Source organism: Rosa chinensis, chromosome 3 (genome assembly GCF_002994745.2).
Source record: "Rosa chinensis cultivar Old Blush chromosome 3, RchiOBHm-V2, whole genome shotgun sequence".
Taxonomy (NCBI): Eukaryota; Viridiplantae; Streptophyta; class Magnoliopsida; order Rosales; family Rosaceae; genus Rosa; species Rosa chinensis.
The window spans coordinates 15,791,812-15,863,900 of record NC_037090.1 but is presented as its reverse complement, the minus strand read 5'-3'; the positions used below and the strand labels follow the sequence as shown (position 1 = coordinate 15,863,900).

The 72,089-nt window shown below is 38.4% G+C and overlaps 3 protein-coding genes across 3 annotated transcripts; 2 read left to right on the top strand and 1 right to left on the bottom strand.

The window, feature by feature from the left end:
- The first annotated feature begins 29,410 nt into the window (after positions 1–29,410).
- LOC112194189 lies at positions 29,411–31,061 on the top strand. Its single transcript, XM_024334435.1, has 5 exons — positions 29,411–29,563; positions 29,656–29,785; positions 29,950–30,158; positions 30,252–30,404; positions 30,519–31,061. The coding sequence occupies exons 1-5, from the start codon at positions 29,411–29,413 to the stop codon at positions 31,059–31,061; spliced, it is 1,188 nt and encodes a 395-aa protein (XP_024190203.1).
- Positions 31,062–36,791: 5,730 nt separating this feature from the next.
- On the top strand, positions 36,792–42,481 carry LOC112191871 (casein kinase 1). Its single transcript, XM_024331343.2, has 8 exons — positions 36,792–36,942; positions 37,034–37,171; positions 39,937–40,011; positions 40,307–40,387; positions 40,475–40,623; positions 40,714–40,809; positions 41,412–41,482; positions 42,132–42,481. The coding sequence occupies exons 4-8, from the start codon at positions 40,369–40,371 to the stop codon at positions 42,148–42,150; spliced, it is 354 nt and encodes a 117-aa protein (XP_024187111.1). The 5' UTR covers positions 36,792–36,942; positions 37,034–37,171; positions 39,937–40,011; positions 40,307–40,368; the 3' UTR covers positions 42,151–42,481.
- Positions 42,482–51,748: 9,267 nt separating this feature from the next.
- On the bottom strand, positions 51,749–55,001 carry LOC112191949 (phenylalanine ammonia-lyase 1). Its single transcript, XM_024331440.2, has 2 exons — positions 54,431–55,001; positions 51,749–53,738 (listed from the first exon to the last, which is right to left on the bottom strand). The coding sequence occupies exons 1-2, from the start codon at positions 54,865–54,867 to the stop codon at positions 51,992–51,994; spliced, it is 2,184 nt and encodes a 727-aa protein (XP_024187208.1). The 5' UTR covers positions 54,868–55,001; the 3' UTR covers positions 51,749–51,991.
- Positions 55,002–72,089: the final 17,088 nt, after the last annotated feature.

The following is a 72,089-nucleotide window of genomic DNA, read 5'->3' as shown; positions in this document are numbered from 1 at the left end:
TGAATGTATACATAATTACACATGTTCGAACAATTGTGGTTTGAAGTCTACCACATATGAGCCTACAAGCATTCAGGATAATGCTGCTTGTTTTGAACGAATGAAGTAAGGCTACATCTAAAGCGATAACACCAAGGATAATCAGCAACAACAGACTCTCCTCAAGATCATAGTGAACTAGGTTCAATTTGAGGACAGTATGGCAAACTTGCTCACTAAGTCATTGCCTAAATTCCACTTTCGAGAAACATGTTTGTAGCATCGTTTGCGGAAGTTATCCGAACTCCAATGACATTGTTATCAGGGGGAGGTGTCTACATGTATGGTCTCTAAACGTGAAGGGTGTGTTGTGCTCTTTTTCCCCTTCGACGGAGGTTATTTTTGTCCCACTGGGTTTTTGTTTCTCGGCAAGGTTTTTAGCGAGGCAACGAGAGAAACACCACGTTTGGGCGACACAAGGGGGAGTGTTCAAGTAAATCCCTATTTGTGTGTCTGGCCCAAACCCTAGGTTACTTGACCTAGAGGTAATAGAGTTTAATTAGATAATCTCGGAGAATCTTAGAGATTCCTATTCAATGTATGATTACATTTCCTTGTATGATTCGGATTCTATGCATTGTAATCCTCTATATAAAGAGGCCCCTATTATCAATGAAAACACATAACAATTCTCTTTCAAATATCGTTTTCCTAAAACAAAATAATATTAATAAAAGTTCTTTCTTTTTAGTGTCTTTGGGATCGATTGAAAAGGTCTCCAATTATTATGTAGCATGTTAGAAATATAGAGACGGCTTCGTAAAACCAAGTAAAAGGATTGAATTCAAAGTTGCAAATCCTACTTTGTATAGGATATTTAGTTGTAGGAAAAGAGGGTGGAAGAAGCGAAACAAAGAGAAAGGGAAATTGTGAGAAAGGATGAAACATTATGCAACTAGTTCACGTCGTCGACGTTTACTGTATCGGACATCTCGACCATATACTATATAAGGATATCCATTAACCTCCGCATATCAACTTCAATCCTTGCAAGGCACCCTTTAAATAGCAACTGCTCTTTCGTTGATCTCAAAACCAGTTTAAAGGTAAAGAAATATCCTGAAAGCCCTACAAATCCCAACAATGCAAGAATGAGGAAACAATAGAAAGCCTCCTTCAGCCACCACGCGCGACTCAAATGATGATCATTACGGTTTCTACATTGGTTGTATCTGTGTACTCCACAATCTGGGATGGCGTTAGTCGCGGTTGCTGCACAGGTTTTACAACAGTACGTGTTTCTGCGTATTGTGAGAATCCATGACATTTGATCTATAGTTTCTTGTGAGTTGCATCGGTGGCCAATAAGTACTCGCAAATTCTCTAGTACACTTTCGAGATAGATCAGGAATGCCGTGAGCTCTATAGTTTTTTTTTTTTTTTCTCAAGATGGTTAGTATGAAGATTTGATTCTCTTGCACAACCTGATTTCACTACTGCCATATATGCATCAACCGATCCACTCAGTGTTCTCTGAGTCGAATGCTCTATACTCCAGCAAATCAGTGCCGGAAAAACCCTGATAAAATATGAAATGAAATCAATCTTAAAAATTACGGGGTCAGATATAACTATACAAGTCATGTGCTGCCTAAAATCTAACAAGATAAAGCCACAACTTGATTAAACGAGAAAAAACAAAACTGCTACACCTCAGTATATATCATACCAGTACCAATGAAATACTAATACATCCACGACAGGTTTGACACAAAACTCGATTTCACTCGGACCAAACAAGTCGTTTTTCGCATCAAGACAACTGAAGGTAATATTAGACTCTAGCCATCAGGTAATGGCACGAGATTGAAAGCCTTTCAACAGAGTTAATTGAAGAGAGTAAAACATGTAGTAGGAAAGAGGTAACATTCAGAGTGAGTTCACTATTAAGAAGCAAGACAAACAGAGGCATACTTGAGTACTAGAGCATTGCACGCTCGATTCAAATGTGTATTATTTCACACTAAATGAAGCTGGTTCAAAGCAAATAACGCGCGCGCACTCATTCGCATCTTTTGTAATACATGCTTTAGCAGATGGTGCAGGAGTACGTAGAATCTGGATGCACAAAACAACATCTAATTGGATTCAAAGGGTGATTAGTTGTGCAGGGCAACCCAAACAGAATCTGGCTTGCAGTAGAAACAGACACATTTCAATAATGGCTAAGCACATAAACTAATAAAAGAGACAGATAAACAGGAAAAGCTGTCAATACTCAAGGAAAATGGCAAGCATTATTTACCGCTCACAGATACAAAGTACTGGCATCCATAGAGTATAGCCAAAACACTAGTATTATCGAAAGCCTTTACGAAGTGACCAAAACCACAAAAACTTAGCAACCCAACACTTACACAAGTAAAATGCAATTCCTATTGAGTTAGGATCGATAGGACACATAAACATTAAATGGAGGGATGGGCGGTGGGTTCCCGGTTGTGATGGCTGTAAAACCATAGACATGCTCACAATCATATGCATACAAGCTTGACAATAATCACAAAAGAGTCAAGACTTACCTTCAGCAATAACTAGCATGGATTCCATCTCTGCAGCTGCAAAACTCGATCACAAGAATATAGTCTTCTGTTACTTACCAACCTTGCTTCTCAATGGACAGAACAATATGCAAAACGTGGTGGCAACAGGGACCAATTCATCTTATTTATATAGGTGACTTAACCCTCAAGAAGCTTCCCATTAAAATATTCCTTATAGGATTAGGTTTCCTAGCTAGATTCTTAATGTAACACTTCAATGTAGTCTTTCTTGCAAACCAAGAACTGCATTACTCACCTTAATGAATTGATACACTATTTCATTAAGTTACAAGTATTGATTTACAGTTTCCATGTTGAACTAGTTTTGACATTAAGCTAATTATCAATTTACTATATGTTAATCACTAGTACAAAAATTGAATCAGACGACAAATTATAGTTTTATGTCGTCTGATTGATTCTTATTTTTTTGTACGTCGTTTTTATAAAACATGTCGTCTGATATGGAATTATGAACTAGTTCACAAGACGTTTAAGGATAAAACTGTTGTATGACCCTAAAAAAATTGAGCGGCAAGTTTCCCACTATGTTTGTGATGCCAAACCTCATCTCAAACCCGAAATTTCCCCCCAACATGTATTAATCATACGACAAGAAATAATAAAACTGTGGTCTGATTAACATGTTTGGCAAAAAGGAAGAAGATTTCCCACCATCAGCTTTCTCCAACTCCCCAACGAGGGAAGTCAAATTGATAGGAGACAAATTTAAAATTTAAAACTCATGTGCTCAGACCACATTGTTATGAATTCTGTTGTGTGAGTCTTCATATAGCTTGTCCAAATTCATAGTGCAGGGCTTGAAACCCTACACTTAAGCAAAAAAAAAAAAAACAACAGATTGACCCAAAAACCAAAACCTCACTCCTCACTCTGGACAACGAGCGCTCTCTCGAAACAAACCCGGAACCTTTGCTCCCTTCTTCAACAAAGCTCTCTCTCTCTCCCCCTCCCTCCAAAGTGCTCTTTCTCTTCGACAAAAGACCAAAACCTAATGGGTTATTCGAGCTCTACTCTAACTGGGCTTAGGCCAACATCAAATCCAAAAATCTCATAGGTAACAACCTCCCTCCCTCTTGCAATTTCCGACGCCTGGTCTTCCTCGTCTTCTTCTTTCGTTTCTGAGACCTAAAATTGCGTTTGTTGTGTGAGCTGTTGGATTTGGGATTTTCTGGTTCAGAGGCAGTAGAAAACCTAATGGGTAACCTCTAGAGTTTTTCAGATCTTTCGACAGTGGTGTGTTGCATTTGGCTAAATCGAAATTCAGCTATGGGTAACTGAGATTTGAATTCGAACAATGGAGGTGTGGATTTGGGATTGAAGGCAAAATGTCAAATTGGGGCTAAGAAGGTAACTAAGAAGGTTTCTGGGTAAGTGGGTATTAAGGCTTTGCAGTCAATCTATTTCTGTTTGCTTGATAAATTGATATGGTTAGGTTATGAGGAAATTAGATAGTTGTTTCTAAGCTTGTTTACATTTCGTGGTGTTCTTCTCTCTAATTACTAACTTTCTTCTCATTTTTGTGTGAATTTGTGTTATTAAATTGATTGGGTTGTTGGTTTCAACTGTGACAAAGTAGAGTTGTGATGCTGCTGCCGATGGGGCTCTTGGTTCATGCATTTGACTCTTCACTGCTCTTCTCAAATGACGACCTCCTAATTTTGCCAATCTCACACTCCAACCTAAGATTTGCAGGCAACTCCCACTTCCTCTGTTTCTCAATTTTTCGCTCCCTTTGTTACTATTATCTCATACTTGAATGCCTTTACAGGTCATCAATTCAATTTCATGGAAAAGCATCATAAGGCTAGAATTGCAACCTCCAGCTTCATTTGTTTCTCTGCAAAGCTTGCCCAAGAGGATGTAAGTATGTGACACTTCTTCCTTGTTCTATTTGGTCATGTGAATTTGTTATTTTGAAACAAACAAACAAAAAATGTTATTTGGATAATGCAGAAATTGGAGCCTGTAGTAGTGAAAGAGAAAATTCGTGTCAGTGATTCTTTTGGTTGGAGGAAAGGGTAAAAGGATGGGTGTAAGTCCTCTTCGACATTTTCATCGAGCGTAAGTAAATCCATTTGAGGATGTTACCGGCATTCAGGTCTTATCAGATAGATTGGTAATATGATAGCCCTTTTAACCTTACTATGTTTCCTTACTACGTTACATTTGTATAAACACATTATAATTTGGTTTCAATTTTGGTCTTCTACAAACACACTTCTTATTAGTAATTAGGGATTATTTTGTGTGTGTAGGTACATGACCTTATTTACCACATTGAGTTGGCAAAAGGTTGTTATAAGGACATTGCAGTAGCTCTCGCAAGAAACTGCATTCTTTGAGAAAGCTAGGTCTTGAACCAAACCTTGTTCAATTGAATATAAAAGATTGTAAGCTAATTAATCAAAAGAAAAGTATGACCAACTATATCTTTTATCTTTTATCTGTTAAGCTACTATTGGGCTTAATAGCGATTCATCCTTTTCTTGAATGTTATTGTGGTTTGATTTGCGTTTGGTACTAGTACTATTTAGACTTGTTACTCTTAGTAAGCTGCTGCTTATTGTTCTAGTGGTTGTGAAATTTGACAAGTAAATGAATTGTATTTCATCATCTTTCTTGTACACTTGCATGCTCATGTGAATACCATGCTGAATGTGTATTTTGTGTTGCAGGTTGTCACATAAAGTTTTAAGGTATTATAAATAAGTAGCTTAGACACAGTAAGTTGCTTAATGGTTACATAAATTACTTATAAAATAATCGAGTTTTGACCTGAAATTAATTAGATATTTTTCTGATGATAAATTCTCAGTTTGAAAGCTTAAGGTTGTTGACAATAGGCGTTGCATATTATGAAGAGCAAGTAGGAGCAATGATTGACCAAATGCTTCAACAGGTCCATGTGCTTTGAGAAGGGTAAATTCAAACTTGTATTGCATTTCAGTTGCTCATTGTTCTGCATTTATTGGTAGCTGAAATCTATAAAAATTGAATATAAACTTTAGTTAATTGAATATGAACTTGAACTGCATAGGATCTTTTAATCTGATAATTCATGTTCACCATATATGGGAGGTGTGTTTTGAAACTTTCATTTAGCTGCATGAACATTTACTGGGTTTACTACTCTTTATTAGTTCTCTGCTCTCTAAAAAACATATATAACACATATATGTATTATGTATATATGTAGCATAATATAGGTGTTTGTGTTTACATATATATATGCTTAGGACCAGAATACTACTCTTTATTCTATGTGTGCTTGTTTCTGTGTTGGATCTCAAGCTCATTTTGCTGTAGATTGGCATAAAAAAGGATAGCAACACTTTTTGTGCTCAGTTTGCTAGTTCCCTGCCATTTATTTTTGTTGTGCATTATTGAAATATTGCATCAATGACGCTACTTATTTCTTTACTTTGGTCAAGTCTTACTTCTCTCTTTAACTTTGCAAGTTGTAGCTCCTGTCAAAATGACATTTCAAATCTAAATGACTTAGGTTATTGTTTGGGCAGATATGCAACATGTGTAATACCAGTAAGTGCCTTCTATGGTTTAAGTCTTCGGTAATGCTGAAATATAGTAATAATTGGACTTAGATTTGAGTAATATTGGGCTTGAAGTGCAAAACAGATGCCATGTTACGCCTCTAGTACAAGACTTAAGTAATTTGGTCAATTACCAATTCCTAGTTATTACTTATTACTTTATATCTTTTAGCAAGAAACCTTGTGAAAGTACTAGTATCTTGCTTAGAAACTAGGAGTCTGCAAAATATTCTGCCAGCTATTATCACTGCAGTTCTCCCTTGGTGATTTCAAAGAAAAGGTACATCCTAACTGCTATGTTAGCAGAATGTTTTTAATGGCTACACGAATGTGGAAGGATATTTATGTTTGTAACATGCTCAACATACAAATCCATACTCATTTGTATTTGTAGGCAATGCATTTAAATATTTATTTTTAAAATTTTCCTGCTTTAAGTTTATTGAGCTATCAGCATCTGTAAGGGCGGCTTTCAGGCGGATTTTTGTGGTCAATTTATATTCTCATGATATAAACTTCAACTAGGATGTGAATTTGTTCTTCCGTGAGTATAGAATCTCCTAGCTACCCATATACACACACACACACACACTCAAGATGTGCTGCTTATGAAAAACTCCAGTACATATGCTTTAACTAGGAATGGAACAACATGTTGAAATGCCTTCATCCTTCCTTGATTATAGAACTTCTTTATGCAGATAAATTTCTGTTGGCTGTATGAGTATTTCTTATTCAATTGCTCCATTTAGCTTGTGGTAATTTTGAGTGTGCTTTTGTCTAAATGATATTATCCTTGTTTCTCAATAATTTTGGTCTTGAGAATTTGTTCTCAATGATTATTTTCTAGTACATTATCCTTCCTTCTTTACTTACTTTCAGTTCTAAAAAGAAAGTACTGAATTTGTGCAATCATGTGTAATTGAGCTGGTGCTAAAATTGATTGATATTATCAAATTGCAGACTCAATCACAGGATGTTGGGTACAAAGCTGCTTCATATATAGATCGTGCAGGAGGGGAAAGATACAGTTCATGTACTCTCAATCAAGTCAAGTTGGGGTTTTTAGTTTAGTTTATGTTTTCTCCTTTTTCTCCTCTACTGGGTATATTGATTAGAACAAGCTGGAGGAGAAGGCAAATGTAATTTGTGTGAATATTTGGGAAATAATTCATTTTCATATCAATTTATTGAATTCATTTTCTTGGAATTCAACAAGAATGAATGAAAAGAATTGTCCAGGATGTTATAGTACAATGGTAAAAGATCAATGTGTCATTGCATAAATACATTTAATTGTTAGTCTTCACATCACACTTTTTGCCAAAAGAACTATCGTATGTATACAATACTCACAATGGATACAAAATAAAAACTGTCGTCTGAATAACAGTCACACAACGGTTATAAACAAAAATGACTTCTGAATTGCAATCACACGACGGATTCTTAAGTTGCCCGTTGTCTGAGTAACATTCATACAACAGTTAATGCTGTCGATAGCCTGTCGCATGTCGACATGGATGCCGAGTTCTTCACACGACAGTTCTCTAAATCAAGTTTTATCAGACGGCAACGAGATATACGACAATCAGCTCTGTATCAGACGACAGTTTTTAGCCGTTGTCTGATTCAATTTTTGTACTAGTGAATGTGTGACAAGTCCATGTTGATTCTAACAATGGCCCCCTTTCTTTTGGGGATGTGGGAGGGTGCTTGACGCCCCAATCAGCTGTTGCAGAGGAGCTAATATCGCCTAGTCCTCTATTTATTAAAAAAAAAAAAGGATCGATAGGACACAGAAAATAAGTTAAGAGCTTTAGCTTAAGTAAACAATATTGACTTTTTACAAACAAAAGGCCTAACTACATAGTTAGGTATTACAGTGGTTTTTGTTAAAGGGAATGGAACTGTCAATTTTTCCTTGCAAAAACTGGAATTTCATTTAACATAACTTTATGCCCAAACCTTCTACAATTTTATCATATTTCTCTCACGAGTGGCGACAAAGAAATTCACGGTCACATACTTCTGAAATTAATATCAATGAAATTAAAATAATACTAAAAGCAAGTTTATCCTATCTCGATATTCCATATTAAGTCTGAGAGTGAAATGACCTTTTATTCACAGCGATTTAGTCACTAGGTGACCAAGAACATTCAGCCCATTAAGTCATTGGATCTAAAGATGTGTTTCTTACAGTTCCTTGGTAATCATAACTCAAATATGATCATTCAGAGCACCGCCGTGCACTTGCACCAACATAAATGAATGATTATATTGCATTAAATATATTTTTTGTTTATTAAAAATAAAGTTGATAATAAATATCAAGGGTTGAGATTATTTTATAAGGATTGAGTCACTTACACCGTCGGTGCATAGAATAATTTCCAGATTATTTACATGGTGATCTAATTAGCATTTAATTGCCAAGTGGATTGAGGGGAGAGAGAGAGGCGGGAGGGGGCTGAATGCTCACTAAGCCCAACATGTAATTTTAGGTATCAACAACATTTCTTCACTTATTTATTTAGAACCATAAAAGTTTCACCAAGTTACCAAATTTCAAATTCGTATAATTTAATGATGTCTTGAAATCACCATGTTTCTGGTAAGTGTGTGCAAGGCTGTACTAACAATAAAAGTTTCAAATGAAATTCGAGCTGTTCCACAAGAATATAGCATAGAAGCTCCGTTATTTTTTGCCGTCAGTTTAATATTGAGTTCAAGATGATCATCTCTTATTTTACAAATTGAGCTCGAACCCTTAACGAGGCTCCATATATATTTCCCAAAAACTGATATCCCTAAATGGATAGGTTTTCTTAGCTTGATACAAAATTTCTAAAGTTCGTTTGTCCATGCGTGCCTCGTGGATTAGTAGTAAGACAAGATTGATCGACTCTTCAACATAGAGGCAATTACGTACTTTACTCCCTTTGCCCTTGGTTTTAAATTTTAATCGATCACCACCATGCCAGTTCCAACCCAACCATGTGGAAATCAATTAATTCCGAGGCTAGCTACTGTCTACTTCGCATTGAAGGAAGGCATGTGACCATTACTCTGTCTTGTTTGTATACGATATGGAATCTGTTTTAATCAGTTCCACAGACTTGTCAGTCCTCCTGCACCATGAACAAGAGTCGTCCTAAGAAAAAATTTATAGTACCACAAAATTTGGTCTAGAAGTAGGCATTTGAAATTTTAGTATTTTTTCGACAATGAAATTTAAGACTTGAGAGACTGATTAATCAGGAGATTGATACATCGATCGTACATCACATCGGTACCGGTTTCCTGATGCACTTGAATGTCGTAAGTCGTAACAGATCGGAGCCTTTTGAGTGATGTATAGCAATCAGTGCACGATTTACACTTTCCCCCAAGATCAATTATTCACCTGGACAAAACGATGAACAAGTACAATAATGCTTTTGATGGAGCAAAGGGAGGTAGATGAACAAGTACAATAATGTTAGCTTTTGATGGAGCAAAGGGAGGTAGCAGTCGTCACAAATTCACAATCCTCATAATCATCATATATACTTGATATGCAGCTTTATGCTGTGCCAAACGCTTTATATAATGCGCGTACTTCACATCTTATATAGATCGTCATGTACGTACCATAAGCTACGAGCTTGATCAATGAAACTGAAAAAACAACCAAATGTGTAAAACGAGTAGGATTCTTACTTGGTTAATGTTGTGTACATGTACGTGTGAGGTCGATAGGAACCCACCTGGCTAAATGTGTCGATCTTATAAAAATCATGCACCACTGTCTTAACAGTGACTTGGTTAGTAAGATGTTGTGTTGAAAATTTTCTAAAGTATCTGTATGAGAAAGCAGGATCTTTGATTCTTTCTCTGGATCATTTTTGTTGTGGATGTGAGATTATATATATTTTTTTGTTAGCTTTCAAATTTTAGGAGTGTTCCTCTCTACTACTATAAATGGAGGCCCTTTTTGGTGTCAAAGGGCTTCACCAAATTTTGAAGTGTCTATAATACCATTTCATAACATAATTATTAAATTAAGTCAATAAAATATAAATAAATAAAAGTGTAAATTGAAATTAAAAATAGCCAAACCACCACTATTCTATGTTAAAAAAAAACTATTCCTTTTAGTCGACCATTTTCCCTTAATACAATATCACCCGAGAGAAATGAGGGCATGTTGCTAGTATTAAATAAAAGAAGGTATGTGTGGTACTAATTGGTCTAATAGTGACCTAGCGCTCTGCTAGGGTTGAGAGAGGCTTTCCATTGCCGTGTGCTTTTCTTGTACCTCATATGTTGTTTTATCAATGGAGAACTTACACTACACCAAAAATCTTATCAGACAACGGCAGAAAACCGATGTGGGATTTGGAGTCCCACCGTTGTAGAGTGAGCCGTTGTCTGATGAAAAATCAGACAACGTGGAACACAGTTGTGTGATAAACACACAGACAACAGGTATGTGTTATAACTGTTGTGTGATAGCTCGACAGATGGCTCGGCAGATGCCAAGCGCAACTGCGCAGCAGTTGAGGTGCTGTCTTCAGACAACGGTGGTAGTTTTAAGCTGTTATATTTTAAGCGCATCAGACAACATTTTTTTATTTTGTCTGTTGTCTGATTGATATTCACACTTCAGTTGTTGGACTATATCTGTTGTGTGATTAACTTTAGGACAACAGAGTTCAATTGGTTCTGTTGTGTGATTAACTTTTAGGACAACAGAGTTCAATTAATTCTGATGTGTGATTAACTTTTAGGACAATAGAGTTCAATTAATTCTGTTGTCTGAGTATAAATAAGAAGACATTGATTCGTTAAAAACCGATGTGTGATATGATTGATTACAATGTGTTTTTGTCCCATTTTTGGCCATTCAGACAACAGGCAGTGATCATTATATCTAATCTGTTGTGTGATCATTTGAACATCCCATTCCTGAATTAGATTGTGCGTTCATTTGGTCCATTTACCAAATAAACAGTACTCTATCAAATATAAACATTGCAAACCATCAAATGATTCATATAACCAATACTTTAAACTTCAAAAGAAAAAGGGGTGCATTTCCCAATCATTGAAACCAACATTTTACACAAGAAAAGCATTCTAGTGCATGCCCATGTACTTGGGACATCAAAAAGCTGATATACATATATATTTTTCCAAAACATGCCACACATGGTGCATGAAAATGTCCCAACAGAGAAGCACAAAAAAGATGCTTTCCTTATCTAAAATGTACCAGCAACAAGTGCGCTACTTCATGACTCGTGCACATATGTGTTGACAACAAACTTCTCCCACTCATTTCGCACTTGATCAATATTCGCTTAGGTGAATTGGCTGCTACCTCTCCTCCCCTATATCTTTCATTTTCTTCTTCTTCTCAACATTATCCTCGACATGTTTCTAGAATAAGAAAATAAATGTAAGGTATATATCATAAATAAGTTTTACTAAGAGAAGACTTCAGAAACTATCTTCACTGTTACATATAGCAAATACAGATGCCACATTATACAAAGGTAGACGAACATAATGAATTATTGAATATTGAATTTTTCGTCTCCTATACCTATAAACCATCAAAATATATTAGTGGTAGTATAGGAAGTCAATCACACTTGCTAGGGATATTGAAGTATTAGTCTAAAAAACTGCATAATGTGCAACGAAGAAATAAAGTAAGATATAATCTGATAGTCATTGAGATACCTTCAAAAGCATCTTATATGCCTCCAATAAGCGATTGGCTGCAGGCCCAAACCCATGGAGCTGGGGTACCTCCATCATGTGTGTCCAGGGATGTATTTCCTGCAAAAGCACGACATTTCAAGGTAGCAGATAAAAATATGTCCCTTTTAAACAACCGCAAAAAAAAAAAATCGAAATAAGGAGCAAACAAACAACTAACAAAAGGCATTTTGAATTTGTGCTCATCAAAATAAACATCAACATCTAACTAGAGAAGCTAAAAAGTAAAATTTTCAATTAGCAAGGAGCAGGAATACAAGCAAGAAAAAACTTTCCTACACCAACCAAACCAGATGTAAATATGGAATCCACCAAAGAGTAACCTTTATCATGGTGACATTCTCAGTAACACGTGTGCCCAAAATCCTTTAATTGGGTAATATACAGTAAAACAATAGGAAAATAAAAGCAAGAGCAGATTGTCAAGGTAGTATCTCAAAGGGAAAGCAGACCAAACCTTGGTGCAAATCATATTGAATGATCTTGCAGTTTCTAGAAAAGATTCCAAATGTGAACACAATGTGGATTCCACATCTTCATACTCCTCATGTGGGTTGTAAGCATGCTATATGCATTAAGGTGAGTTAATTATTACAATGAGAAAAAGAAAGCAATAATAACAGAACTAGAAAAAACAGTTTATAAGTACATAAGATGTACAGGAACAACCCAAAATTGCAGGAGCATTCATTACTAGTAATAAGATGGACTTGAGGCATTGGTAAAAAGTAATTCAAGATAAATAAGGGAAAATAAAAGGAATGTTAAAACAAAATGATAAAATGAAAATGGATCTTTGGGCACCCTAGCTTTGAACGTCTAAAGGAAATGGAAAGGTAATGATCGAGGCAGATTCTTTATGTATCAGAGAGTTAAAAAAAATTCAAGTACTCTTGTGTAACACTCTGCCTCTCTGAGCCTACGGTTAGAGGGGAATGACAGCAGTAGAGCTAACGTCAACAGGAGAAACGAAGATGGGCACAACAACTTTTCAAAATGAGGAGGAATTTGTTTGTGATTTGAGTTGAAAATTATAGTCAAAGAAGGCTGATATACAATTGCCATAACCATACACCAAAGATGGGACATTTTTTTCTTTCTTTTTGATGGAAAACAAAACTGCACTGGAGAAAATGAACTACTACAAAACAATGGACAATAAGTCCACTGAAGTAATCAACTAATGTAGCATATTTCCAGTAGCAATCATCAGCAGTAACCTCGAGAATCCGGCAGAACAAACTATGTTTAACAGAAGATTATAGTTGAAAAATAAGCAAACAGCAGTAACTTATGGAATACAAACGATGAGACAAATAAGCAAATACTGTCCAAAGCCAAAAATTACATAAAGAAAAGAAACAAACCTTTGATGCCAAATCATCAACCTTTTGTTGAAGATGCAAGAGAGTATTGTTCTGAAAGCTTCTGCTCTAGCTCAGAAACATTAGGTCTACAAATGAACGTTGACTAACAATCAGAATGTATATTTAAAGGAGTAAGTTATTCTAACTTCAGTAGTATAATCACCTGAGTTGCCTCATCAACATTTTATCCTAACTACTTCTATTACATAGATTCTTATAGTAAAAACTTTCATGATAAGTTGATTTATTGGAGTGCTTTGCTTTGTGCTGATGCTTCAAATTTCATGACCAATGCCATCCATGGAACCATTCAATAGTTGAGTTAATCATTGTTGTTTAAATATATCTATCACATAGGCGCTTTTAGCACCTAACTACAGTCATATGTCTTTCAATACTAGTGGGATAAGGTTCACCAAGTGCCAGAACATATGGCTGACACCATTGAGTATTATACCTCTGACTGATTTAAAAGTAGACTTCCTTACGATATAGAGTGACTATCAATGTAATACTCAATACCTCTGACTGATTTAAAAGTAGACTTCCTTACGATATTGGTGGTTAATAATAGAGTGAGTACAAGGGTTACACTACGATTCCTCAAACAGAGAGAATCTAAGGCATATCCAATTTACGTATGACAGAAAAAGTAGATTGTACAATTTTCTGGTGCAAACATATGGTGATCTTAAATGAAGCCATTATTCTTTTACTTCATGGGAAGAACTGAAAACCAACTATAAACTCAGAAAACACTTGATCACCACTCCAAACCATTTGACCACAAAGCTGAAAATGCACAACAAAAGAAAACAAAACTGCAAGATCTACTCAGAAATCAAACTGATCCATAAACAAATTCAAATGCTAAACAAATCCAAATTTAAACCCAAATGCTTAACAAATCCTAATTTGATTCAGTCCCCAAATTCATACACATTTCTTTCCTGCCTTTTCAAAGCATAAGCAACATCCATGGAAGTAATAAAAAAAATAGGAAAACCCAAACTGATTTAAGTTGAACAGATTAACAATTTATTCTGATCAAGTGTAATCTCATAAACCCAACATCCATAACCGATACGAAAAACGAATTGAATATAAATGAAAAGTGAAATTTCACAAATTAAAAGGCAGCCAATAAGTTGAAACTTCAGGAGACTACAACATATTTTTATCAAATCTGGTGCACCATCATTAACAATCAGACGCAAAATGAAGTATATTAACAGAGCTATTACCTAAGCAGGAAACTCTGACCACAAATGAATCTAATTTTCACCACAATGAACCAAGTATAAAACTTGATGAAGTTTGCTTTATTAGAGGCATAATTAATTTCCATAAAGTCTGTCAAAGCATGATTTAGCATTGAGATATATAGGATAATAGGAATGTGAATACATACTTGTTTAAAATCAGATGACAATAAGGAATGTTAAATTGGGAATATTATGTAAGGAACAAATGAAAAAAGAAGGTAGTTGAAAGGTGCTGATGGCACAAATAAGCAGCTCAAAAAAATGGAAAAAAATTACACGATGGAAATAAAAAAAAATGGTAATCAAATATCTTTAAGTTACTTTCTTCTACTTTCTCTCAGAACATATATAAAACAATGACAAAGATGAATAAAGCTAACAACCAAACCTCTTTTCTTTTCTTCCACTTCAAACCTCTCTCCCTTCAATATCCACAACCTGCAAATTAAAAACAGACAACAAAAGCCAAAAACCAGCTTCAACTTATAAACAACTCAATTAACAATTTCGATTAAAGTCACAACAATCAATTAGATTGCAGTCCATGAATATACCCAAATTTGTCTTCTTCTCCAGCAGAACAAAATTGACGAGTCTAGCTCCCTCTGCAAATCAAATCGATTGAAAACTACAAACCAAAATTCCTCCACAGATGATCAGAAACTGACAACTGCTCTCACCCTTTTTCAAACTATAACCCAGCCAATCCAAAAGATGTAACAAAAACTGCATTAGAAGCCAAAAAAAATTGAACAAATCTAAATCAGAGAAGACGGTAAACACAAAATAATAAACCAACTAATTAATAGAGAATGACCTTAGAGTTTAAAATTACACATACCCTGCTGCTTATAATCAAAACAGAGTTCAAGGTCCTTACCAATTTTCTATTTGAAACTGACCCAGCAACTTTCCCTTCTCCAACTTCTATTATCCAGGTTCCTCAAGCCTCAACTGCTCCAAACTAAACAACAAGTAATTAGGGTTTTCCCAATCCAAATCAAAGCAAAGACCTTAATCAACAAGGGGGTGGGGGAGGGTTGATGAAAACAGGCTTACCAGACAAAAAGAATAAATTGGCGATATCCACGATGGCACGGCAGCGTCCCCAATCCCCAAATCCATTTTAACCAGAAAATCAATCAAACCTAAAACACAATTAATTTCAAAAACATGAAAATTCGAGGCAAGAGAAGTACCAGTTAACAAAACCCATCCTTGGACACCACCGTGAACTTCACATCACCAGAAACTAGATGAAACGACGCCGATTCGAGGAGCTTGTGGACTTTCTGGTGGAGATTTCGATCGGAGATCGAACTTGGAATCCCCGTGTTGCTCATCTGACATCATCTCGTATAAGGTCTAGGACCTCAAGCCTCAACTACTCCAAACTAAACAGCAAGTAATTAGGGTTTTCCCAATCCAAATCAAAGCAAAGACCTCAATCAACAAGGGGGTGGGGGGGGATTGATGAAAACAGGCTTACTAGACAAAAAGAATAAATTGGCGATATCCACGATGGCACGGCAGCGTCCCCAATCCCCAAATCCATTTTAACCAGAAAACCAATCAAACCTAAAACACAATTAATTTCAAAAACATGAAAATTCGAGGCAAGAGAAGTACCAGTTAACAAAACCCATCCTTGGACACCACCGTGAACTTCACATCACCAGAAACTAGATGAAACGACGCCGATTCGAGGAGCTTGTGGACTTTCTGGTGGAGATTTCGATCGGAGATCGAACTTGGAATCCCCGTGTTGCTCGTCGGACATCATCTCGTATAAGGTCTAGGACTGGCTTGTCTGAGACAAGTGTTGATCGACGCGGCAGAAAACAGAGGCAACAGAGGGAAAAATAGGGTTTGGAGTTGGGGGAGGAATTGGGGGAGTGCAGCTTGGAAAGAAAGAAGATAGAAGAGAGAGGTGGAGAATGCTAACTACTTCCTCTCATTCATCTTCCTCTCCTCACCAGCTACTTCTTTGGTTTTTTGTAGAGGCAGGAATTGTGTCGGAGTGCGGTGGAGTATGAAGGGGTCGCGAATAAGTTGGAGAAGAAATTTTGGGGTCGGGAGTTGAGGGGTTAATGATTAGGGATCAGGGATGCAAGTTTCAGTGGAGTCAGACACGGAGGTTTGTTGTAGATGAAGATGAAGGTACTTGTGTTTTGGGGAGAGAAGAAGACAGATGAAAAGGAAATTGTGCTTTGATGGTGTTCTGTCTGGCCGTCTGGGTGTTGGAAAAAAATGAAGTGGGAGAAAAATTTCATTAGCCCTAGCCAATTAAGTTGTCAAACGCACCGGCTGCTGGGCTATTTTTATTTTGTGTTCATGTATCAGACAACACATAATGAAGTTATGTTGTCTGATTCCGCACACATTACATTTGAGTAATGGCAACAAGGAGGGAAAGTTCCCGCTCTATGTAAGCAAAATTCAGTTTGGGAGCAAGGGAATGGAGACGCATCAAAACTTCTAATATATCTTCCTTGATCATACAACATAAAAACAAAAACTGTTGTATGACAATTTGCAAACTACACTCATACAACATATATAACTATTCTGTTGTACAATGAAGTACCAATTTGGAGCCAAATTTGGGTCGATCTTGGAGGGAAATATGCCGCTACTTTTTTTTTTGATTCACACAACAGATTATTCTTATAACCGTTGTGCAATGGCCTTCTAAACAAAAACTTCAGAATTTTAACCACCTTATACAACGTAGGTTCACTAAACATGTTGTCTGATTCACTTTTCTTCATCAGACAACACATTTTTTTTTTCGTTGTGCAAAAAGTGTAGTGTGTTGAGGTTTTTGATGTAGTGTTAGCAGGCTCTGGCACGCTTATTCTTTGTGGGTATGCTGTGTTTAGCTATGGTGGTGTGAACAATTTGGGTTTGGAAACTTGGCTTCTTGGGGCTTGGCTCCGTTGGTTGATATTGGGGGAATCGGCGGATTGATGTCGTGTTCAGCTACTAATTGTAGGTGGTGATATCTAGATCTGGCTTAGCCTTTGTTGGATCAGAGGATTACAGTGCAGGCTGGGTGACTTCGTCAGTCTCCCCTTATTGTTTTGAAGTGTATGGGTTTTCTTGGGAAAACATAGATGGGCGTAGTAGCTAGGGCGACGTTAGGTTGCAGTTGGCTTTGCTGTTGTACAAGTGCTAAAGTGGCCGTTGTTTAGTTTCTGCACCTGATGGTGATGGTGGTGCTGCATAGTCCCTGTGCTTCTTGCTTTCTTCTCACTCAGATGTTAATGGTGGTTCGGTGGTGACGGCGGTGTAGGACAGAGGTGCAAGTGGTGAGTGCGCCGGTGACAAGGTGAAGATTGACGGCGCTGGGCCTCCTGTGCCTCCAACTAGGGTTTGGTCGGGTTCCAAGACTGGGAGTGTTTAGGCCTTTTGGGCCTAGAACTGGATTGTGGGGCTCATGGTTTGGACTACCCCTTAGGTGTAGGGTTAGATGGATTGGGTCTCTATGGCCCATAGTACTATTTAAATTTTGTTAGGTAACAAAGACTAGTTGTTGTGTTGATTTTTTTATTCCTATTTCAGAGTTTATAGGTTTTTGTTAGAATAAAAGTGCGTGAACTTTAAAAAATGTAGATGTACTGGGGGGGGGGGGGGGGGTTATGCTAAGCTCTTATTTTTTTTAGAATATGGTTTTAAGGTACTCTATAAAACCGTTTTTCTAACGACCCTTTAGGGATATGTCGTTCTTTGTACTGCATGCTGAAACGCAATAACAGGACGACCTTTTTCGATCAGAAAAATTGGTCTAATAGCATAATTATCTTATTTATAAGTGAGAGATCATAAGTTTGAATGACGGACTAATTATTATTTATGAGGAGTGAAATTCGCACTTCCCATTTTACAATCCACACTCCATGTTTTTTTTCCAGTAACTTAAACTTTTGTCTTTATTAACTTAGTTTTGTCTCTTTATAAACATTTCAATAAAAATTTTTTTTAATAAAAAACGGAACGTAGGAGTGTGGATTGTAAAATGGGAAGTATGGATTTAACTTCCCTTATATACTATTAGTTGTTATGTGATGAGAAAATGTTATGCAAAAAAAAAAACTTGATGTTCTTATTTCTCATCCATAGAAGTCTCTCGATCCCTTTATCATAGAATCTCTCTTATTCATCATTGACTCTACAATTGACAATCGCCAGTTATGGATGTTCATTCTATATGAACTTTAGTACGTAGAAACTTGAACATGAGGCTTAGCTATCGAGTTTTGTGTATCATCTAAAACTAAATTCTAAACTCAAAGTGATAAACAAAATCAGATTAAAAAATAAATCTTAGCCCAACACCATTTGCCATAGTGGCATAGTCTGCCCTTCATAAGTGTGAGATTCTGAGTTCGACTCATGAAAGACTAGTTATAGCATTTGAGTTGTTGATCTGATCCAAAAAAAAAATTTAGGAGTTTTGGGTTGTTAATGATGCTTAGGAAATAGAACAAAAGAATTTTAGGGAAATGATAAAAAAATATAAAAAAAAAGGTCATTTACATGTGTCTTATGATAGTTTAGGTAGCACAAAATGACTTATGTTAAATTAATCCACCATTAGCAACCTAACACTAAAAATAATAAAAATTACAAAAACTACCACTGAAAATTGAGAATGGATGTGATTAAAATGCAGCAAATCTCAGCGAGGCCGATCGAGAAGGTGATAGTTCACCCTCTGGTTCTACTCAGCATTGTCAACAACTAGAACAATGTCGCCAAGGACATTTGCAAGCACGTCATTAGGGTTCTGCTCGATTCCTCTTACCGCTATACAACAGCTACGCCGATGAGTGTGTTTTCTCGCTATTGGACTATTCGCTTCTGCTTTGGCTATTCGGTTCTATTTGGATCTCGTTGCTTTCTTTTTAAAGTTTGATTTCCTCCTTTTGGATCTAATTAGGTCAGTTTTGATCAATAAGTAAGGAATTTGTGTTTGCTTCTTTGGAAATTTGTGTTTAGGTTATAATATGAAGTATGCTTCTGAAAATTGCTATGAGCTTGAGCTGAAAATTGCTCTAATGGTTGCATTTTTTATGCATCTATATGAGATTATAGAGTTAATTCAGTCTAGACATCTAATTAACTCGAGCGGAACCGAAGTGTTGTAGCATAAACATGAAATTTTCTGTTGTTGATTGTTATCACAATGATTAGAGTTTTGGATTTCAACAAAATTTACAAGTTTTTGTCCTAGATTATGAACCTTCTTGCATGTTGCATTGTAGATTGATTAGATTGTCTTTACCTATTTCAACTTTCTTTGCTATAATTCACTATTGTTGTACTACTTTAGCTTTGGTGTCTTTGTTATGTCATAGCTATGCTAGAAGATTTTCTTAGTTTACCTTTCCCGTGCTGATTTTGGTATCTTTGTCACTGTTATATACATGTCACTCACCAAGTCACTAGTCAAGTCACATTGCATATCACTGACATATTTTGCAATTTTCTTTCAGAAACTCTTTAGTGGGGTCAAAGAAGATGAAGAGGAGGATGAGTCTGTTTCAGAGCAACTTGCTGAAGAGAAAGGGCATGTTCCGAAAAATTAGATGGGTGAAGAGAGAATGAGTGAGATGATGCAGACAAGCTCCAATCAAGAAGAGAAGCTAGAGTGAAAGGAGGATTAAATGATAAAATAAATGTCATTTACATGTCTCTTATGATAGTTTAGGTAACACAAAATGACTCATGTTAAATGAATCCACCCCCTTGTATTGATTTGACCTTTTACCCCTTTGGATAATTTTGTTAGACTATAACTATGAGACAATGTGTCGATCTTTTAAAAATCATGCACCACTGTCTACAGGTCTTAACAGTGACTTAGTTAGTAACATGTTGTGTTGAAAATTTTCTAAAGTATATGTATGAGAAAGCAGGATCTTTGATTCTTTCTCTGGATCATTTTTGTTGTGGATGTGAGATTTTTTTTTGTTAGCTTTCAAATTTTAGGAGTGTTCCTCTCTACAGGCTTTGACTCTGACATGGCTAGTGACTTGAGGTTAAGAGTGATTTAGCTAGTGACTTGTCTACTGACTTGTGATAAACACTAAACATGGTCAGTGACTTGGCTAGTGATATGCAATATGACATGGCCAATGACAGTGACTTGGTCAATTCAAAAGATAGCTCTAGACCTGGTTGTTTCACCTAGTTGGTGACATGTAATATGACATCACCAGTGATGGGTAATTTTTGCTTCAATGGTAGAATTTGAACCAAAATGTCATTAAATGGACTAATTGAACATAAACTCATAAGCTTATTGACTGATTTAACATAAAGTCATAAGCTTATGGATTGTTTTAACATAATTAATAACTTTGACCTGATTTATCATTTACTAACCTAAGATGGAGTTTTTTTTTTTTATCATTTTGACAAGAATCTTTACTATCTAGAATTTGCAAGGACTATGACTATGGAGGCAAGATGTTTTATAAACATAATTTTAAGATTTACCAGCGTTGATTAAGTCAATAAGCCTTAAATTTTCAAAAACTCTTCAACTGTCCACACTTAATCAAAACTATTATATTTATAGCAAATTACCTATAAGTGTCTTTTAAGACTTATATTATCAATTAAGTCACCATATGTTTTGTCTCTCGTAAGGCCCACTAGTTTTTTTAAGTGTCTTAGAGACAGAGAGGAACACATCTTCACTAGTCTACCGTGAAAAGGTGACAGGATAGCGAGTATCAGACTGGGTCATATTTGACCAAAGAACTGGTCAATTTCTTTTCGGTTCTCCAATATTATCATTTTTGTTGGTCGACAGTACTTTTTTTGTTCGTTGACAATAGCTTTTTGAAATATGAATAGTTTTTCAAAAGATTATCGTGAATGACAATAGCTTATTAGAAAATGAAAGCAACTTTTTAGTTCGTCGACAATAGCTATCGAAAGATAGTAGTGACTTTAAAAATTGTTCTGAAAAATAATTGTAGTTTTTTGGGTCGTCAATAGTAGCTTTTTTGTGTTGTCTGCAGTAGCTTTTCAATTAACATCAATAACTCTTTGGATGCCGTGACATTTTTATAATAATGAAAACTAAAATTGCAGTGACACATTTTTAAATATTTATATTTCTTATATTTTGGTGGCTTTGTGAGAGGAAAAATATTTGGTGGCCTAGAGAATAATAAAGTTAGGAAGAAAGGTATATAGTTCATGTGCTTTGGGATTAATTTTATTTTTGACCTTGTGGTTTCAAAATGTTTAATGTTGCTCTCATGGTTTGCAAAATTGATCGATGTTAGTCCAACGGCGAATTCTAATTATTCAAAATGCATGTGCAGGTCATGTGGGAGAATAAATTCGTTTTCTAAAATTTTAGAATTAAATATGAAAAAATAAATAAATAACAAAAACAAAGAACATTATCAACATGTTTTTTTTATTACATCAACAACTGAGAATTACAACAACTAACTTTTTGTGAATTGAACTCCCGACCTCCCATTTACAAAGCGGAGACTTATGTTACTAGACTAAATGGTATTGTGCACAACACAATCAATGTTAGTCCAACTCAAAAAAGGTTTAATTTTATTTCAATTTTACTTTTTTTTCAAATTTTTTGTTTTTCTTTTTTGTTTAAATTATTAAAATATTATGAATTTATCCTCACATATGATCTGCATATGTATTTTGATTTGTCAAAAATAACATTTCAACTAACATTGATCAATTCAGCAGACCAAAAGGACGATATTAAACATAGCGTCAAGATTAACACTAACTTCAAATCACAAGAACCATCTATAACGTTTACCCAAACCACAAGGACCCTCATAACCTCTGGATATTAAATTATAGGGCCAATGACATGTGTCAAGTTACTAAAAGTGGCTTTACATGTCATTGACCCTACAAATTAAATATTTAGAGATTATGATGATAAACTAATGAATATAGAAGAAAAAAAAGAAAAAAAATTATTACGTGAACCAGTTCCCCAATTATAGCAATTGTATTTTATTTTTTTTTTATTTAAAAAAAACTACATTAAAACCGATCACATTAATGTTTTCATAAAATATACCAAAAAAAAAAACCAACTGATACCTGCTAATGCGTGTGTTAAGACGCTAATTTTATTTTAAAAGATTATTTTTATGTGGGGCAACCCAAAAACAAAAAATCTGAACCGAAATTTCAAAATTGAAGTATTGTGGATGCCATAAGGGTAAGTGGAACATAGATGAAAAGTTGTCATTGTTAAGCAAGGGAAGGACCACATTGATGGAAGTGCCGATATTTAAGATTTTTTATATTTCTTTTTAATATAACAGTAAACTTTTTTTTTTTTGAATAGAAATTGATATCATTAGGATCAATAACTGGCAAACTGCCAATGGCTAGAGTCTAACTATATTTACAACAAGATAACCAACAAACAAATCCGGAAACCCTAGTCTAAGCAAAACAGACTCATTACAAGCTGATGATAAGCTCGCTAGAAATAGCGAACTTATAAACAAAGAAACTCCATGTCTTCTAGGGAAAAATCATTGACTAGCATCCCATTGGTTAGGCGAGCAACTACGGTACTAATAGAAAGCCACATCCTAACAAACAAATAGGAGCACCTCCTTATTCATAAGCTGCTTGGAGGAAACGCCAATCTTATTCCAGATAATTACCAACTCCTGCAGAAGTCATGATCCCCAAATGATTGGTCATAGACCATATATCAGCCCAACTGCCCAAGAAGGTCCACCTCTGAGGCCAGACCCACTCTCACCACTAAGTGATAAATGAGGGTGGCAAGACACCCCCTACTAGCCCACAACATAGAGCCCAACAACACAAACTTGAGCCCAGGCCCAAACCTGAGCAAAATGAGCAGAAACCCTAGTATGATTCTGCCCATACGTCACTGTCGCAGCTGCCGCAAAATTTTCTTGAGGCAGACACTCCAACATCGCATCTCCCTCAAGCTATGATTCCTCAACCTCCCTCCGGCACCAGAACCCAGTCAGAAGTAGGAACCAAGAACTATTTGCTGCCAAAACTGGCCAATCCAACTCGCAAATCGCCCTGCACAGTGGACTAGGGAGAACGAAGTTGATCACCTGCACAAACTACCTGCATTCGAAGCTGGCCAGACTATTCCTTTCAACCCGTACTTACTGCAATCCAAGCCTGACACGCACTAAGTCTTCGAGTTTCAAGCCCCCGCCTCCAAACATCTGTTGCCCACGGATGGCCCAGCCACTGAAATGACCACACCACCACGCTCTACCCATGCCAGCGAACAAAGGCTACCTTCACCAATGAACAACAACCAATCACTACCTTCACCAGTGAACAATAGCTAAAGCAAACCAGAAATGCTCCACACACCGATGAGGGAGCCTAGGAACAACCTCATCCGGCCTAGACCAATGAGGGACCACGGTTAATCACAACCGATTTGCACAAACCCTAGGCTAGGGTTTCAACTTTTATTTCACATTACCTTAATATAATGGTAAACTTGAGAACTATTGGTGTGAAACTATACGTAGGATAAATTGAGAAATTAGTGAGGTGGTTGTACCCTTTTTTAGTTAGCCGTTGCGATTATTGTTTTATTTGTTTGCATATTTAGTATAACTGTTTGAGCCAAAAAGTATTTTTGGCAAGATCGCTTAGGGGATTCATCACAACAGGTCGAGACCTGCAGCCCAAAAATAAGCCTACTTGGGTTTGGGTTATAGCTTAGCCCATTCTGTGATCCATAAGGAAAACGAGCCCTTATTGGAATCAAGTAGCGGAGATTGAATTAAAAGGAAACTTCAATCAATAATCCTTCTATGACAATGAACAGTCGAAGCCCTAGGTATAAATACCAGGTTTCAAGGATGAATTAGACACAACTCTCAAATCAACTAATCATACAAATTATCAAAACCTATCCGGAGCAAACCTACCTGCAACCCAGTTGCAACCCAGCGAAGCAAGGGTAACCCCCTTGCAACCCGGCAAAGCTAAAGTCAAGCTTTAGCAAAATCCGTGCTTTCTCCAAACTTTCCAGTGATTGCTCTGCTCAATCAACAATGTTGGGTATCGATTCGGTGTCGCAAAGAGATCACAACAAAAGCCCTTATCCGTACTGCAAGAAGTCCTTTTCCGAAAGGCATAGAGAAGAACCTGGTGAAGAGGTTGGTGCTCTCCTCGTCCAGGGCGTTTGATCAAGAAGTCACTGCGAAATCTTAAAGCAAGTTCGTGACAGACACAGGGACAGTGGCGAGATACGTACAAGAAAAGCCAGGAAAACCACAAGGAGCTTGTGGATATGATGACCGGCCAGGCCGCTCAGAGCAAGAGTATCTCTGCTGACATTGCGAACCAAGCTAAGCATAATGTGTCAGAATTGGCAGTGCTTCGTAACGAAGGATCCAATCTCACTACCCAAGTCACCATGTAGAGAGCGAAGTTGGACTAGGCTAAGGAAGTGCTGAACAAAGCGTTAGGGGATCCTAACGCCATTCTGGGCTCACTTGGACAACCTTCAGCTATTGGCAAATACATACCTCCTAATGCTCGGGAAAAGACTAGCGGCAATACAGTTACACTAGCTGCAGCCGCCTCTGCCTCAGCAGCAAAAAGCAAGGACAAAGCCCTGGTAATTGGGGATAGTAAGGCCACTCCAACTCCTGCGCAAAAGAGTAAGACTCAGAAGACAAGGGAAAGCACTCCCCCTGATCCTGCTGCATTTAAGCAATACGATAGTGACGGGGCGGAGAATGTCTATGAAGAGCTTCCAGGGAATTATTATGGTATTGACCAGACTGGCACTCCGATCAAAATAACGGCCTTCGTAAAGGATGTGGCCTTACCAGCTATGACATTGCAGCCATCCGCTATTCCCCGGACAATTCGCCTAGGGGAAGGTACAGTAGCAGCTAGCTAGGCTACACCTCTGCAGAATGCTCGCCAGAACGTGGCAATACCTCCCTTTCTTCCAAGCTATGTGAGACGTGAAGATGTTGAGGAGATGATCAGGCTTACTAATCCTGGGGCCCACCTGGATGGAGTTTATGAGGGACTTTTCCCGCCGCATATAATGCTCGCGCCTTTTCCCAGAGGCTACAAAAATATTATATTACCTACCTTTTCAGGAGAGGATACTGAGGACGTGGCAACCCATCTGGCCAGGTTTAAGGTCCAGTGTGGCCAATACCAGAATGATGACATCCTCAAGTGCAGGATCGTTGGCACTTCTCTATCTGGCGTGGCTTTTAGATGGTTTTCTAAACTGCGACCAGGGTCAGTGGTTGATTGGCTAGCCATGGAAAAGCTCTTTCGAGAGACTTTTGGAGCTATTGAGCCTAAGGTTGCTTGGCCTCTCTCACCAAGATTGCCCAACAGCCCACAGAGTCCGCTGTCTTTTATCTCCAATGCTTCCAGATTCAGAAGGCTAAATTGAGCATGATATTGCCTGAAAGAGAGTTAGTTAAATTGGCAATCAAAGGATTAGAGTCTCGCCAACGGAAGAAGCAACATGGCAGCATGATCCAGTCAATAGGAGAGCTTATCACAGAGGTCGGTAGCTTTTAGCATCTCCTCAGGGAAACTGATGCTAGGAAAAATGCGTCTAAAGGGACATATGTACCAGGAAAGCATTGTACAGTAGCTGCTTTGCACTTCCAGCCAACTTCCTATGATCCATACTACCATCATGAAGGGGAAGAAGTTTTCTAGGAATGAGATGATGAAGAGGAGAGTGAGGTCTCCACATTTGAACTGACAGGGAGGAAGAGCTCAGCCCTCAAGCACTTGAAGATATCTAAAGAACCTGTCAAACTCAAGTCTGTAGCCATCACCAAACCTGAGTTCGCAACATATACATATGATGCCAATAAGGCACATGAGATTTTAGATGAGATGATCACCGCAAAGATAGTGAAGACAGACTTTGGACCTTTTCCTCGTCCAGATCAGCTGAAAGGAAAGAAGTACTGCAAATTCCGCAATCTGTGGAACCATAACACGGCTGACTGTGTGAAGCTAAAGGACCAAATTCAAGTATGGCTCAATAATGGTAGTTTGCAGGTGGAAGCTCCAACGATCCCTGCAGCACTAGTTGACTTGAACCCCAGACACCAAGATCAACATAGTTGATGTGAACTGGACCAAGAAGAACCAAAGAAAGCCAACCTTGGATCTGACTACAAAGGGGCGAAAAGAGAGGACAGAAGGGGACGAGACCCCTGCAAAGGAGAAAGCTAAACAGGTAGGCGAGGCCTCACCAGTGGTTCGTTGCTCACGATGCAAGGAAGAATGTGGCATCCAGGTGTAGCACAAAGAAGTCGAGCATACATTTTGTTTCGGCTCTTTCCCGCCAATCAAGTGGGCCTCACCGTCGCGAAACTATCAACCGTCGAGCCCAAAAGCAAGAGACAGGATAGAGTCGTCGTCATCCCTAAGAGACTCCAACTTGTTCAAGAAACTGAAAGCAGCTGCAGCAGAACAGAAGCAGGATGATAGGGCTAGGAATGAGCACAAAGATGTCTTGACGAAACTGTATATTCCACCTGCTTCAATGTCTTCCATCAAGGAAGGCAAATGGTATACCAGAGACAGGGGATAGCAGTGGAGATTAGCCCTTCCAAGAAAAGGAAGCTGCAGCGGAGGTTTGGAGAGGCCAAGCGGTCACTAGAAGCTCTTGATCAAGGCCTGATTAAACCTTAACAACTGGTCAAATCACTCGAGCAATATCAGAAGGAGATGGAGGCGCTAGCTGCTAAGCCACTAGTGACTCCCAGCAATTTTCAGAAGCAAGCATGCTAAGAGTCAGGGGCTTCTAAGCCTAGTGTTTTATGCAGGATCACCAAAGAAAGAACACCTCCACCAGCCAAGAAGGAAAGCTCGCCCACTAGGCGACCCCATGTCAGGCGCATGTTATTTCAAGAGGAGCCAGAAGCAAAACCTTCAGTTTTTAGGAGACTGGGGGGCAAGGACAACACTGTTGATGCATTAAAGTGGAAACCTAAAAAGGTTCAAAGTCTGGTAGTCGCGCTCCCAAAGGAGAACCCAACAGAGGAACATAGGTCAGACTTACCAAAGCAGATTGCCATGACTCAGGAGCACAAGCAGTGCCAGGTAAAAGGCCTCGTAGAGGAGTTGTTAGTTGCTTCGTTGGTCAAACAATTCAACATTGACATACCAGCTGATGAACCCAAACTCAACCTAGATGATGAGATGGACGAGACAGAAGTGCTAGATACCTCCTGCAACATGGTTTATGTCCTTCCCGCGAGGTACGCACTACAGGTTGCCGCGCAGGAGTGTGTGGAAGCTGAAGGAGGCAGTGAACAGCCTTTGCAGATTACCTCAGCAGCCGCGACACCTGTGGAAGAGGCTGTGTTCTTGAAAACAGGGGATGCCGACACCATAGAGTCTGTCATGAGCTTTACAAGACCAACACCTGCTATGGTCCAGCATATGAGACCTCTATATATCATAGTAGAAATTGGCGGCACCAAAGTCAGCAAGATCATAGCCGATACGGGAGTGGCAGTTAATGTAGTTACTACAAGGACTATGCACTTGCTCGGAATTAAGAAAGAGAAGATTCAGTCTATGTCCCTCACACTTAAGAACTTCGCTGGGACCGTAACGAAGACTTTGGGATTATTATTCCTGCGTATCAAGGTCGGCCCCGCGGAAGGGGTATATGCTTTCTTTGTGACAGACTGCTACGCAGCATATAGCGCCATTCTAGGCAGAGACTGGATTCACCGGAGCTATTGTGTTTCGTCAACTCTTCATCAAGAATTAATTATGTGGAACGGGGTTACAAACAAGGGTGATTTGATTAAGGCTGATCCTCGCCCGTTCTCTGTTTCTGCAAAATAGGTAGATGCCAGGTACTAATTGGAGCCAATCACTCCATTACAAGTTAGTGGCATCGATGACAAAGGCCGCCCCACAGGGGTGACAGCCTTTGAATTAGCACAGTGGGGGCTTACGATCACGAAGGAAGGCCTGGAAAGGCCTGGCCACGCTGTGTCCAAACCTTTAAATAATTAATGGATTACGACCTTCCAGAGGAAGGGATAGAGGCCTTCCACTCTTTCTACAAGAGATTATCCTCGTATATGGTGGAAAAAGAGGCCTATGATCGAATCACGACCTTGGAAATAGTTAACGAGGAACTTTCTGACCATGAAGAGGAAGAAGAAGACATTCAGCTCGCCCCAGCGACATTGGACGACACACCTCCCAAGGTCAGGGACCCTACTGAGAAGATCAATCTTTAAACAAAAGACGAGCCCATGGAAGTGGCTATCAGTGCATACTTAGAGCCTAGCGAGAAGGAGAGGCTCATCGACTTATCGCTAGAATTCAAGGACTGCTTTGCCGAAAAATATGAAGATATGCCAGGCCTGTCACCGGATTTGGTATGCCATCAGCTGCCAACACTCCCTGACAAGAGGCCTATGAAGCAAGAGCCGCGAAGAATGAATTCGAAGACCCAGGTTCTAGTTAAAGAAGAAGTCGAGAAGATGCATAAATCAGGCATCATCAGGGTGGCCAAGTACAATCAGTGGCTATCTAACATAGTACCTATTTACAAGAAGAATGGCAAGATGCGAGTTTGTGTGGATTACAGAGACCTTAATGTGGCTACACCTAAAGATGTTTATCCCATGCCAGTCGTGGATATGTTAGTAGACGCAGTAGCAGGGCATGAATTGTTATCCTTCATGGATGAAACTACCGGGTACCACCAGATTCTAGTCTCGGAAGAAGACAGACATAAGATCGAGTTTCGCTGCCCAGGCTTTGCGTGAGTTTTCGAGTATGTGGTCATGCCTTTTGGTCTAAAGAATGCAGGGGCCACATATCAGAGAGCCATGAACCTGATCTTCCATGACATATTGGGGAAGATTTTGGAGGTTTATATTGATGACATGGTCGTGAAGTCTAAGAAGCGAATGGACCATATCGTAGATCTCAGAAAGGTTTTCGAGCGCATGCGGCTACACAAGCTCAAGATGAATCCAGCCAAATGCATTTTCGGAGTTCAGGCAGATGACTTTCTATAGTCCATCAGAGAGGAATTGAGGTTCCAGAAGATAAGGCAAACGTGGTCATCAACGCCTCTCCCCCGCGAATGAAGAAGGAGCTACAGCGAATGTTGGGTAAGATCAATTTTCTGCGACAATTCATCTCTAATTCTGCAGGTAAAATCCAGCCCTTTTGTCCGCTACTGAAGTTGTAGGGACATAACGAGTTTTTATGGGAATTTCAACATCAAGAGGCATTTGACAAGATCAAGGCCTATCTGGCAAGTCCGCCGTGCTAGTTCCCCCCAGAGCTAGTTTTCCGTTAAAATTATATATTTCAGCGGTAGAGGCTTCCATTGGCAGTGTCCTCGCTCAGGTTGATGAAGCAGGCGTCGAACTTGCTATCTTTTACCTTAGTAGGACCCTCACAGACTGCGAAACAAGGTACACTCCCATGGAAAGGCTGTGCCTCACTCTATACTTCTCCGCTTGCAAGCTGCGACATTATATGTTATCCTTTACTACTTGCATCATCGCTCAGACCGATCTGGTAAAATATATGTTGTCGCGACCTATCCTAAGGGGACACATCGGTAAATGGGTGCTTGTTTTGTCAGAATTTTAGCTACAATATGTCCCTCAGAAAGCAGTGAAAGAACAAGCCATCGCAGACTTTCTGGATCATCACCCCATGCTAGACGTCCCTGCGGTAAGAGATTTAGAGGTTGCTATTGAAACTGTAGCTTGGCCTGATCTGGCATGCTTACCTGAGTACACCATGTTATATCAAGCCACGGTTACACTCCAACCATGGGTGTTATATTTCGATGGCTCGAGAACGGAGACACTAGCCTGAGTCGGGGTCATCTTGGAAAATCCAACTGGCGATCGTTTCTCCTATTCCTTCCAGTTAGAGTTTCGATGCACCAACAACCAGTATGAATATGAGGCCCTTATTATTGGCCTAGAAGTGTTACTCGAACTAGGAGTCAGAGACATCCAGGTACGTGGTAATTCTTTACTCGTAATCAATAAGCTTCGCGCAAAGTACAGATGCTCCAGCTACTTGCTTGCCCCATTTTTGGATTGCACCCTTGAACTTCTGGCCCAATTTGAGCATGTGGATTTAGACTATATTCCTCACGAGCGCAACTTCGCGGCCAATGAACTCGCTCAGTTGGCTACCGGCGTTACTTTGAAGTATGGGGTTCGCGAACTAATTCTCAAGGTTGAGCGACGCACGCTGCCTTCGTGGCTTGCACGACTTCTTGGAGCTCATCAGGCGGGTCCAAAGATGCAATGGCTCATCAGGAGACATGGGTACTATTGGCCTAACATTTTGAAGGATTGTATCGCGTTCGCGAAAAACTGCCAGGATTGCCAGGCTCATGGACCAGTCCAGCACATTCCTAATATTGCCATACAACCCATCATTAAACCTTGGCCTGCGTGAGGTTGGGCTTTAGACTTGATAGGCATGATTCACCCATACTCTTCACTCCAGCACAAGTTCATCATCGTCGCTACTGATTTCTTCACTAAATGGGTGGAAGCTGAACCTTTGAAGGAAGCCTCCAGTGCCACCATTCACCAATTCATCTTTCGCAATATTATTTGCCGGTTTGGCATCTCAGACTTTTAGTGTCTGACAGGGGGGCAGCGTTCATGGGTGGTGATGTCGAGAAGCTTGTCAATGATTATGGCATCCAGTTTATCCATAACACGCCTTATTATGCTCAATCCAATGGTCAAGCGGAGGCCAGCAACAATATCATCATTACTCTATTGAAAAAGTAGCTTGTGGAGAATCCTCACCAGTGGCGCGACACATTATATGAGACGTTATGGGCTTATCGTACTTCTGATTGAAACCCTATTGCCACCACCCTTTATGCGTTAATGTTTGGCCACGATGCGATTCTCCCTTTGGAAGTGAATGTTCAATCCCTGCGCGTCCAAGATCAGCATCACCAGATCGGTGACGACTATGTCCAGGCTATGTGGCAAGAGCATGAAGACCTTAGCGATAAGTGTTTGGAGGCTTTGGATAGCTTAGTGATGGAAAAGCAACGCATCGCTTGTGCCTACGATAAGCGCGACCGCAGTTACAAAGAGGGTGAACTAGTTTGGAAAGCAATTTTTCCTTTCGACGAGAAGCTAACTGGCAGCTGTAAGTGGACTCTGTGTTGGGAAGGACCCTTTGTCATTCACAGAATTTTGGAGCTCGGGGCGTTTCACCTGAAATATTTGGATGGCGAACTCCACCGCAACCACATCAATGGTAGGTTCTTGAAGAAGTATAACCCCAGTGTTTGGGAATTCGAAGATCCACCAACTCCACCTATTACTGAGGAGTAAGAAGGGCAACCATAGTCTTCCTTGGTTTGCGTCCTCCCTGGTTTGCGTCCTCCCTTCCTTTTCGGTCTTTTCAGTGGCCTCATTTTCCTGTCTTTGCTTCACCTACCAAGACTAGGGGGCAACACTCTATGCATTGAGGCTTGTTTTCGCGGCCTTAGGTATCTCTTTTCTTCTTTGTAATTTTTTACATTTTTCTTTTTTCTTTTGACAATAAGTGTTAGAAGAATGTAACAAGGCCTATACCAGAGGCCATTATGTAGAAGGATATTGAAATAGAGGAAGAAATATGCTTGAATTCATAAAGTGGCTTGGCGGCCAACGCAATACAAACATATATGCAAATTACAAAGCCAACAGTGGCTGAATATCGTAAGGGTTTCAGATCTTCTAAAAATTTCTGGATTTCTGAATCTTTATCTCCGGAGGGGTTAGTGAAATGATCGCTCTTCCTCTTTCTCTCTTCACCCTCCTCTTATTTGAGTCGTCGCTGCTATCATTGGTACTGGAAGAGGAGGGAAGGAAATAATCCATCGCAACCCTTCCAATGAGTTATCCTCCGGGATTGAGGTGGTCATCAGAGCAAAGCGCGGCCAACTCCCTCCAGGGGAAAAATAGAAGCCTGTCCTTCAAACCCTTGAGGTAGGGTGCCGAAGAAGAGCGTAGGGCCCCAAGTGGCCTTCCACCCTTCTTCATTTTGCTCCACGCGAGGGAACCTAGAGAGAGACTCCCTAGAATGTAGTACCCCGCGTTAGAAGCGTCGCGTGTTCCTCAGCCTAACTGGAACCGGTGGATCCCATCCAGATTCTCTGGGGCCAAAGACATGCAGCTAGACTTGAGATTAGGCCATAAGGCCTACCGAGGAAATGAGATTAAGCCATAAAGCCTAAGATATAGAGGCTAAAGGCGAGAAGAGGAGATGATTTCAAGAATAGGAGGAAGAGAAGTATGGATTGCAAGACAATTTCTGGAGGAATCATGTTTGCGTGGTTTTGTACTCTTATGACACAGGTATTTATAGAGGGCCAACTTTAGTGGCCTCAACCCTTCGGTCTTGGCAGTTAAAGTAGATTCAATGCCATCAATGGGGTCATCAAAGGAATTCAATGCTGTGATCTCGGAAATGGACAAAACCGAATACGCGTGGACAACGGATCAGTCTCCAAGGAGGTAACCGCCCCTTTTCGAGTTTATCCTTTTGAAAACCGCTTTAAATAGTTAAGGCAAAATAGTTATCGTTTTCCTATCTACGAAAAGAGAACAGACATTTGGGTTAGCGAAGTGGGCTAAATATATAATTGATAATAATATTAATATTGTTCGTACAAAATAATGGGCCTAATACTAGAGGCCTAAAGTTTCCGGCTTGCATAAGTTAGGTGGAGAAAGTGTTCATGCAGGCGAAAACTCGCATAGGCAGCAGCTTGGGCGGCTTGTTGGGCTGCCACACGGGCTTGGGCCACTTCTTGTGAAAGTACCTCGAAAGTAGTTAGGGGTTATTCCAGTTGAGGTTCCTCAAGGGCAAGCCTGGCCATCACAGTAGTCAATTAGGCCTGGAGATCCTGAATCTGGGTCAGGAGATGGTCTCTTGTGAGCGTTAGCTCTCGGATGAGATTGACCCGATCACCCAAGGAGTCCCGGGAATTGTCCATCTAGTGGGTAAGGGCCTGATAATGTGCCTGTGTCTGCCTAGCCTGCGCGGTCGCGGCCACCTTCTCATACAGCCATTGGGGAAGATCCTTCAGCAACTGGTCAATCTCAATGAATTGAGCTTCAGTGATGGCTCTCTCGCGGAGAAGCACCCTCAGGTACTCCAAGACTCTCATGGGTGCACCGGACATCAAAATGTCAGGACCCAGGAGGCGATGGAGGCCTTCCCTAGCATCATCTACCACTCTAGGTGGGACTACTTCAAGTACGCGAGCCAACCTTTCTAGTTTAGAAGGAGACATAGGTGGTAGGTTGGGATCCACAGCAGCAGGAGCCTTAAGAGGTTCCGCGACAGGAGCTGCCTCCGCCAACAGTTCATGAAGTATCTCTGCCTCCTCTTCAGGCACTTGGGGGGGCATGGGGGGCAGGTTCTTGGTCAGCCAGGTTTCCACCATCTGGTTCAGTAGGGTTCTCGATAGCAATTTCCAAGGCAGCTACTGCTATTTCCTCATTAGGAGCGATATTTGGGGCCTGACAAGAGTTGTTAGAATGTAAGAAGGATGAGGAGGGAACCAGAGTGGAAATATTCATAAGGAAAGAATACCTCTTCAACAGGTGACTCGTGAGAAGCATTGATTGCCATTTGTTTTTGGGCAACCTTGAGAAGATTGGCCGAGTCAGGCGTGATTTTCTCCAGGATGGGGTTTGCAGTTGGCTGCTTGCGAGAGGTTTCTGCAGGTGGCGCACTTTCTTCAGCCTCATGTGAGCTATCATCCAAAATTTGCACCGATACTGAAGGCAGTTGAGAATCATTCGCGGTGTTGACAGGAAGTGGAGGATTGGTTGAATCAGGCCACGCATAGGCTTGAGAAAGAGATGTTTCATTGCCAGCAGTGGACGACCCTTCTGATAGGAGCATTTTAATGCGACGTTTTAACTGCATTTCCTTACATTTCTTACGTTATTTCCTTATTAAAATCCTGTTTAGGAAAGTTTCCATTCTTTGATTGGGAAAGTTCCTATTTGTAGAAAGTTTATATTTTTGTAGTTTCTATTTATCATTTTTAGTAAGTTGCCATTTTTCATTTTAGGAAAGTTTCTATTTTTCTTATTAGTTTCTATTTTTAGGACCTCCAAGCAAGTGGAAAATCTTGAGGAGGAAAATCAAAGTTGCAACCAAGTGGAAAATCTTGAGGAGGAAAATCAATTCAAGTTGAACAAGTGATAAACAAGTGGGAAGATATTTTTTTACAAATTTGTCTAACATATCTAGCCCTTCATTTATGTTCATCTCCACCCTCCATTCATCATTTTTTGGGCTATAAATACACTTCTCCTCTCACTCTCAAAATACCAATTCCTTCATCCATCTCATCTTCTTTGTCTCTCCATTTCCTTTCCATTTTTCCACACATTCCTTCATCCATTCCATCTCCTTGTCTCTCCATTTCCTCTCCATATTTCTTTTCCATTCTCTAGTTTTCTTGTTCTTCATTTTCAAGCCAAGAGAAAGAGAAGCCATGCAATACATCAATTTCCCAACCGCCATCCACCCTTGTGTCGTCCCTAGAAGATTGCTTGCTTTCAAGGATCTTCAAGTTCTTCGTCTCAAGGCTTTATCATTCATCTTTCAAGGTGTATTATATCCTTTCTCTTGTTTTCTTTGTTTGATTTTGTAAAACTATGAATTCTAGTTAACAAATAATGTTAAGGGCAAAGTTTAAAGCCCGTTTATATGTTTTGAGATAAAGTTGTGATTTCTATATGTTGATTTTTATGTTGCTTATGTGGGTTTGTTTAATTAAATTTGCATGATAGAAAACTTTTGTATTTTAATCTTATGTGGTTGCAAACACTTAGGGTTTTGATATAATTGGTGCTAGGTTTAAGAACATGAAATCGACTTTTCGTTTTGTGTAAACTTGAATCAAAGTAGTAAAGGTTTTGTGCAAAGACCGAATTTAATTAAAGAGGATTGCAATTAGGTGGACTTTTCCATACTAAGTTGTACACTTGAGTTGATAGCCTTTCTCTATGTCTAATGCGTTGAACATGTCATGATTGACTAGCTTTCTAGGGCTTGATTGCATGTTTGATAGGATTAATCTAGGTGCTTTCGCTTAGGTTAATTAGCATTGAAAAGTAAAATATGGGAAATCATTTGCTTTCGAATGTTTCACATGATCAACTCCTCTCTCATGACATTTAAAATCAACTATATGAATTGTAATTGGATTTCTTGCATATGGATGTGGTTTTGATCCACCCTTGTATATATGTTTTTACATTTTCTTTATTTTATTTATCTTAATTTTCAATTCTAAAATTCTTAAACCCCCCCCCTTTTTATTTTGTTACTTGTATATATTTCTATTCTTTATTTTATTTTTGTAAATAATACTTTATTATTTTAATTCTTTATTTGTTTATACAATTGTATATATTTATATTCTTTATTTTATTTTTGTAAATAATACTTTTCTTTATTGGTTTCACAATTACAAGTGTACCCTCAATCCCCGGAATAGAACGATCCCTATTTGCTTATACTACTAACGATATTTTCAGGGTTAAATTGCGCGCTTCCCAAAAGCGACATCAATTTTTGGCGCCGTTGCCGGGGATTGAAAAATCACTTGCTAAATTGTGTCATTTATTGTATATATTTGTTGTATATAAAAACTTAGTTTAAATTAACTAGGATATTATTTATATTATTGAACACGAATTTTAATTGTAGGTTGTAAATTGAGAGGAATAGGTGAAGTCTCTTTTGTTAATATTGGCCTAAACCCCTTATTGGTACCTAGCTCAGGTCTCTTAAGGTTGAGGGCGGCCTTTATTAACACTTGTTGAACTGTCTTCACACTTATGACCTTTCTCATCCACTACAACAAATTTGGGCATTAGTGACCAAATCCTAGTGACCAACTTTTAATTGGTCATTAATATAATAGAATTAGTGATCAACATCAGTCACTGGTCACTAAAACTGTTGGCGCAAAAATTTTCAGATTCCCGCCCAATCATTTGACCATTAGTGACCAAATGTATAATTAATAGTGACCAAGCTAGGTCTGGCCACTACATGTTTGATTACATTTGAACAAATACGCTGTCGTTGGAGGGTTAGTGACCAATTATTTTATCTTTTTCTTCTTTTTTTCCAATGAATTTTCAAGCGGCAAACTTTTAGTCTTTTAGAGATATATCAAACCTAAACTCGCATACCTCGAGGTGAACGAATCGAAAGCTGGACTCCATCGCGTTCTTCCCTCGGCAACGACTCCGACTCCGACTCTGACTCCGTCAGATTGAATCTTCGCAAGGTTTTAGTCTGTCGTTTGTTTCGCTCATCGCTAATTTCTTCATCCTAAGATCTATGAGTTTTCATTCTCTTTTTAATTTCTGGAATTTCAGGAAGCTTAGTGTACGAATCTGAGGACAATTCGAGAACCGGAGAATCACAATCAGCGGTTGCAGATTTTGATAATCTGAGAGCTTTGGTCACTAGCAATGGATTCGAAGCTTTGGCACCGAAGTTTGATTGCGATTCAGGTACGATTCCATGTAAAATTGTAATCCGAAGCTTTCTTGTGCCTGTTCGGTTGCTCAGAAAACGATACAGAATTAAACGAACTTGAAATTTGAACCGCTGGTTGTTTATTTTGTTCTCAATGAACTTGAAGATTTTGTTTTCCGTAGAGATGAGCCAAAAGTGTTATTCCTCTTTGGCAGAATTGGTTATAACTTATAACTATTCCACAAAATTTATAGGGATTCCATTTTTGTAGCTGTTGTTTGGTTTTTCTTTGTAGTTTCAAACTTGAATCTGCATAAATTAAAGAACACTTTTGCGTGTGGTGATTATGGAATTGTTATCTTTCTGGCTGCATTTCGATTAGTTTTATTGTGACAAAATGGTATTAGAGCGGGAAGTAGATTCCCAGGAATAATAACCTGTGGGAAGGAAGGAATTTTTGGAACAATGGTTAATAATGAAATGGTTTCACACTTCAGTGGTATCAAAGATTTTATCCTGGATGTGTTAAAGCTTTAAATAATCAGAAGTTAAGTATATTGATTTCTGTCATTCTAGTGTGATTCTATTTTTAGTGCTCCAAGTGACCTTATAGTTTGTTTCTAGTTCTCATGTATGGATATTGATTTATTTTGTTGGTGTGTTCCTTCCATTTACTTGTTATGGAAAACTAAACTCCCTTTAAGCCTCCTATAACTGTTGTTTTCTTTATATCAGTTTATATTGTGAATATGTTGAGATTTACTTTGTTGGCATTGATCATACTTGTTGGACTCATTAGAATTATTGCTGTTGAATTGGGTTCTTGGTGAATCTCTGAGAGGCTAGTCTAGTGTCATTGCCTCTGTTTGGCAGTGGGTAATGGGATTTTTGATGTGTTTTCAAGAAGAACATGGATGTATTCAGTGTTCTGTGTTTGTAAGCATATCACCTTTTGCATCAGCACAATTCTGCTCTGATCTGGGTTGGTTAGAATATTAGAAATAAGAAGAATATAGTGTTAGAAAATCTTAGATCATGATTTCAAAGCTTTAATAATTATTATGCCATAGATCAATGCCTTCATGCTCTAAGTGTTCTGTGAAACATTATTGAGATATCTTATGTAGAGGTACAGGTCTTCACCTAGTTGGAATCTGCAAAATATGGAATTGAAAATTAATTCCATAGTAGCATTGCAATTTCAACAAGTGTTCTGTGTAGATGTAATACCATGATCATAAAATTTGTCTAACCGTGTGGTTTACTTACCTTTTGTGCAAGTAGGCAGTCCATGCCAAATCTTATAATAGTGTTTTGTTTTTTTTTGTTGAACTGTTGGAACAACATTATGTCTTTCCCCAGAAACCTATTCTTATGGATGGTAAATATTTCATTATAAATTTAGTGGAGCTGTTGACTGACTGAGCAGGCAGAACAAAACGATGTCATCAGTTTAAAGGTCAACCCCCTAGGATCACCTAATATGCTCATTAAATTATCACCACCTTGAAGCTAAGAAAGTTATCTCTCTGTGCCACCAGAAACTAAGGTATCTTCTGAGTCTTAAGTCCTGTTTTATGTAGAACTAGGAAATTGAGTTCTGCATAGACTTCTATATGGACTTTGACTGCAATGAAAAAAAAAAAAAACAAAGCTTTCTTTACATTCTAGATTCTAGATATATCCTGTGGCTGTATGCTCTCATGACAAATGACTGTTATGATATTTTTATGTACTGAAGACTGCTTTTATCTGGACATTTGATTATATGGAAGGATATCTGTTGTGCCAACTCTAATCATGTCTTAATTTTTGTAGTGATTACTGAAAAAAAGAAAAAGAAAAAAAAAGGATGTTGTGAGTAGTTAGACCTCAGTATTTTCAATCAATTTGATATCAGGGTTAATGTAGGTACAGACTTTTAAGTTTTGCTGGAATGTTTGTGCATTTCATAGTATAATATCACTGTAAGGCCATGACTCCGAGTGTATGTGGCATGGATCACTTGAACCTATCTTTTACTCATTATAGATTGAATTCCAGGCTTTGACATTTGTTTGGACTCTCTAAGCATGAGTGATGAATTTGATAAGAAATACTATTTTGCTTCCTACTGTTCTATTTTTCTCTGCAGCGATGTGTATGATAGATGATTTCATCTCAGTTTTCTAATCCTTTCGAAAGCATATATAGACTAGCCATTTTGTCTGGGATTGTAATTGATTGTGCAATATATGCAATGATATAAATATTTCCATCTTTGAATAAGCATGATGGTGGTTTTGTTGACTGTGAATCCATGGTAGACACTAGGCTAACTGATTACTATCTATGTAGGTATTCCTAGCTGCTATGACTTTGGCTATTGGTTTTAAACTGATAGAAAATTATTGTAGTTGTCCTTCTCATAATAGAATGCTGGTGCAGTTTCTTTCATTTTCCCTTTTCTGGAATAATAAGTCCAGTAATGGGGGTTGGATTTCCTCGTTTTAGTTTATATATGATTCTCATAACACTAATCACTGAATGTGAATAAGATATTTGGTTTCCATTTAACGTTTGTGTGAATCTAAATTGTTCTGGTTACTTTTGTTTGTATATAGTGCAACTATTGGGATTTGATATTCAGTCTCTTTGGATAGCATTAAGATTGAATCAAAATACTAGATATGCATTTACTTTCTGAGGTTTGTGAACTTCTTGCAATGAAGCAGAGATCTGTAAGTTAGCCAAAAGTGTATCTCAGTTAAAGTATTATCACTATTTCCTTATCTTGTTTTGTTGAACCCTGTGGATGTAGTGAACTTCGTTGGTCATCGTGTTCTTCCCCCAACTCTGACTCTGTCGATCTTCTCCTCCAACGAATTACTTGATTGTAAGTATCTCTTTCAATCATTGAGAGGCTTGTTGAACTGATTTCACTTCATGATTGAGCTATTTGACAATCAATGAGTCAAAGGTGTATTTCAATAGTGTTTATAGGGCATAGCTAACTTACTTTGTGAAACACTAGCTAGGCATCCTAAATGTTTGAGCCAACTGAGGTGTATTTCAAGATGTTCCTTTGGGTTATCAAGTTTTCAGAAGTTCCTGGGTATTCTAGTTACTTGTCCTTAACTGTCAGATGGCATAAATAGATTTATAGCTTACAAATTTAAAGTCTACTGCAGAAAATACAACCTTCCCCTCAGAAAATACATTAGCACAGCTTCACTATGAGTCAAAGTTGTACATGCTTCTTCAAGGAGGAAGTGAGTTTACTCTATAGTTTCTTTTCTTTTTTCCTGAGTTCACTGTTAGAAGCCAAAATAAACTTATATATTTGCTTATGTATTTAGCGGGTGTACCCCATCTTAAATGGTTCGGAGTTGAGGGTGAATATAATGTCATGGTTATCGACCTTCTTGGCCCAAGCCTAGAAGACTTGTTCAACTATTGCAATCGGAAGTTCACTTTGAAGACAGTTTTAATGCTTGCAGATCAATTAGTAAGTTATTATATTAAAGGATGGTTGATGTTTTCATATGAGAAAAATGGACATGGCTCCCATGCTTATGCTTCCCCCTTATTTCTGTAGATTAACCGAGTGGAGTACATGCACTCACGGGGATTTCTTCACCGTGACATAAAGCCTGACAACTTATTAATGGGTCTGGGGCGTAAAGCTAATCAGGTACTTGTCTCAAATCATGTTCATAACTTTGTGTTTTCATGCTTGATTGGAATCTTTTCAATTGCTGCTTAAGACTCTTTGTGGTTGCTTCCATTGTGATTTTGGATGTCAAGGTGTTGAATTTCTTGGGAAAGTAATTTCATTCTAATAAAGGCAAATGTAAGCCATATATAATTACTTCATGGGGATTGATGTGGGATGTAAAAACAGAGCTAAACAACATGTTTGGTTAATTTACAAGAAAGAAGTTTAACCTTTATATGCTTCCAGGACATTGAAATCATGCCCTGGACTAGTCTTATTTTAGTATTTCTCAAAAGCAAGCTACTAACTGAGCTGTATGTCTGAACCTTATTAATCAAGGATATGATTTGAGGGAACCATTGCTTTGTAACTGTGGCTAAAACAAGAACTTAAATACCTGTATCTTTGTATTAGTTCTATAGTGCTTTAATCATCTTGTCTATCACACTATATACAGCTTAATCATCTTGCCTATCACACTATCACATGAAAGTGGGTGCAGCATTAAATTAACTACACTATTTTCTTGAATCATGCATTGCCTGACGTTTCTTTTCTGGGTTTTGTTTTTGCTGCAGGTGTATATCATTGATTATGGCCTTGCAAAAAAGTATAGAGATCTTCAAACGCATAAGCACATACCATATAGGTATCCGATATAACATTTTCTGTAATATTTTGATTTCTTTCGACTTCCCTTGTATTCACTGCTTTTGTTCCATTGATGCTGAACTCTGTCTTGCCGTTTGGTGGCTGGTGGACAGCCCACTTGCATCTAGTGTTCAAAATTCGAGCTAAATATCCGAACAAACCATGTTGCTGACATCTCAGTGAGATGTTGGTATATCTCAGAAACAATGTTGCTGATTATAATGGGTTAATAACAAATTGGAACAAGTTGTAACCTTGTTATTAGCTTTTACATCATATTATTGTTATTATTATTATTTTCAAGCAAGAGTGATCGAAGATAGCATGCTTCTCTTTGAGATGAAATCTCTATAAGTGGAAAAGAGTATAATTAGGTTGCGAGACAGCAAGAGTAGAAACTGTAAACTAAGTCTTTGTCTTCTTTTATTGGTTTGGACCACTTGGCTGGTTTTTTGCACAGGCATTTCTGTTTCTATACAGTATGCTTCTTTTCAATTTTATAATCTGACAGGAACAGCTCGCTATGTAAGTGTTATTGTGTTAACACTCACCTTGGTGTTGGTTAGTATGAAAACTTATTGGAGTTGGTGTTTTTAGATGATTTGCAATATTTAAAAATCTAATTGTAATTATGATTTTATTGGCAGAGCAAAGCAGGAGAGATGATCTGGAATCTCTTGGTTATGTGCTAATGAATTGATGGCTGTAAAGTCTACTGCAGCTCAGCAAAATGAGGAGGTAGAGACGGTCAAAGCTAGTGCAGCTCAACAAAATGAAGAGTTAGAGGCAGTGAAGGTTAGAGCCGCTCAAGATGGAGGTTGATGTTTATTATTGGATTGATATAATCAACCCTTGTTAACCAGCAGGTTTACAGTACATTTTCATATGGTGGTTAACATATTATTGCATAAAGAATTGACCATTGTTCACATATTTGATTTGTAGTGACATTGAATGACCAGATTTGTAGTGACATTGAATGACTAGATTTGTTATAGTTAATAATGTCAATAGAACAGCCAAGAATAATGTTACCAAATTACCAGTGACCTAGAAATATGGTCACTAGAACCATGCGAGGGCATGGCTTTAAATGAGCAGATTTTGTAACTAGACTATTGGTAATAGAATTTAGTGATGAATATGTAGGTCACTAAAGTCATTATTATTTGTGACCATAACATCGTGGTCACTAAAGATATGTTGAATTAGTGACTATGAAATCGTGGTCACAAAAGACATTTTGATTCAATGACCATAAAATTTTGGTCACTAAAGACATTTTAAATTAGTGACCAACTTACAATGTTGGTCACTGAATAGAATCAGTGAGGGACTTACAGTGACCACCTAGTGACCACCCAAATTTGGTCACTAACCACATTTAGTGACCAAATTTCCTAGTTTTAGTGACCACTGTCATGGCCACTAATGCCCAGATTTGTTGTAGTGATCTTAGTAAGAAAGCCTATGTGAAATGGTGTCTAAGAAGGGGACAACGTTCATGACGGGTTTTTGAATCCAGAAGTGCTTGCAAATGGGCATAAACCACAATGTGGGAGTAGCTCATGCCAAAATGGATTTTTCCTCTCGTGTTCGCCCTCCCCCACCTGGCCATTTCAGTAAGGTTGCCCAAACGATTTGAAAGGGAGTTTGTGTCTAGGCGACTATACTTGGGCCGCACGTCCACTTGATTTACCGCTTGGAATTTGATTCGATATCAATAATGTTTATAATAAAAGAAATACTTGTGAATACTCTATACGTGTAAATTATTTTGTTGTTTCACACTTTAAACTTGTAAAAATACTTTTCACGTTTTATACTCACTTGAGTACTTAACTTGTGTCTTATGTACAATATACTTGTTAATTATACTTGTAGTTTGTAATTAATAGTTATACTTGTTTTTATTTTGTATTTCTTTGTTAATTATAGTTACTAACTTTATTTAATGTAGGTACCGTCTGGCTGCAAGACGTAAAATACAAGCGCTGCTTGGGAGGCAACCCAATTCCAACGTAGCTGTGGAGGAGTCGTCAACGCAGATTTGCTTTCTCTTTCCCTTTTACTTCTCCAATTTTCCTTTGTTTTAGTAGTCATTTTCGTAAATTTCATCCCTATATGCTTAAGTGTCTCATTGCATGCTAATAATTGATTACATTGAGGACAATGCAATATTTAAGTGTGGGGGAAGGGATTTACACTTTTATCTTGAGTCATATATATTGAAAAAATACAAAAAAAATTTGAAAAATGTCAAAAATTTAAAAAAAAATTGGTTACTTTTGTTTTTGTTTTTGAGTCTTAGGATGCCCTTTCAACTGTCTAGGATGATTCTATATCTCTGAAATCATGATTAAAAGAGGATCACACAATTGAGATGATTTTTAAAATGGTATTCTTTGGTTAATTGAGATATATGAAAAATGCATGCATGTGTAGTGGATATGGATTTCGTAACCTTGGTACAGAATATGAGCATGTTAGGATGAGTTTTGATTCATAAAAGCCCATGTGAGATATTTGAGCCATGTCCCTTTTTCTTGGAGTGATAAATGAAAAACATATTCTTAATTTCTTGGCGATGTTTTGATGATCTCATTATTCTTTCATCTTGATTGACTACTTGTCATAGATTAAGTTTGATGGACTAGAGAATGCTAGAATTCACTCTTGTACTTGTTGAAACGTTATATCAATACATGGCCCTGATTCTGGAAAGGATAGAGGCAACCTAGGAATTACCACCATTGCCAAATAAGCATGTGTCCCTATTTGTGCCCGTCGTGGGACTCCCTTAGATAAACCCCTTTGAGCTCACATTAAGCCTTTTCTTTCATCACCCTTAAATCCTTAACTCTGAACCTTAGTATAGCTACACTCCTACCCTTTGTTCTAAAAACTTAGCGGAGCTATATTTTGGGACTTTACTTGAGGATTTGGCATTGAGAAAGAAGATTGAGAAGAGGTGAAAGTTCAAGTGTGGGGGTAGACTTGTTCATGAGAAAAAAAAAATTAAAATTATGTGAAAGCCGTGAAAAAGAAATGAAAAAGAAAAAAAAAAAATGTGTACGGCTAGAAAATTAAAAGAAAGAAAAGAAAAAAAATGTATATGGATTTTAGTCCTCCATACTTAGTGAGTTTGGAGTTTGTTTTGAATTGAAGGCCCACTTTTGGACAATTTGGTCTTTGTCCAATTCACTAGTTCGAGGGAAGTTTATAGTGAAGATTGGGCCCAACATGAAGACATTTGGCCATTTCATAAAACCTCTATGGGATGTGACGTTTTGATATATCTTGATGGATTTCTAGAAGTCACTACATCTACATGAGCTCTGCTAGGTTTTTAGGACACTTTGTGAAATTCCTTACCTTTCGTTTCTTAAAACCTTGAGCCTTAGCCCCACTACAACCCTTGATAAGACCTTCTTGATCCTTAAGATGGGACAGCCTTTTATTTGTGGAGATGAGTTACAAGAGTTGAACCTATGGCTTGGGTCCATCCGTGCAAGTAGTTGATATCCTTCATGAGATCTTTTAAAAAAAAAAATTATATTCACAAAGTGCTTTTCGTTTCTTATATATGTGAGCTATTTGATTGCCTCAAAATATTTTCTCTCACATATAATTGAGTGATTATAAGCTTTTAAGCATTGTCTTGAATTCTGAGAGAAGAAAGAGTGGATATGCCTTGTGAGGATATGAATCATACTTGTTCGAAGCATGCTTAACAGAAACCATCACCATTGTCACAACCAAGTCCTACTTGTGTATGTGTGGATTATATGTTTTAATTAACTCTTGAATATCTACATATTGATTCTTGGTTGAGTGCTAATCTTGATGTTGTGAAAGTAGGAGATTTATGAGACAAAAAGTTGAAGGGCAATAGAGTCATTGTTTTTGTAGAGTCTTTAATTTTCGTTGAGTGTTAGTGTGTGTCTTAGTGTGATTTTGCTAAGGGACTAGCAAAAGCTAAGTGTGGGGGAATTTGATAGGAGCATTTTAATGCGACGTTTTAACTGCATTTCCCTACATTTCTTACGTTATTTCCTTATTAAAATCCTGTTTAGGAAAGTTTCCATTCTTTGATTGGGAAAGTTCCTATTTGTAGAAAGTTTATATTTTTGTAGTTTCTATTTATCATTTTTAGTAAGTTGCCATTTTTCATTTTAGGAAAGTTTCTATTTTTCTTATTAGTTTCTATTTTTAGGACCTCCAAGCAAGTGGAAAATCTTGAGGAGGAAAATCAAAGTTGCAACTAAGTGGAAAATCTTGAGGAGGAAAATCAAAGTTGCAAGCAAGTGGAAAATCTTGAGGAGGAAAATCAAAGTTGCAACCAAGTGGAAAATCTTGAGGAGGAAAATCAAAGTTGCAACTAAGTGGAAAATCTTGAGGAGGAAAATCAAAGTTGCAACCAAGTGGAAAATCTTGAGGAGGAAAATCAATTCAAGTTGAACAAGTGATAAACAAGTGGGAAGATATTTTTTTACAAATTTGTCTAACATATCTAGCCCTTCATTTATGTTCATCTCCACCCTCCATTCATCATTTTTTGGGCTATAAATACACTTCTCCTCTCACTCTCAAAATACCAATTCCTTCATCCATCTCATCTTCTTTGTCTCTCCATTTCCTTTCCATTTTTCCACACATTCCTTCATCCATTCCATCTCCTTGTCTCTCCATTTCCTCTCCATATTTCTTTTCCATTCTCTAGTTTTCTTGTTCTTCATTTTCAAGCCAAGAGAAAGAGAAGCCATGCAATACATCAATTTCCCAACCGCCATCCACCCTTGTGTCGTCCCTAGAAGATTGCTTGCTTTCAAGGATCTTCAAGTTCTTCGTCTCAAGGCTTTATCATTCATCTTTCAAGGTGTATTATATCCTTTCTCTTGTTTTCTTTGTTTGATTTTGTAAAACTATGAATTCTAGTTAACAAATAATGTTAAGGGCAAAGTTTAAAGCCCGTTTATATGTTTTGAGATAAAGTTGTGATTTCTATATGTTGATTTTTATGTTGCTTATGTGGGTTTGTTTAATTAAATTTGCATGATAGAAAACTTTTGTATTTTAATCTTATGTGGTTGCAAACACTTAGGGTTTTGATATAATTGGTGCTAGGTTTAAGAACATGAAATCGACTTTTCGTTTTGTGTAAACTTGAATCAAAGTAGTAAAGGTTTTGTGCAAAGACCGAATTTAATTAAAGAGGATTGCAATTAGGTGGACTTTTCTATACTAAGTTGTACACTTGAGTTGATAGCCTTTCTCTATGTCTAATGCGTTGAACATGTCATGATTGACTAGCTTTCTAGGGCTTGATTGCATGTTTGATAGGATTAATCTAGGTGCTTTCGCTTAGGTTAATTAGCATTGAAAAGTAAAATATGGGAAATCATTTGCTTTCGAATGTTTCACATGATCAACTCCTCTCTCATGACATTTAAAATCAACTATATGAATTGTAATTGGATTTCTTGCATATGGATGTGGTTTTGATCCACCCTTGTATATATGTTTTTACATTTTCTTTATTTTATTTATCTTAATTTTCAATTCTAAAATTCTTAAACCCCCCCCTTTTTATTTTGTTACTTGTATATATTTCTATTCTTTATTTTATTTTTGTAAATAATACTTTTCTTTATTGGTTTCACAATTACAAGTGTACCCTCAATCCCCGGAATAGAACGATCCCTATTTGCTTATACTACTAACGATATTTTCAGGGTTAAATTGCGCGCTTCCCAAAAGCGACATCACCTTCGCCGATTGGCTTTAAAGGCCTGTGACGAACCTGCAAGAGAGGGACGTTATAGACTCAGATATAATGATGGTATGAAAATTTCAATGCTCGTGTTAGTATGAAGTACTAGTAGAAATGCGAATGGTTCATCTTCTTCCCACGGGTCGGTCTGGGATCAGCGCGACTGCGTTTGCGGGCTAAGGCAGCGGCAAGCTATCAGGATCGAAAGAGAGTTAGGTTAGACTATGGATAAAGGTCGCAATCTCAGACTCTGGGAAGAAAGTCCTTATAGTTTGCGGGTCGTCATCATCAGAGGAAGAGTCTTCAACTTTGGGCTCTATGGCTACAGCTTTCTGTTTGGCAGCCTGACCAGTGGCTGGAGGAGAATCTATTGTGCCGTCGCCGGAGGGCCGAGCACTTCCCTACTACATTAAAGTTTGAGTAAGGGGGAAAAGAATGAAGCTAAGGCGAAAGAAGAAATAAAAACATTCAAAGGGCAAGTTACTTCTTATGGTGGCTCGCGGATAACAATGCCAGCTTGAGCAGGACGCGGGGCTAGTGTGGGTCACAGAGCCTGCTCTGGTACAAGGGATCACGCCTCAGCTTCAGGAAAGAGAGCAAGCAGTTCGGTATCAGCATCATAGGGATACTGCAGATCTTGGAAGATGGTCGCGAAGAGTTCATCATCCCGTTGTCTCCAGCAGTTGACAGAAACTTCTTCCAACCATTGATCATAATCTTTGGAGGTCCCATCAACAGGAGGAAGGTTGTTGTCCCATTGAGGGAGATCAACCAATGCAAGCATGCTTTGGGCTGGCGGAGGCCCAGTTGAGGGACCAATTCTACTCCAGGAGGTGTTGTAGTTCCAAGTCTCAAAGAGGGGGAATGGCACTAACTGAATCAGCCCGAGTTGGCGGGCAAAGTGATTGGGCGCATAAAGCTTATAACTGAGTTCTTCCGCAGCGAGCCTAATATCTGAGCAGGAGATCACGCGGTGAAAAGCTAAGCGCGTACGATCACTATAATCCACTTCCCCGGGAAGGAACCCATGCTCAAGAGGTGGTGGGAATCTCCTATTAATCAATAAGTCGAGGGGCGGCATTTCGTGCAGGAGGTATAGATATCTAAAACCCTCGGAGTAGGGCGGGGATGTGTACCTTGCCTCGCAGCAGAGCGATCGGCCAAGAAGAGTGTCAGCTGGTGGTAGCGGTGGACTGTCATCGCTGCGGAAGAATGAGAAGTAAATTTGGATCCAGAAATCAAGAATCCAGAACAGGCCTGAGATGTTGGTTTCGAAAGGATGCATGGTGGCTTGGTATAAAGTGCGGTAGAGGCCGCCCAAAATAGGTTGTCCGAGCCCTACGCGGTGGCCTTTGTAGAGGGCCGTCGCAAGAGAAGTCCAAGGTCCAGTAGGCTTTTTGGCGAAGGTGCAGAAGATGAACTTGCATAGCCAGTACTCTACGAAGGCAATACCTTCGGTCGCATTGTGTTCTCTGCGGTAATGGGAGAGCCATCGTGGGTAGGAGCCGCTATGAGAACCACGGCCAGTTTGTGCCATTGTCAGAGTGAAGGTGACGGAGTCAAATTGGCCATGTACATAGGGCTCACCATCAATGGGTAACCCAGTAATCGTGAGGATGTTCAGCAGAGTGATGCCCATTTGGCCGAATCAAAAATGTAAAGTGTTGGTGGCGGTGTTCCAGAAATAAAGAAAGGCGGTGAAAGATTACCATTGCGCGGAAGGCTAAAGCAGAGATAAATAGTCTGAGTAATGCCTGCCATGTCCCAGCGAGCCAGATCTCGTACTCGCGCTTCGCGATACCATGAAAGTTCTACCGCGTTGATGGTGGCTTGCCAATGCCCTATTTTGGCTATGTGCTGATGCGCACCCCAACTAGTGAAATCTCCAGTCGTTCTTCTGAGGACAGGAATGGGTAATCGGACGGGCAGGCCGTAGAGGGTGAGTGCGTCGTCCGGGATGGAATCTCTCGGTGAAGGTCCCAGTCTGGCATGGTGGTTTGGAAGTCTAAGGAGCAGGGGTCTTTGGATGATGGTGTGGATGAAACAGGGGGCACCTACGCTGGTTCCCCAAGTATGGGCGGCTTGCACGTTAAGTTCCTCTTCCTGATCGATGATCATCTTATTTGGAGGAGCCATTTCTGGGTTTCTGTAAGGAGGTGTATGGAATAAGGAGTTTTCGGGGTTTAGAAGACAGGAAGGGTTTCTGATGTGACAGGTCTGAAGTGGCTGGGGGGTTTAAATAAGAGATTTTGTGAGGGAAACAATGCGACGAAAAGACGTTTTACAAAGCGAATGGACGCGACCCTCATTAATGGCCTCGTTTCGATTGTCAGGCTTGTCGTTTAAGTCCCCTTCAATCAGTTACTTCCCGTAGGCCTGATTTTGGGGCCTGGGGGGCAATGTTTGAGCCCAAAAGTATCTTTGGCAAGATCCCTTAGGGGATTTAGCACAACGGGCCGATACCTGCGGCCCAAAAATAAGCATACTTGGGTTTGGGTTATAGCTTCCCCAATTCCGTGATCCATAAGGAAAACGAGCCCTTATTGGAATCAAGTAGCGGAGATTGAATAGAAAACTTCAATCAATAATCCTTCTATGGCAAGGAACAGTCGAAGCCCTAGGTATAAATACCAGGTTTCAAGGACGAATTAGACACAACTCTCAAATCAACTAATCATACAGATTATCAAAGCCTCTCTGGAGCAAACCTACCTGCAACCCAGTTGCAACCCAGCGAAACAAGGGTAACGCCCTCGCAACCCGCAAAGCTAAAGTCACGCTTTAGCAAAACCCGTGATTTCTCCAAACTTCCCAGTGATTGCTCTGCTCAATCTAAAACGTTGGGTATCGATTCGGTGTCGCGAAGAGATCACAACCAAAGCCCTTATCCGTAAGGCAAGAAGTCCTTTTTCAAAAGGCATAGAGAAGAAGCTGGTGACGAGGTTGGTGCTCTCCTCGTCCACGGCGTTTGAACAAGAAGTCAGGTCAAGAGATTCTCCGACAACTGCATCCCACGGTGCTGGCACGCCTGCGCACACGCTCAAAAGAGACAGTTTGCACTCATACTGGTTTTGGAGCCAAACAATAACTATTTCATTTCTCACTTTTGCTAATCTACATTTGATTTTTTCGCTTCATCTTTAGTAGGCCAATATAGTTTTTTCATTGCTAATGACTGGCATATTGACATGCACATAATGCATGCCAAATGACATTTGTTGATTTTGTTGATGAGTCTCGTGTATTGTGCGACGATCATAAATAAAAACTGTAAAAGAATCTTAGTAAGGGTAAGATGCTTTGAGAGAAATAAGTATAAAAAGAAAGGGCAAAGTAAACCAACACTAATCCATAGTCAAATTATCTTAAAAAAGATTATACTGAACATAAGTACGTAGACAAGTAAACCGATACTTAGAGCAAGTCCACTGGTTACTCTTTGACTGGGCAAAGCATGGATTTGGTGAGATGGCAGTCATCAAAGTTGAAATTGTGGCTTCCACCAATTGAAGCTTGCCCAGCCAAATGTTGGCTTTTATTGACTGAGGCCAAAGAAAAAGGCAACAGCATGTCTAAATTTTTGACCGGGTTGAGGGGCTGCCAGCTGGGCCCAAGCCATAACATGGCTGACATCATCACTCCACCCTACAAGTATGAAAAAGGTGGGTAACTGTCATGAAATCTTAGATGTCCATTTCAATTAAACAGAAGATCCAACGGCAAACAATTAATAACCAATATATATATGAACAGTCTTGACTGGTCAAGAAAAAAAACGGGTGCAAACCTATGTCCAGTGGCAGTAAACAGTAACTTGACTGGTCGAATTCTTGACTTTTCGATCTTAACATTTCTTGACTACGGGTAAACATGCTCTTATTCATCTCATGCTAGAGAAGATATGGATCGCACATCAGTGGACATGCCATATTTTGTTGCTTTTGTTCGAATAATTAATTTACTCATAACAGGTGGGTTTCTTAGGACGTTATTGAAGAAGACAAGACCTGATCGAGCAGTCGATCAGGATCAAAGCACAGCAAACTTCCACTACATTTTTATTTGAACAATTGGGGCAGAGACTCGGCATTGTCAATTTATTTTTCTTTTTCAAATTCAGCAAAATTTTGTGTTTGAGAATCGGAGCTCGACTCTTAAAGGCATGACTCGTGAGAAAAGGGCATTATACATTTTATCGGTGGAGGCCGACTCCCACGGTCCCTCTCAATTATGATTGCCCGTCTGTAAATATGGTGAAGAATCTGATGTGGGATTTTGCATTTTATGATTGTCTCTTTCTGTCACTGTAGTTTGTTTCCTAATGGTACTTTGATCTTGCAGTTGTAGCCAGGTTTAGAACTAGTATTTGTTTTTTTGGATGGAATCAATTCCTAACCTTATCTCTGTATCAAAGCCTGTTGATCACAAGAAGATAGATGATCTTTGTCAGAAGAATGAATATAATTTATGATCTTTATGGGGGATCAGAGATCTGAGAAAAGAGACAGAAGCATTCAATGAATCTTTGGTCTGTTTGGACGCTACAAAAGTTACTAATTAACAAGGAAGTGGTAAGTGAGAGAGAAGAACTATTCAGATAAACAGATGGTTTTACATTTTATTAGGTATTATAGTCACACGATTAAAGCTAGCAATCCTCATCAAGCTTAAGACTATGGAGACAGAAGAAGTTGAATAGAATGACACGCATCACAAGAAAAGGGCAACGAAAGGCTAGCAGATCGGAAGAGGTTCACCGTTCCAACCACTGAGGCAATCGAGAATCGGATCAATGATTTTCCCCTGGCACATAGCTGTGAAAACCTTGTCACACTCCTCCCCGGGGGACCTGAACTTTTCGCCAGTCAGGAACTCTCCCCCCAACTCCTCCCTCACAAATTTGTACAAAGGATAAGACCTGCACTCGATGATTCTGTTTGGAATCGCAGCATTCCCGCTCTCGTATGCAGCCCTAGCGCTCTCAACCTCTTTAGGCAAAATGGTCTTCAGCTCTTCCTCAAATGCCGAAATCTTTTGGAAAATTGAAGTGTTTGCATTCTTCTCATTCTCACCATTTGTCAAAGCGTGTTCAACAAGCACTTGCCTTAGCCTCTGCATTAAGGGATATGTTGCGCTGCAAGGATCGTCAATGTAGGCGAAAAGGTACTCCCTTTCAACCACCATAAGCAAATCCTTCTCGCAAAATCTTGAAGGGTGAAGCTCTCCATTAACCCCGGTAGTCAAAAGCCTCTTGGCCAATTGACTCACAGTGTTCTTAACCGTGCTCTTCAAGTTCTCCTCCAAATGCCTCAAGTCAATAGCTTGGCAAAGCGCTACCATAAATGTGGAAGACATGAGCTTCAGTATGTCAACAGCTTCTGCGGTTTTTCGTGACGAAATCAACCCCAAAGAGTTGACATCCTGGTTGTGCTGCTCAGCACTCTGGACATGGTTAGTCACTGGATTTGCGAGAAACTGAAGCTCAGAACAATAAGATGCCATGGCAATCTCAGCTCCCTTAAAGCCGTAATCCAAACTTGGGTTCCTCCCACCGGACAAATTGGACGGCAAGCCGTTGTTGTAAAAGTCATTGACGAGTTCCGAAAACTGAGCAAACATGAGCTTCCCAATGGATGCAATAGCCAAACGGGTGTTATCCATGGACACTCCAATTGGCGTACCCTGGAAGTTGCCACCATGCAATGCCTTGTTCCTTGAAACATCAATCAAAGGGTTGTCATTTACAGAATTAATCTCCCTCTCGATAGATTTAGTCGAAAACCGAATCACTTCAATTTGTGGACCGAGCCATTGTGGTGAGGTTCGCAGAGCGTAACGGTCTTGTTTAGGCTTCTGAAGCGGGTCCTGCTCGTGTAGCTTCTTAGCAGCTTTAACGTAATCACTGCCATCCAAAATGTATTCCATAATTGCAGCAGCCTCAATTTGACCAGGATGGTGCTTTAACTTGTGTGTCAGGTGGTCTGTAAACTCGGGCTTCCCTTGCATTACTTCAGCGAAAATCGCAGACAAGATTTCGGAAAGCAAGGCCAAAATGTTGGTCTCGAAAAGAACCGTGGAGGCCAAGCCAGAGCCAACAGCAGTACCATTAACAAGAGCCAGTCCTTCTTTGGGCTGCAATTCGAAGAACCCTGAGCTGATACCGACCTGTTCGAAAGCCTGAACGGCATTGAGGGTCTCGCCTTTTGGCCCGACTGCCTTGGAATTGGGGCGGCCAGTCAGTAGTCCGGCGATGTAGGACAGCGGCACAAGGTCTCCGGAGGCGGTGATCGTGCCGCGGAGAGGCAAGCAGGGAGTAATATTGTGGTTGAGAAACTTGGTGATGGCTTCTAAGATTTCGAATCTTATGCCTGAGTAGCCTTGCAGGAGAGTGTTGATTCTAACGAGCATGGCTGCTCTTGTTGCAGAGTGAGGCAGGGTGTGAGACTCTGTTCCGTTGCCAAATACTCCAGCATTCAAGAATCTAGACCAAGAAGCGAAAAAGCTCAGTTCATAATTCGGAGGATCCAGAAAAGAATATATTAAAAACCAAATGCATTAATGCGTATGATTCCACATAAAATTGATAGAAATTAATGGATTCAAATCCAAAAGGACCAGTTTAATTAACTAGAAACCCAGATCTGATCAAATTCCATTTAACTAGGTGTTGGAAATCCCAATTGATTGTACTGGTAAATTCCTTGAACCTCCAAGTACTACTACTCATGACGTGCGTGTACTAAGTTTGCCGCCCTATGCAATCCAAGTTGGTTTCGAGACAGATATTAGGTGACAAGGAACTGTCTATTTCAGCTAGTGACAAAAAATCCCGGGGTATAAAGCTTTCCCTATGCGAAACTTTCCTCCCCAGGTCCACAAGAAACTAGGTTGAGACTTGATCGACTCAGTTTTAATCAGGTCCATGTACATTAATGAGTAAATTGTCTATCTTGCTTACATATCAATGGAAGAATTAATTTTTAAATATACTAAAGTGACCCTTAATTAGTCCATAGAAGATAAATTATTTTGTCAAACAGTAACTCATGTATTATACCATCAAAAAATTAATAAGTGATGTTGTTAGGATATAGTAAGTTTTACAGACTAAATTAATTTTTTGAGAACGTAACATGTTAAAGTGACGAAGCAAACATTTTCAACGTAACTTACCTAATAAGCTCTTTCTGAAGAGCAGCGCCTTGTTTGGTTCGTCTGTGGGAGGTTGCACCGAACCCGGTGGTGACACCATAGCTGTCCGTACCCTTGTTCATGGACTCCATGACCCAATCACTACTGGCCTTCACACCAGCCCTGGCCGACTCAGCCAGTTCAACCTTGACACCAGAGTCATGGTTGGCTATAGCTGCCACCTGAGAAATAGTCAAGGATTTTCCACCGAGTTTCACCACTGGCTTCCTGTACTCGGCCACCATGCGCTTCACTTCATCAAGGTGGCTGCCTGCCATTAACTCCGCCGCCGCTCCCCAGTTAAGCGGGTCCGAAACAGAGAGCTCTGCTTTGAGGGACTCTGTTTTGACGCAGAGATCGTCCAAGGAACCGTTTTGGATCCCATTCTGGTGGTTTCCATTCTGGGTTATGGTCTCCATGTCAGTGAGAATATAACCCAGAAGTGATTGAAGAAATGGGATTCAGGTTTCGAGAGAGGAGAGGAGGGAGAGAGAGAGAGGGGAGATGAAAACTTGGGAGTTATGGTGGTTTTCTGAGGAAGTGGAGGGAGGAGAGGTGGGTGCTTAAATAGATATATGGGGGTGCGGGGGGGACCTAAGGAAACGTTACAACGGGGAAGAGTGAAGTGGTATTTTGGTAGGTGAGCATAAGGGTGGCAGAGAACCACACGAGGGTTGGTTGAAAATTCAATGTGACCGTGAGATCGTCAGCTGATCCAGCGGTGGTTGCCTTGCTACGTGGCGGTCCGAGGTGGATGACTAGAGGACCTTTTACTTGTTGGTTGCTTTGTTGCTTGGTGCAAGAGTAGGAGACGACAGGGGGAAGTGGTTGGTGGGGAATGGGGATTGGTGTGAGGATTTCCTTCTTTTTTTTTTTCTTTTTTTTTTGAAAGTATTCGTAGTAGTACGTAATTACCAAATAGGGTCAACGATTTTTTTTTAAGGAAAATGATCATTTATTTAATTTTGGGGTTAATTAACCCCCACTTATCTAAACACCCTAAGGCTCCGTTTGGGATTGCTTCGTTTTTAAAAAAATCAGTTTTTGTTCAAAATTATAGATTTTTTTTTGTTTGGTAGATAAATAAAAAGCAGTTTTAATTGAAAGTTATAGGTCACTGGCAGCAGATTTTAGAAACAGCCTAGCGGTTGCTTTCAGAAGCTGTTGTGAATCAAAACACACTTTGCAGTTGTTTTATGTACTGACATCACTTTTAAAAATATTATTTACCAAACACGAAACTGTTTTAATTCACAACTGATTATTCTCACAACACAACAGCAACAATTTTTTTTTAAAAGTCACAGCAATCCCAAACTAGCCCTAAGAGATTGCCCACTTACCCAAACACTCTAAGAGATCATTTCCTTAATACCCAATTAAGTTTTTTTTTATTCCTTTTTATATAGGGTGTTTCTAGTTTGACCTCCAAATTTAATATTTTGACCTCTAACTTTTTTTCAATTATTAATAGACTTTGTCAAGTCATATGAAAAGACAAATAAGGACAAAGAGAGAAAAAATAATTAAAAAAATACTTCTTACCTCCCTAAATATAACATTCAATTAAATTATTTTTTTATTTCTTCCGGAATTTCCTTATATGACATAGTTTTATAATTTACCTAAAATAATTAAGTAAAAATAATAATTTCTATACATTGCCCATCATTTAATACAAAAATAAATTCAAAATAATCTGATTTGGAATTTCTTTAAACTAAATTCATTGAATATTATGATATAGTTATTACTCGATCTTCCAACCCAAAACTCTTGAAATCCTTCTTTTAGCAAATTCAAAAGGATTTCAGCAACATATCAAGATCGAGAACTTTTGATTAATTTTGGTAGAAGAGAGACCTACTCATAAGAGAGCAATGTCATGTGATTTTGATTTACTCATAAGAGAGCAATATCATGTGATTTTAATTCATTATTCGTCTCATGGTTGAAGATAGAGATAAGAAGTAGAGTAATAAATTATTGTATCTCATATTCAAGGGTGTTTTGGTAAAAATAAGGAGCTCTACTTAGCTTTTCAAGTATTTTAAAAAGTAAATTAGAGGTGCACTAAGTATGAAAGGTCCAAATAGCAAATTTGGAGGTCCAACTAGAACCACCCTTTTATTTATTTTTGGGAAAATTTTGCCCTCTCCTTCTTTGTCACTAAGAGAGAGAAGTCATCGGAGACCTTGTCGGACTCTGGTGACCACTGGCCAGCAGAGGACTCCGGTGACGGACTCAAGCGACCGGTTACCAGAATCTTGAATCCTACTACCGGACTGGTGACCGGATTCTGGGTATGAATTTATTGCCCCCTAATAATACCAAGTAACTATATTATTGTCTCTCAATAATCATATTATTGCCTCCCAATACTCTTTTTATTGCCTCCCAATAATCATATTATTGCCTCCTAGTAATCATATTATTGCCCCCAATAATCATATTATTACCCTCTAATAATCATATTATTGCCCTCAAGTGAATTGCATAAACTCCCAAAACCAAAATGAATACACTACAACACAATTGATCACTTTATATGTTCAATTGTACACGTTCATTTTTTTCCTTCCCCATTCTCGGAGCTCACAGTATACAAAAAAAAAAAAAAAAGTGCTTTGGGCACTGATCGGATCGTCCGGGGACGAAGACACCCACAATTGCTCTTGGATCGACCGAGGACGAAGACACCGGTGATTGCTCAGGGGACGAAGACACCAGCGATTGCTCTAGGGACGAAGACACCGGTCATTGGCGCAACCGGTGGTCGTTGGTCTATACAGATCAGCGATGAGATGCAGGTTTGGCTCGTCGCGGTCTAGGTCGAGGAACGCTGGAGGTCATGGTCTGATGAGGAACAATCAAACAAATCTCAGAATCTTTGATTGTTTGTTCAACAACTTCACCAACTCCAGCCGAGATCGGTTGTTCAGAAGCTTTGATGGTGGGCTCGAGGTAAAAAAAAATGGCGCGTGGGACATGCTTGCAGGCGCCGGTTTCGGAGAAGAAGGTGTTGAAGGCGTCATCGCTGGGCATCTGGCCTTCCGGCTGGAAAGAGAGAGAGAGAGAGAGAGAGAGAGAGAGAGAGTCTGAGAGGAGTGTAGTTTGTTAATTAAAATGAAGGCAAAACTGTCAATAGATGTTAGACTGAGTAAATGGGAGCAAAAAACTCTTAGTGGAGTAAGTGAGAAATTTTTAGGCTGAAATTGGGTAAGTGGTCATGGCCCCTATTTTTTATAGGATAAATTTCTTCTATGGTACTTGAGGTATGATCAATTGGGGATGATGACAGTTGTGCGCGCATTTGCAGAAGGGGTGATTGGCGGCTATGTGCCCAGGATTGCGGCAGTGCGATTCTTGTGGTGGCAAGCTACTGCACAAACCGGCAAGAGCAGCAGGAGGAGATGCTACGATGTATTTCTTCTCATCCTGAATCAAGGCTTGGGTGCCCCAATTTTGGGTGTCCAAAGCAAATGGAGGGCCAAACCTTTTGGGCTTTGGAAGGAGTTTGATTCAACTCTAGGTCTGTGGCTTTGAAATTGGGCCTTTTTTGTGAACCAAACTGATGGGCTTTGGCCCTCTCGGCTTTCGGATTTGGGATCCTGGAGGATTGTCCCAACTAACTAGTTTTATGTTCTTTACATTTGTAGTGGGCCTATATACTATGTTTTTGTTTCATAGTGTAATAGGCTTGCTAGGAATAAGTGAGCGCGAATATACAATGAGTGGACCTATTGCTATGTACCACCATGGTATCACCACAACTTCTTGTTGTCTAATGTATATCCACATGATGACATCAGAAGGGCATACCGATCATTTTGGCTTCAGAAAAAATGAAAATCGTTGTGATTTGATTCAAATGAATGATCAATTGGATAATTTGATACCTAGTCTTTAAAATAGGATAATTTGATACCTAAACTTAAGCTTCGTTTGACTTTTTGGTGCTTATGTTAAATGTAAGGATAAAATTGACATTTATAATCTATTCATAGAAATAAAATCAAATAAACATGAGTTTTTTGGGTTGATGACCATCAGCCCTGGATTTTTGTCATTTTCTGGGTCATTTTTTTTTTTGAATCAAACCCAAACCCAAAGGGCGGGTGTCAATATAATCATATCAAGCCAGAATAGACCGTTACATATCATTCTGCTGCCATCTATAGACAGACAAGAAGATAGTGGTAGTACCCACAATGATACATAGAAATAGACCCACTCATTAGACATTTAAAGACGTAGAGGTAGCGGATACCCTCTTTCGGTACTACTCCAGAGGCGCTAGAAGAACATAGAGTGTTCCTAATACAAGAAATTTATTGTAATTAGACAAACTAATAACATAGGGACGAGCCTAGGGCAAACACCCCAGCCCACCATAGCAACCCAAAAAGGATAGCCCCATGAAAAAAGGCTTAAACTCGGGTCCGGCAAAGATTGGTTTGGCCCAAGCCCAAACTTCATCTTCCTCCGCCGACTAGCCATGCGTACAACTCCATCGTAGTTCCAGTGGTCTCCTCCGCCACACCCCAACGTTGTCCCAACAACCCATGTAGCTACAACCCCCCCCCCCCCCCCCCCCCCCGCCACGCCTTGAGTCGCAAAGCCCCACACCGAGCTACCCCTCTACAGAAACCACTGCACCACGTCGTACTCCCCGATCCAGGATCCTCCACCGCCGCCCAATCACCTTCGACTCGTCGGATCTGGAAAACCCTCGATGAGGTGCCCTACCCATGTACACACAACTACCGGCTTGAGGCCCCGTCGTTCGGACTTGCCGCCAAGCCATCCAGGCCCAAATCCCGAGCCAAAAACCTTTTCCAAGAAGCTCCCAAGCATATTTAGAATCCTCGTCCGGCAACAGCCCTCACCGGTGAGGCGAACCACCGCCGACAAAGAGCGCCACTGGACGAGAACAAGTTTGCAACCCTAGACGCCGACTAGTCCGAGTTTTGTGGAGCTCTCACGTATGAAACTTTTTTATCTGTCATTTTCTGGGTCATTGAGAGCAAATGAACATGAATCAATATTTTTGGGTTATGTTGAAGATGACATAATTGAAATTTACGTATAAAAATTTAGTTGTCGTGATTTGAACACCTATGAGAGTACTTTTAGTGGATCAGACATAACTCAGTGGAGTAGTCTCATGAGTGTTCAAATCACGACGACTAGATTTCTTAGATATAAAATTCAATTATTTTATCCTCAACATAACCCAAAAACATTAATTCATACTAATTAAATCGTGAAGAACGGGCATCAACCCACAAAACTCATTTTTTGTTGTTTTTCGTATATTTTAAATTTCAATTTTATCCTTACCTTTAAGTGAAAAATTAACAAAAGTGTCAAAATGTCATACCTCAAGTGTCATAGAAGAAACTAAAGGGACAATTGAAAACTATGTACCAAAGTGTCCAATTGATCATACATCAGGTACCACCGAAAAAACTTATCCTTTTTATATTGGATTATCTTGAGATTAACCCAACTTTATATTATTGGATTAGAATTAGAGCATGCTGGAGGTTTGATTTCTTGCAATATAACCACAAAAATATACCGAGTTCTTGGTCAAGTCCACTACCCGACCTCAAGAAGTCAAGATTTAGGCAAAGAATATCCTTTTTTGTTTTTGAATAGAAAGTAAAAATTTATTATTTCGTAGTGGGTAATTAGGATCAATTATAGGAGTCAGTCAAAACTATGGGATTCATTAACCATTTGAGATTAACATAAGTGATAAGGGAAGGTAGAGTTTTGGATTATGTTCAAGGTCATTGGCTTTGTTTCAGGGTACTGTCTCCACTTTCACGTTGGTTTGGGTCATCTTGGCAAGGATGCAATAGGCAACACATAGGAAGTCTATTTAGCATCTGCATCAGGGCCTTCGTGTGGAAATCAACTGGTTTCGTCAACTCTTGCGATTTTGATTTATTGCTGGTATGTAGGGCAATTTTTACAAACTGGTGATGTGAAGGTGGTGGCTTGCTTGGAAATTTGGCTATAACGCAGCAAACTGGAATAATAGACAACAACAATCGGTGTTAGGCGATGGGAGTAAATATAGCACAGAGCCTAGAGGCAATCGTAATAGAATTCTTATTTTGATGATTTTACATCTGATTAGATTTGGAAATAGGGCTCAATTTTGCACCCTTGCCGGAACGAAGTGACCCTATTATGGATGTAAGGCCTCCGGGCAAATTGTAATTTTTTGCTTTAAGAAAATTTCTATAGAGTTACATATCCTCTAAGCAAATAAAAAATAGTACCACTCTCCTTCATGTCCTCAATTACGAGGTTGTTGAGCTATGAAGGCTCTGTTTAATTCTTTTCAAAATTTGATTCTTTCTGGCTTTCGACCACGTTTGGTTAGCGGAAACTAAGCATCATGAAAGAATATTTGTTCATTTCTTGCGTTTGGGATACAAAAGGAAATAAAATATTATTATGAAGGAAAAGAAAATAACGGGGAAAGTGGTTCCTTCCAAACCTCAAATGAATTACTTTCTCTAATTATTTCCTTACATTTATTACTCACAATACATTTTTTTTTTGCATTAATTACAAACATTTTAACAACTGTCTTGATAACTTTCCTTATATTATTAAATATTTGAATGGAAAGTTCTTAAGAAATTTCATTTCATTTCCTTTTTTACAGAAAAGAAAAAAAAATTATTTTTCTTTCCATGAACCAAACGAGGTTAGAGCTTCCTTGGCTAGATAATGTACTACTTGACTACACTTTCTTGAAATCTTCTTCAATTAAAACTTCTCAAGTGCTTTGGGTTTCATGAGTGTAAGCAAATTGTTGAATAATAAAAATTCAATGATGAAACATCCATGCATGTACTTTGATACACATAAATAACTAGAAGATGTCCAATTTGCTTTCTTTTAATGATGCTTGATGGATTTATGTCGTCATGATTAAGAAAAAATTGAGGATTCATTAATTACAAGTAGAATCAAATTTGAATGCAAGACTTATCCGAATTATTAGGTTAGTCTTTTATGAATTCTTTGACATCATGATCTTCATCACATGCATATCATATGTATTCTAGTCTTTTAGTCTTAGATGGAAATGGTTTAGGCCTAAAAGGCTATGTACACCGATACACATTGATGATTGACCAGTATTTTTTTTTTTTTTTGAAATAAAGAGTTCATAGCATTAATATGACCCTGAATCATCGGTTATAATAGTACAAATAAGACTACTCTGTATACACATTGATAGCGCAGAGTAGTCTATGCTAACAAAAACACCTCGTCCTTGTAGGCAATCTATTCTATCTGACTCCAAACGCCGAGCACGCCATTGTGGTATGTTGAAACCAAAATACTTCTACAAAGGCTCATAGAGGAGCTCTCACTAACATAGACTAAAAAACCAACTAGCAAATTAAAAGACAAGCGCTAATAGCCCAAACTTGAGACCAAGCACAAAGGCCCAATCCCAGGCCCAGGCCCAGGAAAAGATGAAAACTTGCAAGAGGACGATGGTGCACCTCCTGCCAACTCTTCACCATCGCTGTCTCCGGCGGCCAATATTTCCAACCCATCATCACCATTGGGCTCAGTCTCTGCCCACCAACCAAGGAAGCACCAAGGCTGATCTGCTTCTCAAATCAATAGAACACCAACAATCCGACAAATTGTCAATCTGGAAGGACAATCTGACAAATTGTCAATCTGAACCAGACGCTACTGGAAGAAACACCGATTACACATGGCCAAGAAGACTGGCAACCGTCTGGATTTGCTGTCACCAGAAACAAAAAATCTCCTAATCACCAAGCCCAAACCAGAGGCGTCAATCTGCCTCCTATGCGCTAAAAACTAGTCGCCTCTCCCACACGCCGCCAAGCAAACAAACCTGCGCATGCACTCTCTTTTCAACCAAGCCCCGAAGAATCACCATGACTAGACGACGCTCTCTCTGCTAGATCCGACGGGTTTGACCTGAAGCTGCCGCCGTCGCTCTCTCAGCTCAGCTCTAGGGTTTCTAGGCTCCTCTCTCAATCTCTCCCTGTAGTTTGTGAGAAAGAGGCAGAGATGATGATTGACCAGTGTTAACACAAAGCAACTAATTAATTCAATCGCCACTAGAGTAGTTTTTTCGATTGAGGCCGCTAGAGTAGCTTATATCACCAAAGAAAAAAAAAATTACAATACAAAATTTTACAAATAGACTTATCAAATTTATTTTCATAGTCTAGGCATAGTTGATGAAGTGACATACCAGAATGATTTGAGGTACATATCAGAAAGTGAGGATAGTAACACTCACCATCCCCTCATTTTGTACTCTAATTTCTGAATTTTAAAGTACTTAATTTTTGGGTAGACTTAGATTATGATTTTATCAAGCTTGCAAAATCATACTCTCCTTTTGTAGTCTAATTCCTGAATAAAATATTAAAGTACTTATTTTTTGGGTAATACTTAGATTATGATTTTATCAAGCTTGTAAAATGAATATCATTTTTCATTCTAGGTAAGGAAACATATGTTGAAGTTTAGCTTTCAGCCTTTCAGGATCAGCACTTTCATGATCAAAACATATGTTAATTAAGAGTTTAACAATCTTATATTCACATTTTACAACCAACTTAAATTCATAAAAGGAAAATGATTTGTGGCCTCAATCTTAGGTGTCATGCCATGTCAACTGCACAACTCACCTATTTGTCAAATCATGCCACGTAATTCTTGAGAAAAAGACTATCTTATCATTCCAAAATCTAATGACTCTAAATTATTTTGGTTTTCTACCTCAAAAATTATTTTGGCTTTCTTCTAAAAAAAATGGCTTTCTTTCATTTCTTTTTCATTACACTCATGCTTAGATTTAAATAACAATTTTTTTTTCTTCAATCAAGAGTAGAAAAAATTTCATGAAATTTAATCAATAGATTAATTTGCACGTACATTCGATTAACAGATTTGTATAACACATGTATATGAATTCAACCTTTGTTGGGTTCCTGCAAATTTTGAAAATATAATGTGAAAAATACATATTCATATAAATACAATTATTTCTTTTGTTCATTGTTTTCTCTTTATGTAGCTAGGGTTTAAAAGTTAGATATGAATTTATTATTTTTTGTTTGTCTTTCCCTTATATTTAGATTATAGATGTTAATTAATGGTTGCTAACATGTAATTTTTTCTTACCTCTTAATTTAGACATAAGTATTTCCCAAATTCAATTTACTAATGCTATATTTTTGTGGATGAAATTAATCAATATTTGGAAAGAAAAGTTAACGTCTATTTCTTGACACATAATTCAATATATTAATGCCATTTGGGAAGAAAAATTAAAGGAAAAAATTTAATTAAATGAAGAAAAATATTGATCAAAGAATATGTAGACATATCCCTTAAATTAATATATAATTAATAGCTGATATTTTTTTTCACCTAATTAAATTCATTAATGTAATTGATTCACATTCTAACATCTAAAAGGAAATGTAAAAGGGTAAAGTTGGTGTTGAAATAGTGTGATGTGGCAAGATATAATATATGGAATTGAAAATAAATTTTTATTTACTTACATGGCATGACACTTAGGATTTGAGGCCACAAATCTTAGGCCTCATTGAGGCCCTATATCATTGTCCTTCATAAAATTGGTCACTTGTCAAATAATAATTAGTAAAATACCTTGTTTTTTTCTTCGGGCGTATATGCGAGATTCATAAAACAATATCATACGTCTACTTCCACCCATTACCCTAAAATTAATTGGCTGTCTTAGTTCCATTGAAGATGAGTGGTCCAAAAATCCAATTAATTGTTTACACATGGAAGTTTGTCAAGTAATTATACTGAAGACAAGATTCCATAAATTAGCTTGTCTACTAAAAAAAACTGGTTTGTCCGCTCACTTGCAATTTGCAAATAAATATGTGGAACATGGCAATTTGAACGCTCTGGCAAAAAATGAACGACTTAAAAATTCGATTCCCCGTTCAAAGAATTTAAAAGATGTATAAGTTCTGTTGGGACACAAAGAAAGGTTACCCACAGAATTGGACCATCGATCCATTCACACTTGCCGGTTTGTTGCTGGAAAAAATGAAAGACTTGAGGCATGCATCAACAACTAATGGTTGTTAGCTCTTATCTAAAAATACTAATGGTTGTTAATTACTAACTTCTAAAACCAGTTGAGTTCAGATCCTCGATCGAGAATTTATTCGTGTTCATATAATGCTTATAATCAAACAAATAATATTATTCCCTTCTCTCGGTCTTTAATTATAGTATTTTCGTATAAAAAAAAACAATATTCTTCTCTAATACTCCAAATTTTAGCTCAAATAATAAAATAATTTTATGATCCGGACTCTTCATTCTCTAAACTATCGTTGAAATATCCTTTTTACAAGGTAAAAAAAACATGGATGGTTATTTGGTCATCTAAATATATCAAATAAATTATCAATAAATGAATTTAGTTTGATAGAGAGATAAAAAGCTTTGTTTGTATTTTAATATTTTGTAGATATGATCTTTTATTGATTATTTACAGATTGAATGGCTTGAATTATAAAATTTTATGTTTTGAATTAAAATTTGAAAGATGTTGAAAAGAAAGGTTGCTAGCTAGTATCCCTTTAAATCCCCAAGTTCTACAATGTCTATTTAGTTAATTTGGATGTAATTACTTGTCGTCACATGTAAAAATACCACTGAATCCATCTAAAATCGTTAAAATTAAACTTGTTTGATTCCGATGACTCTTACCTTAACAAGTAAATTTTTTATTTTGAAAAGTCATTAAAAGTGCTATAGTACTCTTGCGTCACACGTTAAAAGAAAGAAAATCGTTGAAAAGATTCCAGTTCCTCTTTCTCACGATTTTTTGGTCAAGTCCTACTCCTTCGTGAGTTAGTGGGGATGGTTGTTGCCACAAATATCTTAAACATTTGCCAATCAAGGCAAGTCAAATATAAGGAATCGTCATGACTCACGATTTGGGGGGGGGGGGGTCAATATATGTGTGGAGAGACGCCAAAATAATGTTTTGTATGGAAGAATTGACTTGTCAGTCGTCTTCATTGTGTAATAGAGTCTTTAACTTTGCAAATCATGCATGTAGATTTGGTTAAGCAGCTGATACAGTGGTTGGAAATATGTTGTTGGTGATCACATTTCACCAATGCAATCATGTATGGTCCAGCATCGATACCCCAGTACTGTTTGGGAAAACATGTTTCTTTCTGGTTTCTTAATTAAACTATGAGGTTTTTCCACTTGCTGAAGTGAGGCCAAAAGAAATACCTAACCTCATCCACTAGTACTACTAGCTAATATACAGAGCTCTATTTTATTTTTGGCTGAGCTTTTGTTTATGTAATGGCATGTGTTAAAAATAAATCTAACGATCCAAATAATTTTGCTCTTTAGTTTTATATTTTGACATATAATTACAGCTTGTCATGTGGACGCAATCAAATCAGACGGTTTAAAATAGCTAACGGACAATCTCAGACTCCACCATGTTCTTCTTCTTCTTCTCTCTCTTTCTCTCCACTCTCTTCTCTAGCCTTGAAATTTATCAATTAATCTGCATATTAGAACATAGGCAGCCAAGTGTTCTTTGTCTTCAATCTTCACCAACCACCCTTTTCTCTCACTCTCTATCTTTTGAACCTAGTTCTTCAATTTTGGATCTGACCCAGTTCATAGTTTTCAATTTGTAATGTCATGTTTGATTGTTAGCTTCATAATCTTGGTTTTTGGAGAAGAGATCTTGAAGGATATATTCATTCAAATTTAGCTGAGGGAAGAGATCGTAGCGTAAAATCATCTGCTTTTTTGGACTGAGCATTGAGTATCAGCAGGAACGCAAGAGCAAGAAGGCTAAGGTGGTTGATTACATTGGTGCGGAAGAAATGAAAAGAAGAAAAACTGAGAGAGAGCGAGAGAGAGAGAGCAACCAGTGTGAAAGAAGAGAAGAACAGGAGAGAGAAAGAAATAAAATAGAAAAAGAAAAGCCGGATTTATTATAAGCCATTAGATCTAACAATGAACACGTGTCTTTATCTCCTTAAAATCTTAGGAAGCTCAGGTGAAATAGTTGCTCAGGATAGGATCCTCTCCCTATATGGAGACTGTTGGCTAATGCATGCCCAAAAGCCTGTAATTAACTAACCAATTCATTTCTAGCCAAAGAAACTAATATATATATACACTTATTTCTAGCTACCCTAATAGAGTAGTACGTTTTGTCGCGTATTTTCATTTCAAAATGAAATTTACAGATGTTTTCCTAAGGAAAGAAGTGTGTTTGGATGAGGGAAAAAAAGATTGAATTTAATTGCAAGTTGTTCAATTATCCTTGCAAGTTGTCTGCCACTTAATACCCTTGCAAGGCGATCTCCTTACCGCTAGATTTTCGGGTTGTCACTTTGATGAGATAGTCTTCCCTATGACTTAGTGAGCAAGCCTTCATCAAAACCTTTCAATTCTCTCCCTTCTTCTACCCCCCCCCCCCCCTCCTTCTTCATCATTGGGGAGACCTAATTAAGCCAAATGGTAGGGGTTCGTGCTCACTTCAAGCTTGGAGCTTGTTGAGATCTCCAAACTTAGAGTTTGTAGAGAATTTATGATCGACCACTTACGTCATTGTTTCGGTCTAATCCAATACCTCTTGGAATTGAATTTCTTGGAAGCTATTAAGCTCAGAAATTCCTAAATTCTTGGAAGCGATTACACTCAGAAATTCATAATTTCTTGGGAGCAACTACGCTTAGAAATTTTATATGTTTTCGTGGTAGTCTTTTACGCTCCGAAACTAACCCTAATTTCTAGTTCTCTTTTAGAATGAGTAACCTGAACAAATTGGACTTTGCTCCATTGGGAACAACTGGCTTTGAATATCACAGGTGAGTTCGTGATGTCTGCCAGCATCTCAAGGCCAATGGAATCCTAGATACAATTCCCGAGCCTAGCTATGACGTGCTAACTGTTGAGCAAGTTCAAGCTTCGTAAGCAAATAGAGCATCCTTAGAGGCAAATAAGGCGAAAGCCATCATCTTAATGACTTGTCATATGGATGATTTGCTCCAGTAGGAGTGTATGAATAAAGAAGACCCCAGAAGGCTGTGGGTCTCACTCGAAGAAAGATTTGGCAACGTCGGTGACTCCCTACTTCCTGACCTAGAAGTGAGATGGCATAGCCTCTACTTCTGTGATTTCAAGTCAGTTCTTGACTACAACTCGGAAGCACTTCGCATTAAATCCTTAATGGAATTCTGTGGTAAAGAGATCACAGATGCGATGTTGATTGAGAAGACTCTCTCTATCTTCCCCATCTCTACATTGATGGTTGCTAAGAATTATCGAATCGATGTTACTGCAGGACGGATCACAAGGTTTCATGAGCTTATTGGAGCTATGAATGTCGCTGAAAAGCAAGACAACATCCTTGTAAAGAACAGTAATTCGAGATCCATGGAAACAGAGCATATTCCGGAATCCAATTATAGTCGCGCCTCTAAGAGAGGGTGCTGATGTCGCCTTTGGGAAGCGCACAATTTAACCCTGAAATATCGTTAGTAATATAAGCAACTAGGGATCGTTCTATTCCGGGGATTGAGGGTACACCTGTAATTGTGTAACAAATAAAGAAAAGTATTATTTACAAAAATAAAATAAAGAATATAAATATATACAATTGTATAAACAAATAAAGAATTAAAATAATAAAGTATTATTTACAAAAATAAAATAAAGAATAAATATATACAAGTAAACACAAATAAGGGGGGATTAGGATTCTTAAAATTAAAATTAAAATAAATAAAATAAAGAAAACATAAAAACATATATACAAGGGTGGAACATAAGAAACAAAGATTAAACCCAAGTTTATCATTGAATTCGAATTAACCCTACATTGTTCTTCCAAGTCATGTGAAAGGAGTTGATCATGTGAAACATTCGAAAGCAAACGATTTCCCATATTTTACTTTTCAATGCTAATTAATCTAAGCGAAAGCACCTAGATTAATCCTATTAAACATGCAATCAAACCCTAGAAAGCTAGTCAATCATGTCATGTTTAATGCATTACACATAGAGAAAGGCTATCAACTCAAGTGTACAACTTAGTATGAATAAGTTCACCTAATTGCAATCCTCTTCAATTGAATTCGATTTTTGTCCAAAACCTTTACTACTTTGATTCAAGTTTACACAAAACAAAAAGTCGATTTCATGTTCTTAAACTTAGCACCAATTACATGCAAATCCTATAAGTGTCGACCCAAATAAGATAAACATATAAAAGTTTTCTATCAAGCAAATTCAATCGAACAATCACACATAAGCAACTTTGGAATCACAACATAAGAATCGAAATTCTTTATTCAATCATAAAATTTCAGAATATAAACCTTGTTCAAACATAAATGTTAACTAAAAACAATTATCACGAAACTAAGCAAGATTACAAAGAAAGAGGTTGAATTACACCGTGAGATGGAGATGGGGATGAAGGATGAAACGTTATGGATTCTTGAATCTCGAAAGCAAGCTTCAAGGTGGAGGATGGATGATGATGCTCACGGCTCCTTCTTCTTCTTCTTCTCCCTTGCTTGAAACGTTGAATGCACTAGAGGATGGAGAGAAAAATGGAAAGGAAATGGAGAGACAAAGAAGATGAGATGGATGAAGGAATTGGTTTTATGAAATGGTGAATTGGTCTCTATTTATAGGCTTCCAAGCAACACTATTTGGCCTTTAAACAAATCATAATGGGTTAGGTTTGAGTACTTAAACACTTGGTGGATTTGTTAGGTGAGAGCACTTAAACACTTAGTGGATTTGTTAGGTGAGATCACTTTCTCTTCCTTTATTCCTTTAATTTTTATCTCCACTAAGAACTCAGTTTTAGCCTTTGACTTCTTCATATGAAATGTTCCACTATGAGTTTAGATCATTGTGGTAAAATTTCATAATGTATTGCCATGTGGTTGGGCCGGAAATGCTGCTGGACCTCTTACAGGTCCAATTTTCCGGTTTTGCTTCTGTAGAAAATTGGGCTGATTGTTTGAAGGCCTTCCACTCATAGTTTGCTCTGGCACTCTTCATAAGAAATGTTCCTTTGGGTGTCTAGAATGGATCTGGAAGGTTTCAGCTCATTTGAAGTTCATTTGGTCAGGCGGCCGCTCCTTCTTCTTTGCTTGGCTTGGTTTCTCCTAGCCGGAGTAGGAATATGTGTAAAATTGATCTTTTAGTACATTTCCATTTTTCTCCATCATTTCCAGGTAATTATGGACCTAACGCTCACTTCACCTTCATCTACTCCAATGTACCTAAAAATAGAAATTGAATAAAAAATCAATTCAGTTAAGGAATTAACTAAGCAAAATGTGAGGAATTAACTATTAAAATACCGCATTAAAATGCTCCTATCAAATTCCCCCACACTTAGCTTTTGCTAGTCCCTTAGCAAAACAAAACAAAAAAAATCCAAAACAGAACAAAGACTTGACAAAAAAGCAAGTAAATGACTCTATTGCTCCTAACTGTTGTCTCAGAGACTCCAAACTCATGGCTTTCACGTTAAACACTTAATCAAAATCACAAAGATAATTCCATGGTTAATAAACCTGTGACATTCATATGACTAAGCAAGATATGAAGAACTTAAGTTATACAGTGAATGATAGCATGTTTCGAACAAGTCCAATCCAAACTCACAGGGCATACTCTCGATTTTTCTCTCAGAAATGGCTATGCTTAAAAGCTTCACACTCAAGTATATGCAAGAGAACAAATTGTATGGCAACAAACAGCTTGCATATTTCATCAATAAACACATTTTGTGAAGAATTTTTAAAGACCTCATGAAATGACTAAGTGCACAAATGGACCTAAACCATAAGCTCGACTGCGTAACTGACTCCACTAACCAAAGACTGCCCATCTCAAGGATCAAGTCAGCACTTAAAACAGGTTGTAATGGGGCTAAGCTAGGGTTTTCGAAATGAAGATTAAGGATACAAAAAATCCTAAGGACCTAGCAGAGCATATAAGGACCACCTTATGTCATCATTTTTGTAGACCAAATATCATTGTTTTGGGCCAAACCTTCACTCTAACCAACATGGGAATGGACAAAGGCATAATTTTCAACTTTGAGCCTTCTACAAATTTGCAAGTCCAAAACCACACTTCAACATTTTCCCAAGAGTTTTCTTTTCAATTTTTCTTCTCTTTTGCCGCTTTTCTTTCTTTCTTTTTTTTTTTTTTCAAGGCAAATTTTTTTTTCTTGGATTTTTCCCACCCCATACTTGTCTTTCATCGTCACCCCTACATACTATGTCATGCTCTACTAAGTCCTTAAGACAAGGGTAGAGATATCTTGTACTAAGCTCATGGTAGGGTAGTGAGGGTAATGAAACAAAGGTTTTCAACGTAGGCTCAAAGGGGTTCATTCTAAGGAGTCCCACGACGGGCACAATTGGGGACACATGCTTGTTTGGCTTTGGTGGTTACCCTAATGCCTTCTATCCTATCCAGGATCAGTGCATATTATGGCATACAAGTTTTGACAGTCACAACAGCCGAGTTCTAGTACTCTCTAGTCCATTAAAATCTATGGCACATGATCATTGGATTTTCAAAGAAAGATGAGGTTTTGCAAATACAGCCACGAAATTCTAGAATTATCAGTATGCACTCAAAAAGAAAGTATTTTAGCTCAACAGCTCACTTGGGTCAAATGAATCAGACTTAATCCTAGCATGCTTAATGAACCAAGTTACAATCCTATCTCAAATCTTCATACAAGCATCACAATGTCGATTAACCACAGAATTCAATTAAGTCCTATTTTGATTGTAAAAACCTTCAGCCATGAATTCGGAGACATGTTCATCCTAGACGGTAGGAGCATCCTAAGACTCAAACAAACAAAAACACTCTAAAACCAACATTTTTTTTTTTTTACAATTTAATTTAATTTCAACACTTAGGTACGGGAACATAGAGTCTCGATGTGCAATGGGACTGAAACAGCTACCCTTTTTCAAGACTATGTTTAATCCAATATACCTTAGTGTATCACAACATCAATTAAAAACACAATCCAACATCAACTATTTTTTTTTTTTTTTATATATACTAACTACTAAAAACACAATAAAGCAATAATCCTTCCCCCATACTTAATTCATGCATTGTCCTCAATGTATAAACAAATAAAAATCATGCAAAGCATTAATCAAGCATAGAAGAGAAAGTTAACACAACGAAACCTAAAACAACTTAAAATTCATGAAAATAAAATAGAAGGAAGAGTTCAAGAAAGCAAATCTGCGTTTGATGTCTCCTCCACAGCTACAGTTGAAATGGGTTGCCTCCCATGCAGCGCTTAATGTTTAAAGTCTTTCAGCCTAGACTTGTACCTCCATTTACTCCTTTGGAGGAGCGGTATGCGGGCGAGTGGCAGCCTTCTTGCTGGTTTCAGCCTCCTGAGGAGGGTTCTCATGTTGTGATGCAGTAGCGTCCTTGCGAGGAAACCCAGGAGGATAACTCTGCAAGTTATTGACTTCCTGAGCAAGCTTGTTTATTGTAGTGT

What these genes read in the sequence shown, in the direction of transcription:
- LOC112191949 (XM_024331440.2), bottom strand. Translation starts at nt 54,867, where the DNA reads ATGGAGACCATAACCCAGAATGGAAACCACCAGAATGGGATCCAAAAC. An exon ending in CTTCAGAAAGAGCTTATTAG is followed by an intron (nt 53,739 to 54,430) that starts GTAAGTTACGTT and finishes TTCTTGGTCTAG; the next exon opens with ATTCTTGAATGCTGGAGTAT.
- LOC112191871 (XM_024331343.2), top strand. An exon ending in TAATGCTTGCAGATCAATTA is followed by an intron (nt 40,624 to 40,713) that starts GTAAGTTATTAT and finishes TTATTTCTGTAG; the next exon opens with ATTAACCGAGTGGAGTACAT. An exon ending in TGGGGCGTAAAGCTAATCAG is followed by an intron (nt 40,810 to 41,411) that starts GTACTTGTCTCA and finishes TTTTTGCTGCAG; the next exon opens with GTGTATATCATTGATTATGG.
- LOC112194189 (XM_024334435.1), top strand. Translation starts at nt 29,411, where the DNA reads ATGCCTTTTGGTCTAAAGAATGCAGGGGCCACATATCAGAGAGCCATG. An exon ending in ATTCATCTCTAATTCTGCAG is followed by an intron (nt 29,786 to 29,949) that starts GTAAAATCCAGC and finishes TATATATTTCAG; the next exon opens with CGGTAGAGGCTTCCATTGGC. An exon ending in TCATCGCTCAGACCGATCTG is followed by an intron (nt 30,159 to 30,251) that starts GTAAAATATATG and finishes TATGTCCCTCAG; the next exon opens with AAAGCAGTGAAAGAACAAGC.